Genomic DNA, 66909 nt, shown 5'->3' on the forward strand with positions numbered 1-66909 from the left:
ACCACATACCGTCAAATCTACACCCGGAGGATACAACATAACCACCACATACCGTCAAATCTACACCCGGAGGATACAACATAACCACCACATACCGTCAAATCTACACCCGGATTGGGACTTTCAGTTTCATCCCGTATTGAAATGGTTCCCATGGTGCATTGTGTCTTACCCAGCATCGCATGACGTCCCAGAGGACCCTGGGAGGAGCGTCCGTCTTTAGAGCATTCTTACAGGCATGAGACAAGGACACCCTGTGGCCTGCATGAAGCAGAGCCGACCTGAAGAGAGAGAGAGGGTGAGTGAGTTCAAGGATAGAGGGGTGGGGGGGGCGAGTTGTATTTTATGTAATCAGACAGAGCAGTCTTATATGAGAGGGAGAGTAGGACCTGAATTGGAGCAGAGGGGGAGTGCTGCAGTGTACAGTGCTGCTCAGGTTGTCCACTGTGTAGTATAGAGGCACATCCTCCAGCTCCTGGACACACAGACAACAGTTAAAGTTTGGACATGGCTCATCTTAGGCTGACCTCAGATCAGCTGACCCTTTCTCCCAATCCTACCATTAAGAGTGAAAACACCAACCTGACCTCAGATCAGCTGACCCTTTCTCCCAATCCTACCATTAAGAGTGAGAACACCAACCTAACCTTGGATCAGCATCAATGGAAGAATCTCAACTGCATACTCCTCACCTCCTTCTCAAAACCCATTGGAGGAGAAAGAGAAGTCCCTCACCTCTGACCTTCTCCTCCAATGGGTTTTGAGGAGGAGAGCAGCATGCAGTTGAGAAAAGGCCCCCCATGTCTTATTCCATGTAATATAAAGTGTATTTCAGACTGCTTCTTGTAGACCTACGACCCCTAACCTCTCACCTCTGTGACCATGCCCTCTATGACCCCTAACCTCTCACCTCTGTGACCATGCTGAGCATGCCCTCTATGACCCCTAACCTCTCACCTCTGTGACCATGCTGAGCATGCCCTCTATGACCCCTAACCTCTCACCTCTGTGACCATGCTGAGCATGCCCTCTATGCGGCGGGCGGTTCCAAAGCGGGACGGGTTCCCAGAGACGGCAGATAGAACCTTCTGAACGAAGCTCACGTCATGGAGGGCCTCACCCCAGATAGGACCACCCAGCTACAGAGGAGGAGGAGGGAGAGACGGTGTCAAGAGAGAATGCGTGCGAAAGTAAGAGACAAAGTGTGTTTGAGAGTGTGTGTGTGTGTGTGTGTCCTCACCTGGTGTCTGTGTCCACAGTGTTCACACTCTGCTCCGACCGGCGGTCCAGTGGCTGCAGAGTACTTTATACTGAAACACACAGAGAGAAACATTAACACACACAAGTTGCCCAACTCGACAGGAATAACCCATATAGAGAAATAGTGTCTTACTGGTTTCCCTGAGTCGTCCTCTTGCCCAGTCGTTGTAAGTGGAACGAGCCACAGCCAACACAGTTATACACCAACGCTTGTTTACTGAAACACCAGGTGTAATGTCATCATATCTTCAGAATAACAACTTCACAGTCCGTTATGAACACTTCATGTCTAGACAAAGTGTTGTGTTACGGTGTGTGTGTGTGTCCATACCTTGCTGAGTTTTTGACCATGGCCTGTCCAGTGTGTACCCTGACAAACACTCGTATGTAGAAGTCCACACTGACACAGAGCAGGGGGTGGATGTACCGTTGGTACACACCAGCTCTCTGGTCCAGACTGTGTAGGATGATACGCAGAGCCTGGGGGAGGAGGGAGAAGAGGAGGGTGGCGAGGGAGAAGATGGGGGTGGCGAGGAGGGAGAAGAGGAGGGAGAAGAGGGGGGTGGCGAGGAGGGAGAAGAGGGGGGTGGCGAGGAGGGAGAAGAGGGGGGTGGCGAGGAGGGAGAAGAGGGGGGTGGCGAGGAGGGAGAAGAGGGGGGTGGCGAGGAGGGAGAAGAGGGAAAGTAGAGAAGGAGAGCTATGAGACAAGCTACACAGCAGGGACCAAACTCTCAAACTTCTATTCAAAATGTATTCACACAACTTCCCTAAATGTTCCTTCTACTACACACGTATTATTCCAACAAGGGTTTTCTTGCATCCAGTTTTTTATTTTATTTTTTATTTTACCCCCTTTTCGTGGTATCCAATTGTTAGTAGTTACTATCTTGTCTCATCGCTACAACTCCCGTACGGGCTCGGGAGAGACGAAGGTCACTTGCATCCGGTTTTAGTTGAATATACACGCTGCTGGAATACAGTTTAGCCAAGCGTTCCTCACCATCTCATGACAGTACTTGGCTTTGATGGAGACAGAGCCGTATTTGCTGTAGCAGGTCTCCCCACTGTTACCAGCCATCACAGCCATGTCAGTACACGTCACACACAACAGACCTGGGGGGGAGAGAGAGAGACGTTTTTAGTAAAACCACACTGGAAAACGCACTCAGTGTATCTGTCGCTGACACATAAACATGTTAAGTTAAGCAGAGAGAATAACTGACGGACCTCCTTCACCGACAGCCTGGACGGCGGCATCCAGGAAAGGGGCGGGGCTTCCGTAGGGGTCCAGGTCTATGACATCATAGCGGTCCTTCTTCCCTCGCATCTCATACATCAGCATGCTGGAGGAACAAGACAGGGAGGGATTAACATGCTGGAGGAACGAGACAGGGAGGGATTAACATGCTGGAGGAACGAGACAGGGAGGGATTAACATGATGGAGGAACGAGACAGGGAGGGATTAACATGCTGGAGGAACGAGACAGGGAGGGATTAACAAGCTGGAAGAACGAGGCAGGGAGGGATTAACATGCTGGAGGAACGAGACAGGGAGGGATTAACATGATGGAGGAACGAGACAGGGAGGGATTAACATGATGGAGGAACGAGACAGGGAGGGATTAACATGCTGGAGGAACGAGACAGGGAGGGATTAACATGGAGGAGGAACGAGACGGAGGGATTAACATGATGGAGGAACGAGACAGGGAGGGATTAACATGATGGAGGAACGAGACAGGGAGGGATTAACATGCTGGAGGAACGAGACAGGGAGGGATTAACATGCTGGAGGAGGAACGAGACAGGGAGGGATTAACATGCTGGAGGAGGAACGAGACAGGGAGGGATTAACATGCTGGTGGAGGAACGAGACAGGGAGGGATTAACATGATGGAGGAGGAACGAGACAGGGATGGATTAACATGCTGGAGGAGGAACGAGACAGGGAGGGATTAACATGATGGAGGAACGAGACAGGGAGGGATTAACATGATGGAGGAACGAGACAGGGAGGGATTAACATGATGGAGGAACGAGACAGGGAGGGATTAACATGATGGAGGAACGAGACAGGGAGGGATTAACATGATGGAGGAACGAGACAGGGAGGGATTAACATGATGGAGGAACGAGACAGGGATGGATTAACATGGAGGAACGAGACAGGGAGGGATTAACATGATGGAGGAACGAGACAGGGAGGGATTAACATGATGGAGGAACGAGACAGGGATGGATTAACATGGAGGAACGAGACAGGGAGGGATTAACATGATGGAGGAACGAGACAGGGAGGGATTAACATGATGGAGGAACGAGACAGGGAGGGATTAACATGATGGAGGAACGAGACAGGGAGGGATTAACATGATGGAGGAACGAGACAGGGAGGGATTAACATGATGGAGGAACGAGACAGGGATGGATTAACATGGAGGAACGAGACAGGGAGGGATTAACATGATGGGGGGGCAGAGGTTAGGAGAAAGAGGTGGATCAAAAGAGAGGTAAAGAGGGAGAGACTGAATAATAGGGAGAAAAGATAAATAGAGAGTGATAGTTTGACTTCGAGAAGACTGTCTGAGTGTGTCAGTGAGCATAGATAAACAAAAAAAGAAGACAATAAGAGAAGAAAAGAATGAGATACATGAAGGAGAGAGCGAGACCAACCTGGCATCTCTCTGGCTGGCCTGCAGTAGGTGTGTGACTCCGTTGTGCTGGGCATTGCGGGCGATGAGGGCAGCAGCCTTGGCTGAGAAGTCGTTAGCCGTGACGCTACGTAGACCAGGCACCTCCAGAGCAAACCTCACAGAGCGTAGGCCAGACGCTGCCAGACCCTCCAACACACGCAGACCATTCTGGATGGAGAATGGTAGGGTTAGAATACCAACACACTGGCAGACCATTGTGGAGAGAGGAGAATGGTAGGGTTAGAACACAAACACACTGGCAGACCATTGTGGAGAGAGGAGAACGGTAGGGTTAGAACACAAATACACTGGCAGACCATTGTGGAGAGAGGAGAATGGTAGGGTTAGAACACAAACACACTGGCAGACCATTGTGGAGAGAGGAGAAGGGTATGGTTAGAACACAAACACACTGGCAGACCATTGTGGAGAGAGAAGAATGGTAGGGTTAGAATACCAACACACTGGCAGACCATTGCGGAGAGAGGAGAATGGTAGGGTTAGAACACAAACACACTGGCAGACCATTGTGGAGAGAGGAGAACAGTAGGGTTAGAATACCAACACACTGGCAGACCATTGTGGAGAGAGGAGAATGGTAGGGTTAGAATACCAACACACTGGCAGACCATTGTGGAGAGAGGAGAACAGTAGGGTTAGAATACCAACACACTGGCAGACCATTGTGGAGAGAGGAGAATGGTAGGGTAAGATCAAACACACTGGCAGACCATTGTGGAGAGAGGAGAATGGTAGGGTTAGAATACCAACACACTGGCAGACCATTGTGGAGAGAGGAGAATGGTAGGGTAAGATCACAAACACACTGGCAGACCATTGTGGAGAGAGGAGAATGGTAGGGTTAGATCACAAACACACTGGCAGACCATTGTGGAGAGGAGAACGGTAGGGTTAGATCACAAACACACTGGCAGACCATTGTGGAGAGAGGAGAATGGTAGGGTTAGAATACCAACACACTGGTAGACCATTGTGGAGAGAGGAGAACGGTAGGGTTGGAACATGGATGCACACACACGCTTTTTCATACCTTACAGCACTCCCCCACTGAAGCAGTTACGACTGGCTCCTCTCCTCCTTCCTCCCCTGTCTGCATCTCTGTCTCCTCTTTCTTCTCGTCAGCTAGATTGACCACCACCCTCTCCTTCTCCCCTGGCACTACCACCTTCACCCCCCTCCGGGCCATCTGCTCCCGGGCAAACTCTGTAACCACCGCACACCTGGAGAGAAGGGGGGCAAGACGGAGACATGAGATGAAACAGGTGTATCTGTGATGAACAACCAGCTAGCTACCATAGGCTGTACCTGTGATGAACAACCAGCTAGCTACCATAGCCTGTACCTGTGATGAACAACCAGCTAGCTACCATAGCCTGTACCTGTGATGAACAACCAGCTAGCTACCATAGCCTGTACCTGTGATGAACAACCAGCTAGCTACCATAGCCTGTACCTGTGATGAACAACCAGCTAGCTACCATAGCCTGTACCTGTGATGAACAACCAGCTAGCTACCATAGGCTGTACCTGTGATGAACAACCAGCTAGCTACCATAGGCTGTACCTGTGATGAACAACCAGCTAGCTACCATAGCCTGTACCTGTGATGAACAACCAGCTAGCTACCATAGCCTGTACCTGTGATGAACAACCAGCTAGCTACCATAGCCTGTACCTGTGATGAACAACCAGCTAGCTACCATAGCCTGTACCTGTGATGAACAACCAGCTAGCTACCATAGCCTGTACCTGTGATGAACAACCAGCTAGCTACCATAGCCTGAGCCATATTTATTGTACCTTCGTTTAACTACGCAAGTCAATAAAGAACAAAACCTTAATTAATGACGGCCTAAATGAAGGTACAAACAAAGCCCCCCCTGGTCAAACCCTCCTCTAATCCGGATGATGCTGGGCCAATAGTGCACCGCTATATGGGACTCCCGATCACAGCTGGTTGTGATACAGCCCGGGATCGAACCCAGGTCTGTAGTGGCGCCTACTAGCACTGTGATGCAGTGCCTTAGACCGCTGCGCCACTAATGTATTTTGTCTATACTGAACAAAAGTATAAACTCTACATGTAAAGTGTTCCATGTTTCATGAGCTGAAATAAAAGATCCCAAAATGTTTCCATACGCACAAAAAGCTTACTTCTCAAAATGAGCACAAATTAGTTTATATCCCTGTACCATCCTTTGCAAAGATAATCCATCCACCTGACAGGTGGCATATCAAGAAGCTCATTAAACAACATGATCATTACACAGGCACACCTTGTGCTGGGGACAATAAAAGGCCACTCTAAAATGTGCAGTTTTGTCACACAGTAATGCCACTCATGTTGAGGGAGTGTGCAATTGGCATGCTGACTGCAGGAATGTCCACCAGAGCTGTTGCCAGATAATTGACTGTTCATTTCTCTACCAGAAGCTGCCTCCAACGTCATTTTAGAGAACTTGGCAGTACATCCAACCGGCCTCACAACCGCAGACCACGTGTGGCCAGCCCAGAACCTCCACATCAGCTTCTTCACCTGAGGGGTCGTCTGAGACCAGCCACCATGTCAGCTGATGAAAATGAGTTTCCACACCTGAAGAATTTCTGCACCAACTGTCAGAAACCATTTCAGGGAAGCTGATCTGAGTGCTGGTCGTCCTCACCAGGGTCTTGACCTGACTGCAGTTCAGCATCGTAACCGACTTCAGTGGGCAAATGATCACCTTCAATGGCCACTGGCACGCTGGAGAAGTGTGCTCTTCACGGATTAATCCCAGTTTCAACTGTACCGGGCAGATAGCGTGTATGGTGTCGTGTGGGCTTGCGGTTTGCTGATGTCAACGTTTTGAACAGTGTCCCATGGTGGCAGTGGGATGATGGTATGGGCAGGCATAAGGTACAAACATCGAACACAATTGCATTTTATCGTTGCCAATTTGGATGTACAGAGACACCGTGATGAGATCCTGAGGCAATTTGTTGTGCCATTTATCTGCCGTCATCACCTCATGTTTCAGCATGATAATGCACGGCCCCATGTCACAAGAATCTGTACACGATTCCTGGAAGCTGAAAATGTCCCAGTTCTTCCATGGCCTGCATAGTCACCAGACATGTCACCCATTGAGCATGTTTGGGATGCTCTGGATCAATGTATACGACAGCGTGTTCCAGTTCCCACCAATATCCAGAAACTTCACAGCCATTGAAGAGGAGTGGGACAACATTTCACAGGCCACAATCAACAGTCTATACGAAGGAGATGTGTCGCACTGCATGAGGCAAATGGTGGTCACACCAGATACTGACTGGGTTTCTGATCCACACCCCTACCTTTTTTAAAGTATCTGTGACCAACAGATGTATATTTGTATTCCCAGTCATGTGAAATCTATAGATTAGGGCCATAGATTAGGGCCTAATTCATTTATTTACATTGACTGATTTCCTCATATGAACTGTAACTCAGTAAACTCTTTGAAATTGTTGCATGTTGCGTTTATATTTTTATTCAGTGTAAATACATGGCTCTGACTATAGCTATACTTTCTTTGCAGATTCAGCTCTACATAAGCCATGTTGAATGCAGTTTCTTCAACTGAAGGCTTACAGACCCATAGGAAAACATCCAAATTGCAATGTATGCATACATCCCATAATATGTCCAGGGATAAGGTATATGTTGACAATGCAGCCTTGAGCTGAATGTTGGGCCAGCTAAGGGATAAAAGACCATTAGGGGTGTATTCATAAGTGCACACCAAAGCAAACTGAATGAGAGTTTCTATTGGACAAATTCAGGTAGGTCCCTCTGTTTCGTTTACTTCCTAGTGAATAAGCCCCATCAGTCAAACTCACGTCAGATCTCTGTTGAACTCCTGCACAGGGTTGTAAAACACCTCGTTGGCACTGGGAAACAATATGGCTGCCTTGCCCTCCCTGACAACTGTCTCCCCTGGCAACAACCCCGTTGTCGGGGGCATCTCCTGGTCAGGTGTTGAGGCAGCTGGACTTGGGTTCAAGCCCTCCATTGGGGCTCCAGAAGTAGGGGGCTGAGGCTTGGTGTCTACCCCAGGCAGGGTGGTGTTAACTTGTGGATCCTGAGGGGCCCTGAGGGGCTCCATGGTTCTCAGTCCCCTGTAGGCAACACTGCCAACTGTCCTTAGAATCCTCTGGTGGGTGAAGGGTACAGTTAAGAGGGGGAGTAGCCGAGCAGTGATGATCAGCATAGGGCACTTCTCAGTCCTGGAAGAAATGACAACAATGTGTTACACACAGACATTGATCATGACTATCAGTGCCATTACATTACACATAAGAGTCATCAGACGAAGGCGTCTACTGTCCGTAGGACCGATGCTCGGTCTGAAAATTAGCACGCATTGCTTGCGGTGTAAGTGTATATTTTGCATTTGTTTAATTATTTTGATGTCATATGAAAGTCATGGGTTTTATGTTTCTAGAACCATATTGCAATTGGGAATCAATTCACGTTTAGATGTCAGAGACAGTAAATTATACCTCTGAAAATAACATAGGTCTCCTATGACCTTAAGGAGTCAAGTTAGAGTACATATAGGGCTAGGTTTTTTATTTAAATTTTACCTTTATTTAACTAGGCAAGTCAGTTATGAACAAAGTCTTATTTTCAATGAGGGCAGAACGACAGATTTGTACCTTGTCAGCTCGGGGATTTGAACTTGCAACCTTTTGGTTACGAGTCCAATGCACTAACCACTAGGCTACCCTGCCGCCCCAGGTTACACAGTACTGATGGAAAAACAGATATTGGTTCGACTTGGGGCTCTTCCTCCACAGTTTAGAACAGAGCATGAACTGACAACACACAGAGAGAAAATGAGCTGTTGGACAAAGACTGTTAGCTAAACCATGGTTTGAAGCAAAGATGATCTATAACGTTACTGATGCCTGAGCTGAAGTCAGAGCAGCTTGCTAAGGTAGCACGCTAGCTACATAAACCAGGGCGCACCTCCTTCAATGTAGTCAGAGCTTGTTTTGTCAGAGAAAAAAAAAGACACCAGCAATCTAACTAACATGAACATCCACACCAAAAAGTTATGATAAAACACTTGCAACTTGTACATGCGGACACCGGCTAAGTTCACAAAGCTAACTGACTGCATTGAAATGAGCCGAAGCGCTAACTAGCTAGCTACCGGTATTTAGCTATCAAGTAAGATAAAAACGATTACCTTATCTGCGGCGCACTTTCCCAAGTTGACAACTTAACATGTAGCTGTATTTGATGATTATGTATATTTACTGTATGACAACGGTAATAACTCACTAGCTATTTGTTGCAAAACTCAAGTTAACACATGGACGCAGATATCCATGGACCACAACTACAGAAACCCGCAGAACCAAACAGAAAGAGGTAAAAAGGCGTTTCGAATTATTCTTCTTCGCTGAGGTTTAAGGGCGGTTAGTATCCAATGTTGCATTACCGCCACCTACTAGACTGGATTACAACTCGCTTCTCCTTTGCTTGAAAACAATCTATATACAAATGCCCTACCATGTAACACTACACTCACTAAAAAATATAAATACATTTAAAATATCACCACCCTACTCCACTATGTAAATCTATTTAGTCCTACCTCAGGCCAACAACCTGAAAGGATGGGACACCACCACAACACACCCTGTAACTCTTCTGATGTCACGTCTCACACACCCAAATACCTCTCTGCAGCTGCCACCACAACCTCAATTTGCTGTGACTTACATTCCATCCCTGCAGTACAGTTGATAACCATTACTATAAATGCTAAAAATCCAATCTTACTGAAACATATAACACTTGTTGGCCTATCCCTCTGTACAGGTACAGATCTACTACTCACACCACTCCTCTCAGGATCCCTCCCTCTGTACTGGTACAGATCTACTACTCACACCACTCCTCTCAGGATCCCTCCCTCTGTACTGGTACAGATCTACTACTCACACCACTCCTCTCAGGATCCCTCCATCTGTACTGGTACAGATCTACTACTCACACCCCTCCTCTCAGGATCCCTCCATCTGTTCTGGTACAGATCTACTACTCACACCCCTCCTCTCAGGATCCCTCCCTCTGTACTGGTACAGATCTACTACTCACACCACTTCTCTCAGGATCCATCCCTCTGTACTGGTACAGATCTACTACTCACACCCCTCCTCACAGGATCCCTCCCTCTGTACTGGTACAGATCTACTACTCACACCACTCCTCTCAGGATCCCTCCCTCTGTACTGGTACAGATCTACTACTCACACCACTCCTCTCAGGATCCCTCCCTCTGTACTGGTACAGATCTACTACTCACACCACTCCTCTCAGGATCACAAAGCAACAAAGCATCCTTCACTCATGCTGCCAAGCATACCCTCGTAAAACTGACTATCCTACCAACCCTTGACTTCGGTGATGTTATTTACAAAATAGCCTCCAACACTCTACTCAGCAAATTGGATGCAGTCTATCACAGTCCATCCGTTTTGTCACCAAAGCCCCATATACTACCCACCACTGCGACCTGTATGCTCTCGTTGGCTGGCCCTCGCTTCACATTCGTCGCCAAACCCACTGGTTCCAGGTCATCTATAAGTCTTTGCTAGGTAAAGCCCCGCGGCAGGGTGGTTGGAGCGTTGGGCTAGTAACCGAAAGGTTGCAAGTTCAAGTCCCCGAGCTGACAAGGTACAAATCTGTCATTCTGCCCCTGAACAAGGCAGTTAACCCACTGTTCCTAGGCTGTCATTGAAAATAAGAATTTGTTCTTAACTGTCTTGCCTAGTTAAATAAAGGTAAAATAAAAAAATACAATAAAATCTCAGCTCACTAGTCACCATAGCAGCACCCACCCAGAGCACGTGCTCCAGCAGGTATATTTCACTGGTCACCCCCAAAGCCAATTCCTCCTTCAGCCGCCTTTCTTTCCAGTTCTCTGCTGCCAATGACTGGAACAAACTACAAAAATCACTGAAGCTATAAATTCATATCTCCCTCACTAGCTTTAAGCACCAGCTGAGCAGCTCACAGATCACTGCACCTGTACATAGCTCATCTGTAAATAGCCCAACCAACTGCCTCATTCCCAAACTGTTATTTATTTTGCTCCTTTGCACCCCAGTATCTCTACTTGCACATTCATCTTCTGCACATTCATCACTCCAGTGTTTAATTGCTATATGGTAATTATTTCGCCGCTATGGCCTATTTCATTGCCTTCCCTCACTTATCCTACATCATTTGCACACACTGTATATATACTTTTTCTATTGTATTATTGACTGTATGTTTGTTTATTCCATGTGTAACTCTGGTCGAAATTGACACACACAAAAAAATAATGTCATTAAAAAATATATATGACATGGCATCAGCAAAAGGACCTGCTCCGACTCTGTCAACATATCCTTTGTTTGGCCGCCTTTCCTTCCAGTTCTCCGCTGCCAATAAATTGAACGAATTGCAAAAATCACTGAAGCTGGACTCCTATCCTCCCTCTCTGACTTTAAGCATCAGCTGTCAGAGCTGCTTACCGATCACTGTACCTGTACACAGCCAATCTGTAAATAGCACACCCAACTACCTCTTCCCCATATTGGTATTTAGCTTTTTTCTCTTTTGCACCCCAGTATCTCTACTTGCACATCATCATCTGCACATCTATCACTCCGGTGTTAATGCTAATTGTAATTATTTAGCCTCCATGGTCTATTTATTGCCTTACCTCCCTAATCTTCTACATTTGCACACACTGTATATAGACTTTTCTATTGTGTTATTGACTGTACATTTGTTTATATGTAACTCTGGGTTGTTGTTTTTGTCGCACTGCTTTACATTATCTTGGCCAGGTCACAGTTGTAAATGACAACTTGTTCTCAACTAGCTTACCTGGTTAAATACCTGGTTAAATAATTAAAAAATAATAATTCTGATCCCCAGCCCCATGGGCATCCCTACATTCCTTTGTCTCATGCCCTTCTGCACACTACTCACACCTAGGAACCTCCCTCCTACACACTGCTGCCACATACCCATAAGCTTGACACCTGTAACAATGTAATGTATTCGGCACCAAAGCTTGTACAGGACAACTTATATATCCTAACATCACTTTGTCAGGCAAAGACTCAACATCAAAACTCAAAAGAACAGACAATGACACTTCTGTTTCACTACTCACACCCCTGTCTGCGTCGCACCAAACACGAGCATCACGAACACCCCGGGGATCTTCCCCTTCATTTAGTCAACTTTTACATTTACTGCTACCCCAGTAATCACTGCTTTCAATGGCGTCCTTTTCTTGAGAGCAAAACAATTCACATTTCTTGCCCCCACATTTCAAATTAGAGAAGAAAATGCATATAGAGTACCACAGTATGAGTCATTAATACCCATAAAACCTAGCGGTCAGACAGGGAAATGGTTCCACCAGTTATTTTTCCCATAGTTTTTTTTTTAGAAACACTTAAAATAAGGGCTGTGTTTCGTGTAGACTTACCCTGGCATGATGTTTTGATAACTATGGAAATCTCTCGAGGACAAGGTGACTTTTATCAATATTTTCACCTGTATTTACCCCCCAAAAATGAACTGCTAATTGCCTGCTAATAAAGAACTACAAATGCCATATCTGAACGAGACTGCCGAATCGAGGCAACGGTAACAATCTTTGGATGAACATATAATGTTAGCTAAATGTAGTAATTAATAAACTGGCAACATGTCTTTAAATTGACATTTCTGTGAACTGTCTTGTGCAAGTTTTAAATTGACACAATACCTGTTAGCAAAGGTGTCAGCTAGAGATGACGTGCAGGGATTTGTAGTCTTGTATGTCTACTTTGATGCTAATAAGCATTTTCGTATCAGAGACTACTATATTGATAAAAGTCACCTTGTCCGACAGATTTACATGATAATCAAAACGTCACGCCAGGGTAAGCCCACATGAAACACAGCCCTTAGTTTTTGTGTTTCTAAAATCCCTTATGATGGAAAAATGATTGGAACCTTTTCCCTGTTTGACCACTAGGTTTTATGGGTATTATGACACATCCACTGTGCAGCTCTATATAGTTACTAATTCCTAATTCTATGAGAGAATTCTCATAACTGGGTCATATTCATTCTGCACCAAATGGACTGAAACAGGGAGAGATTCTTTAGTTTTTCGTGTTCCATTGCAAAACATTTTGCTAAGGTGTATTGAACATGTCTTTTGTAATAGAAAGCCATAGGACAGAGCGGTCATTCATCTGGCAGTTTGCCTACTTTCCATGCCTTGAATGTGCGAAGAATATTTTTTTTAAAGTTACATGAAAAGCCTTAATTTAACAGGCCAAAATGTGATACTGTAGATAAAAGTAGTGTTTTAATATTGTTGTTTTATTATGTTTCCATTGCCTCATTTTTTCACATGTTTTCCTCTTCTCTGGCACTGTATGCAGCAGCATGTACGTGACAATTATCATTGCCATCATGATTCCAAGTGATACCCTGAACGCGTCAGGGCTAGAGCATTTATAATACGTATGATTAAACAGAATTATGAATTGTTATGAAATTATTAATTATCATTATTTAACATCTAACGCGGGAGGTGGCGCTCGTCTAACAACAATTATGGCCATGATGAAGAAAGATGCATTTTGACAGTAAGAAAGAACTGTATCTAGGCAGCTCTATAGCTTTTCCCATTGCTTGAATGCAGATGGTAGTTTGTACTCTATGCGCGTACTATAGACGCCTAGGGGCTCACCTGAGAAGTCTAGACATACGAAAATAGCACATTCAGCACCCGCAGCGAGCTCTGAATCCAACAGGGGAGGAGATTTAAGCGTTACCGGCGGCTTCCCGTCGATCTCCACTCTGAATCACCAGTCAACTGGGCTGCCTGGACAAGAGGGAGTCCCACAGGTATGGGAGAGACGGAAAATGTGTGTGTGATTTGAATTGGGCAGTTGGTGGAGACCGACAGGGGCATCCGGGTTGGTTGGGGACGCTTTCTGTCTGAGAGATCGGTTAGCTCTGTGATCTTTTCCTCCACCTCTGGGTACCGTTTTGGGCTCCCTCGACAGCTCTGTGCTCTGCTTCTCCACCTGTGCTGTGCTCACACACTGAATGGCTGCCTGTAGAGAGGGAGAGGACCGAACGCTTCTGCACTACTCCATTGAAACACTTTCCAACGGAATATAGCGAGGGGGGTGAGTTTTACCAGGGTTCACCGGGGTCAGAAAGGACACGGGAAGTCGTCGAGGTGTTTGCGGCGGCTAGCTGTTGTGAAGTGGCTCTTCTTCGGGGAGGAATTGAGAGCGGTTCCGTGTGAGTTTTTTTGGGGAGTGGGCGGGTTAGTTAGCTATTGTTTTTGGGAAGGTGTGCGGTGGGGGATGGGCTGAGTTGGAACACCGAACAGCAGCACCAACAAAACTTTAACCACTTTAGTGGCTATATAGCTACCGTCTATGCTTCACACTCACACTGCCTGCCAACACCGCGGGTTGTCCAGTCTGCCTTTCAACGGTGAGTTCACAGCAATCCGCGCTCTCTCTCGCTCTTTATTCCTCAACTTTTGAAACGCGGCCGGGTTTTACCTGGATGTTTCGTTGAAGAGTGACATTTTCCCAGTAGAATGAGTCTACTCCTAACATAAATGGTTAATGCGATTGGGGGTTTATGTACATCGCGTGTTGTCGTTAACTGGTTAAATTGGTGTCTTGGCTAGCAGGAACTCATAGGCTAACAGCTATATCGCTGCAAGCATGCATGGTTCAGACTGACTCGCCCCCCCAAGATACTTGCCTACGTTTGTCCCGGATTGACCTGTTGAGTGTTGACCGGAGACCACCCCCAAGCTACCTCCCAAAAATAACTAAAATATTTATATATTCTGATTTTTACTAAACGAAACTTTAATTGGATGATCCTTTGTTTCGGGCGACAAATAATTAATTTTGGTGATAAGTCAGCTAGCGCCGGGTTACGTTATGCGATGGGCTAACCCCAAATAAAAAGTACAGTGTATCCCGAGTAGCTAGCCTAGGCCCAAGGAGGTAACTCTAACCGAGAGCACTGGCACAGAGTGGGGGCGAGAGCGGCGGGGGATGCGAACTCCTGAATATTTTATTTGTTCTACTATTTTTGTGACAGAATTCGTGCCGTTGTCTCTTAGCTAGTTTGATAGAGCAAATGAAGGGCTGCGTCGACATAAACAGAGAGAGAGAACCGGTGATCAAGTATTTTTTTGTTATCCAACCGTCCGCTCTTTCCGTCGCCCCCCGGCCCGTGCCAGCCCGAGCGCTCCGAATCTCACGGGGCAAAGATACGGGCACAAAACGGGGCACGGACAGCTCTCTCTGCCCACTCCGTCTGGCCGTTCTACCGCTGTTCAGGCCTCTAGTCTTCTCTTGGCGGACACCGAAGAGACTCTCCCGCTACCCTTCGATGTGAGATTGAGCTATTAATGATTAATCGATGTACAGTATATTCCGTTTAAAGTTAATATTATTCGTGCTCTTGGGAGGCTAGCTACATAATATAGCCACATGCCGGTTGATGCAAAGTAGATTTCTTCATTTTTGACTCTTTAAAGCAAGTGTTTTCAAGTAAATAAGCAAATGCGTTTACTTGACAGTGTTCAATTGATGACTTGGACGTTCAAGAATTTGACATTTTAATTTGGTTAACATCAAATTAGCATTAGCGTTTAGCTTGCTACTTGCTAACTGTGGCTACCCTTTCACCTCCCAAACCAGGAAATTGAATATCATAGTATTTGATTGATTGATTGTTGGCTACAGCCATGCCTATCATTTATATCAAAAATATTTTTACATTCGTATTTGATTAGATTGCTGAATGTGCGCTTATTCATTGATCTTATGCTTGTACAAAATAAGGTGGCATCAGCAAAACATAACATTTAGTTTCTTAATAACCTGTGATATAATCATGTCTGACTAATCGTTTTGTGGTGTGTGTTGTTTTGTAATGTTACGGCTGGGAGGGGGTTAAGAGGTTGAATGAAGTATACATGTTTTTTCTTTCATTAATGTAAAACTTCAATTCAGATGGCAAAATATGGAATTTAATTCAGATTATGTAATATTATTGTCCCTCACATAACACAAACATTGTGTGGTGGTGACGTGTGGCCATATAATGTTACTGGTAGGTAGAGGGTTAGAGGTCAAATCAGTTAAATGAACTGCCTTTATGTTCTTGGATGGTGTGTCCCCAGAGGAAATGGAACCTAATGTGATGATGGGTTTAGGTGGTCGTTTTGTTTGGAGGAATGCAGAATAGAACCAATCAAAATTAAGCATTATGTTCTCAGTTTGATGACAAGGAAATGTGCTAGGCTAAATATAAAGTTCAACCTGTTTCAATTGTTAGTTGTGAGAATAATTATTGAAACGTTGAAAGCGTGCTCTCTTATCTTGTGCAGTGGCAGGAGGTAAATTATTATGCTTTCTCTGTTTATATAGTTTTAATGGAGAAATGCATGTATATTAACTTACACAGATACAAATGTGTATGCAAAGAGCAAGACCATAGATCTTAATTAGCCACGGTCCTAGGAAATAAATAACAAAACCTTTGTTTTTAGCCTATTCCATGGGATATTTTCCTTCAGTTGGCACTCGAGTAAGCTGCCTTTTTAAGGACAACATATAGGTCCGTTCATTGTTTAATCGTATGAGTGTTGATGAAATTAGCTTTGCTTGACCTTGTTATTAAATAGGCCTAATCCCCATCGGAGTGTTTTTTATTAGCCTAGTGGCTCATGGTCGTGGCCTTTCCATTGATTCCCAGTCACATGTGGTTCATTACACAGTTAGTAGTGCTCTAAAAATAATCTAAATTAAAAGCTATCGTGGTGTCTTATGTGCCGCCAGTCAGTTAAAGTTGTGGCAGTCTTCTTCAATGCAAAGTCTCCAAAAAGGATGGAACACTTTTAAGGGTTCTTTGTGGAGAGGCAAGTTTGACAGCCATTCTTTCTACTTGTGATCTGACACATCAAGGCTGGATGGCAACAAACCAAACAGAACTGAATTATTATGAAATGGAGTTCTGCTGTCTTTTTCTCTTGTCTCGTTCAAAAACAAAACAACCAAGTAGGACTAAAGCTAGTTACCCACTGCAGAATTGGAAAATGTTTCTTTTAAATGAATGAGACAAACTTTAATTGGCTATTTAAAAAAAATGAGCTTTCTTTCTAGCGCTCTTTATTAAAGGTGCATTAGTCATCCGTCTATCCCCCTCCCTCCCATCATTTTCCTTATTTCAATCCCAGTCTCTCCAGTAAACAACAACAAACAGGAAGTGATCCATAACATATACCGTACATGACATTTCTCTCCCTGCTATTGGACCCTGTGGTGCTGGGCTAGAGCGTTATGGCTCAGATGCAACAGATGACGGCCCCTAACTTTGTAGCCTACATGACATAGTCATGACGTAGTCATGACATACCCATGACATAGACAAGACCTAATATAAAATTTCTCTCCTTGTTATAGACCCGGTGGTGCTGGGCTAGAGCGTTATGGCTCAGACGCTACAGATGGCGATCCCTAACTTTGGCAACAACGTGTTGGAGTGTCTCAATGAGCAGCGTCTCCAGGGGCTCTACTGCGACGTCTCCGTGGTTGTCAAGGGACACGCCTTCAAGGTGGGAGTTGATAAACATCAATGTTGTTTTTTGGAGTAAACTGAACCAATCTAACTGTTATTTACCTCACTGACAAGCCTTCAAGTTAGGACGACGGCTGATCCAAAACACAGTTAACTGTTAGGCTAGATTGATCTGATAATGACTGAATCAACAGTTCTATATTTTGATTAGGTGAAAGAAACCTGGTGAAATATTCTCTGGTTGTACCTCAAGTTTGTTTAGGAAGAAGCCTGTGTGCTGTATATTTATTCACTACTTCCTCTCCCCGTCCCTCCCCAGGCGCACCGGGCGGTCCTGGCGGCCAGTAGCTCCTACTTCCGGGACCTGTTCAACGCTGGAGGGAAGAGCAGTGTGGTGGAGCTCCCCCCGGCCGTCCAGCCCCAGAGCTTCCAGCAGATCCTGGCCTTCTGCTACACAGGCCGCCTCAGCATGAACGTAGGGGACCAGTTCCTCCTCATGTACACCGCAGGCTTCCTGCAGATCCAGCAGATCATGGAGAAGGGCACAGAGTTCTTCCTTAAGGTATCTAGTGTAACCATAGCAACCTGTTTGTGCTTTCTTGCCAACTCCTATGATGTTGGGAGATAATTGGCCTGCAACTGACAGCACAAGTGGATTGTTTCATTAGGCCAGGGGTCGGCAACAGGTGTTTTCTTTTGCCACCCCCCAAGTATATAGTAAATATTTATTTATTATTTTAGTTTTTGGTATAAAAAATAAACTGTAAAATCGCCAGGAATTCAGCTAAACATAGTTTATTTTAGGAAATCTGTTACCAAGTATTCCTTCACACAAAAAAGACGTGATCATGTCTCAATGTAGTCAAGGTAGGATATTATTGCTATTTTTAAATAATCTATTTTTGTTGTGGTCAATTTGCAGTGTACAAATTATTATAATTATTTTCCGGCCCCCCGACTATTCGCTCCAACACAACTTGGCCCGCGGTTAAATCTAGTTGCCTACCCCTGCATTAGGCTAACCAAGGTTCTCCTTGTCAAAGATTTCCAGTTCCCACTTTACATAGTCTTAAATATTTTACATATTGTTCTCAGATTTATTTACCTCTTCATTTGCATATTATTCCGCCAGGTCTCCTCCCCTAGCTGTGACTCCCAGGGTCTTCATGCAGAAGAGACTCCGCCCTCCGAGCCCCAGAGCCCTGTCACTCAAACCACAGGGGGAGGGGCTGGGGTGGTTTCCACGGCAGCATGTAGGCCCGCCTCCTGCCTGACACCCCTCCCCCTGGTGTCGAGGGTGAAGACGGAGCAGAGCGGGACTACGCCACAACCCACACCACAGCAGGTGAGTTGGAAAAAAATATATAGGTTATTTATCATAGTGGAGGAATGGAATAGACATTAAATGTTCTCAATTACTATCCTGGTTAAAGAAAGGTAAAACAATAGTGTGTTCTAGATTATATATCTTATCTGGGAGGGGATGCAGTCTTCAGTGGCACGTCAGGTCTTTCATAGAGCAGAGGGGTGTACTTCAAAACAGGATAAATGAGTTAGGTGGCTAACTTGCCTTAATATTCTAAAATGTATGTTTTTGAAAGATAAGCTTGAAGTGGACATGGTATAATTGTCTCAGCAAGTTTAGCTTTCTTAGTGAACCAGAAATTCTAAAGTTATTTCTGTTTTTTGAATAAAAGTTAGCTAGCTAACTCATTAATCCTGCTTGGTAGTATGCCCCTCTGGTCAAAGGTGCAAGCTGTGAACCTCTGTCTCCTGTGCCATACAAGGAAATACACAAACATTCAATGCTCAAGCATAAATACACATGAGTTTGGCAGCCCCCTCACATGATGAACGGATGACAACACACTAAATAGATGTTATGTAGCTAATATCTTCTCTCTCGTTCTCAGCAGGAGGCCACTTCCTACTCGGTGGTGTGCAGCCCTGTCGCCAAGCGCCTGTGGGAGGGGGGCAACCGCGGTGACGGGGGAGGGGGGTCGGGAGGAGGAGGGGGGTCCAGGAAAGCCGCCCGCTACTCTTCCTCCTCCGCCTCCTCAAACAACTGCAACTCCCAAGATGCAACGGGCAGAAATGTTGTTAACCACAGTAACCATAACAACAACAACAGTAACCATAACAGCAGCAGCGTCGGGACGCCGGACGGAACGAGTCCGGGGACGCTGAGCATGTACACCAGCGACTCGCCCCTTAGTTACCACGATGACGAGGAGGAAGAGGAAGTGACCGATGACAGCGCTGAAGAGCAGTACAGGCAGATCTGTAACATGTACACAATGTACAGTATGCTCAATGTGGGCGCCACAGGTGAGAGAGAGTTGGTTTGAGGTAGGAATCTGGAGGTGCGTAGTTATGGGGGGGGGGGGGGGGGGTGGATTAAGTTAAATATCGCAATATTATTTTGGGCTGATTATTATACCAATATTTGACTCCCAAGTATTGATTTATTTTAAATATATATGTATATACACACACTACCGTTCAAAAGTTTGGGGTCACTTAGAAATGTCGTTGTTTTTTAAAGAAAAGCAACAAAAAAATGTCCATTAAAATAACATCAAATGAATCAGAAATGCAGTGTCGACATTGTTAATGTTGTATAAGACTATTGTAGCTGGAAACGGCTGATTTTTTTATGGAATATCTACATAGGCGCACAGAGGCCCATTATCAGCAACCATTACTCCTGTGTTCCAATGGCTGGTTGTGTTAGCTAATCCAAGTTTATAATTTTAAAAGGCTAATTGATCATTAGAAGTCCTCAACTGGCAGCAAGTCCTCAACTGGCAGCTTCATTAAATAGTACCCCCAAAACAGCCGTCTCAACGTCAACAGTGACGAGGCGCCGACTCTTCCTATTCTGGTTAGAGCCAGTTTGCGCTGTTCTGTGAACGGAGTAGTACACAGTGTTGTACGAGATCTTCAGTTTCTTGGCAATTTCTTGCATGGAATAGCTTTCATTTCTCCGAACAAGAATAGACTGACAAGTTTCTGGCCATGTTGAGCCTGTAATTGAACCCACAAATGCTGATGCTCCAGATACTCAACTAGTCTAAAGGCCAGTTTTATTGCATCTTTAATCAGGATCACAGTTTTCATCTGTGCCAACATCATTAGAAAACCATTTTGTGATTATTAATTAGCCTTTTAAAATGATAAACTTGTATTACCTGGAACACAGGAGTGATGGTTGCTGATAATGGGCCTCTGTACTCCTATGTAGATATTCCATAAAAAATCAGACGTTTCCAGCTACAATAATCATTTACAACATTAACAACATCTACACTGAATTTCTGATCAATTTGATGTTATTTTAATGGACAAAAAATGTGCTTTTCTTTCAAAAACCAGGACATTTCTAAGTGACCCCACACTTTTGAACGGTAGTGAATATATACTAATAATTAGCTAGGTAACGTTAGCCGGCTGAACCTGCACCAAAACTGTTATTTTTCATTCCATAGCTTGGCCTCCATCTCCTGTTTTAAATAGTGAGCCAATGTGTTTAGAGCACTTTTATTTCCATGGCTGATGAAAACTGGTTTTCTCATGGGTCTCTCTTGTCTCTCTGCAGCAGACATATGGTGAGCAATATATTTTGAACATCAATTCACAATAAAACCTCCGTATAAAATCGCAATACATGTAGATTTGTGAGAACCGCAATACGTGTCATATTGGTACCTAAGTAGCGTGATAATATTGTATGGTGAGGTCCCTGGCAATTCCCAGCTCGAGGGGGGAGGGAGCAAGAGTGCTTCAGGTCAGAACAATAGACTGATAGATGAGGGAAGAGACGAGATTAGCGGGAACAAGTAGGCAGCTGATTGTAATCGTGGTTTGGAAGAGGATGGGGAATTAGCATCACTCTCTGATGCTATCTGCTGTATGTTCTGTTTGTGTGTGCCTTTGCTTATGTCTGTACATTAATGCTAGTTGTCGGTATGTGAATATTAATAGATGCATATTTAAGTGTGAGTATCTGTCTTGACATGTATCCTCTCCTCCTCTGTCCCACTCCGTTGCAGGATAGTGTTAGCTAGACCTGCATGTCATTATAGCCAGTTGTACGCTGAGTGTACGAAACATTAAGAACACCTTCCTAACACTGAGTTGCACCCCCTCTACTACCATACCCCGTTCAAAAGCACTTCAATCTTTTGTCTTGCCCATTCACCCTCAGAATGGCACACACTCCTCCACTTCATCTACACTGATTGAAGTGGATTTAACAGGTGACCTCGATAAGGGATCACAGCTTTCACCTGGATTCACCTGGTCAGTCTGTCGTGGAAAGAGCAGGTGTTCCTAATGTTTTGTACACTGAGCAAAAATCTAAACGCAGCATGCAATAATTTCAAAGATTTGGCTGAGTTACAGTTCATGTGAGAAAGCAAAGAAGATATAGATATATATATATAACTATCTATAGGTTATTTGTCATAGTGAAGGAATGACAGAAATTAAATACAGAATGTGTTCTTGATGACTTTCCTGGTTAAATAATGGCAACAAGATAGTTCTAGATTATATCTGTTATCTTCATCGGAACTTCAGGTCTTTGAAAGAGCAGAAAGATGTATATATACAGTTTAAGTCAGAAGTTTACATACACCTTAGCCAAATACATTTAATCCTAGTAAAAATTCCCTGTTTTACATCAGTTAGGATCACCACTTCATTTTAAGAATGTGACATGTCAGAATAATAGTAGAGAGAGTGATTTATTTCAGATTTTCTTTCATCACATTCCCAGTGGGTCAGAAGTTTACATACACTCAATTAGTATTTGGTAGCATTGCCTTTAAATTGTTTAACTTGGGTCAAATGTTTCGGTTAGCCTTCCACAAGCTTCCCACAATAAGTTGGGTGAATTTTGGCCAATTCCTCCTGACAGAGCTGGTGTAACGGAGTCAGGTTTCTCGGCCTCCTTGCTCGCACACGCTTTTTCAGTTCTGCCCACACATTTTCTATAGGATTGAGGTCAGGGCTTCGTGATGGCCACTCCAATACCTTGACTTTGATGTACTTAAGCCATTTTGCAACAACTTTGGAAGTATGCTTGGGGTCATTGTACAAATGGGAAGACCCATTTGCGACCAAGCTTTAACTTCCAGACTGATGTCTTAAGATGTTGCTTCAATATATCCACATAATTATCCTGCCTCATGATGCCATTTATTTTGTGAAGTGCACCAGTCCCTCCTGCAGCAAAGCACCCCCACAACATGATGCTGCCACCCCCGTGCTTCACGGTTGGGATGGTGTTCTTCGGCTTGCAAGCCTCCCCCTTTTTCCTCCAAACATAACGACGGTCATTATGGCCAAACAGTTCTATTTTTGTTTCATCAGACCAGAGGACATTTCTCCAAAAAGTATGATCTTTGTCCCCATGTGCAGTTGCAAACCGTAGTCTGGCTTTTTTTAATGGCGGTTTTGGAGTAGTGGCTTCTTCCTTGCTGAGCGGCCTTTCAGGTTATGTCGATATTGGACTTGTTTTACTGTGGATATAGATACGTTTGTACCTGTTTCCTCCAGCATCTTCACAAGGTCCTTTGCTGCTGTTCTGGGATTGATTTGCACTTTTCGCACCAAAGTACGTTCATCTCTAGGAGACAGAACGCGTCTCCTTCCTGAGCGGTATGACGGCTGTGTAGTCCCATGGTGTTTATACTTGTGTACTATTGTTTGGACAGATGAATGTGGTACATTCAGGTGTTTGGAAATTGCTCCCAAGGATGAAACAGACTTGTGGAGATTTACAAAAACAATTCTCAGGTTTTGGCTGAATTCCTTTGATTTTCCCATGATGTCAAGCAAAGAGGCACTGAGTTTGAAGGTAGGCCTTGAAATACATCCACAGGTACACCTCCAATTGATGCAAATTATGTCAATTAGCCTATCAGGAACTTCTAAATCCATGACATCATTTTCTGGAATTTTCCAAGCTGTTTGAAGGCACAGTCAACGTAGTGTATGTAAACTTCTGACCCACTGGAATTGTGATGCAGTGAAATAATCTGTCTGTAAACAATTGTTGGAAAAATTACGTGTCATGCACAAAGTAGATGTCCTAACCGACTTGTTAAATCTATAGTTTGTTAACAAGACATTTCTGGACTGGTTGAAAGCAAGTTTTAATGACTCCAACCTAAGTGTATGTAAACTTCTGACTTCAACTGTATATATACTACAAAGCAGGGTCAATGAGGCTTGAAAATCAGACCATTTGAAGTAAATAAATGAACTCCTATTCTATGAATTTCACATGACTAGGAATACAGATATGCATCTGTTGGTCACAGAAACCTAAAATTAAATGGGCCTCTCAATGGGTCTCAGGATCTCGTCGCGGTATTTTTGTGTCTGTAGCTTATGCCTGCCGATACCATAACCCGACCAGAACCATAGGGCACTCTGTTCACAATGTTGACATCAGCAAACCGCTCGCCCACACAACGTCGGCGGTTGTGAGGTCGGTTGGACATACTGGCAAATTCTCTAATACGATGTTGGAAGCGGCTTAGATAAATTAACATTAAAGTCTTTGGCAACAGCTCTGGTGGACATTCCTGCAGTCAGCATGCCAATTGCATGCTCCCTAAAAACTTGAAACATCTATGGCATTGTGTTGTGTGACACAACTGCACATTTTAGTGGACTTTTATTGTCCCCAGCACAAGGTGCAACTGTGTACTGATGCTGTTTAATCAGCTTCTTGATATGCCACAATTCATCCACCTGACCGTTATCTTGGCAAAGGAGAAAGGCTCACTAACAAGGATATAAATAATTTTATAAAACGAAATTTGTTTATGGAAAATTTCTGTGATCTTTTATTTCAGCTCATGAAACATGGGACCAACACTTTACATGTTGCGTTTTCTATTTTTGTTCAGTGTATAGGTGTGTTAATGTAGCCGCGTGTTTGATGTTGCTGTGTGTATTCATGTGTAATGTGTGCCCCCTCTGTACCACCCCAGTAGCGGGCGAGCGTGTGGAGTCCCTACCGGAGCACCTCACGGCCGAGACCCGGGGCGGCAGGGGGGTGAGGCTACGCCAGGATCTGGCTTCGCTACCTGCCGAACTCATCACCCAGATAGGTACACACACAGACTTCATTTAGTTTGTAATATTATAGTCTTAGGCAACTCTAGACACGTTGACATTCTGAGTTCAGTCATTAATTTATTCATAGGCAATTGCTGGCTGCCACCTGCGTTTAGACCAGGCTACTGTTACTGTAAAAACCCTTATTGTATTGATTGATTTGATGAATTGATTGACAACCGGTGCCACCTGCAGCTGATGTGAAAAAGGCTTTAATACATTTGAATGGATTGATTGGTTGGTGTAGGTAACCGGTGCCACCCACGGCTGTACGAGGAGGGGGACCCTGCAGAGAGGCTGGAGCTGGTGACGGGTACCTCCGTGTTCATCTCCCGCGCCCAACTCATGAACTGTCACGTCAGCGCCGGCACGCGGCACAAGGTCCTACTGAGGAGGCTGCTGGCCTCTTTCTTCGACAGGTGAGGGGAGGGTGTGTGTTTGTTTGATCGTTGGAAACCATATTTGTTTGTGAAGACATACAGTAAATGATGCTGTGTGTATATTTCCCCTCTCAGGAGTACTCTAGCGAACAGCTGTGGGACGGGGATCCGCTCTTCTACCAACGACCCCAGCCGCAAGCCCCTGGACAGCAGAGTACTGCACGCCGTCAAGTGTGAGTGTCACACACTCCAGTGCACAGCTTTGCTTTCACACACACTGGACAAGGCTCACACACTCAGTGCTGCACCGTGTTGTAGTCATATACCTGCGTTTCTTCACATCATTCCATATGTTGTCCGCAGCACCTAACTGTCTCTCTCCCCTCAACAGTTTACTGCCAGAACTTTGCGCCGAGCTTCAAGGAGAGCGAGATGAACGCCATCGCGGCTGACATGTGCACTAATGCCCGCCGGGTCGTCAGGAAGTCCTGGATCCCGAAGCTCAAGCTCCTCATGGCCGAGGGTGACGCCTACTCCGCTTTCCTCCAATCAGACGCCATCAAGATGGAGGCTGACGCCCTGGGGGCGGAGCATGGGTTCGACCCCAACTCCCTGGCAGAAGAGGCGGCGGCAGCCAATAGCGATGCGGGACCTTCTTCGGGGGAGGGGTTACAAGGCGTTGTGGGCGGAGACGGCAGCACTTTGTTTTAAAGTGAGTGATCTTATTGGTCGATGGTCTTTGATCATTGCTCTCGGCGATACTTCCTCCCCCAGTTTTAGTTTGTTTTTTAATGTCACCTTTCCATATCTTAACCTCTTCCCTCAATACTTGGAATTTCATTTATTATATCCATCTGTTACATCCCTTGTTCTCTCTCTCTCTCGCCGTCCCAGACCCATGTACATAGTGTCTGCCCCCTTTTGGGCGGGAGAGAGATGGAGGGATAGAGGTGTAGAAAGAAAGACTGGGGAGGTTTGTCATGTAAGGGGGGGTTAACCTAGAAATATTCCCTGATCCCGATTGTAGAATCTTTTCTTGTTTTAATGTTTGTTTTAATGTTTGTTTTCTGGTTGGCGAAGGTCCTTTCTCCTTTCCATATCGCTGAAACACATTCCCTAGGAGGGGGGGCCTTTTGGGTTGGATGGGGTCGGGGTTGAATGGGGTAGTAATGGGAGGGGGGGGGGGCTTTTGGGTTGGATGGGGGTCGGGGTTGAATGGGGTAGTAATGGGAGGGGGGGGGGGGGGGTCTAATAACACTGTTTTGATAATGAATGTATCGGTCGTGAAGCGATGTCCAGTCACCTGTATGTATTGTCTGTGGACAGTAGATTGTAATGGATTGATTAGATTGTATTCATCAGTTTATATAGAGACTCTGGAAGTCCTACTGAAGGCTATTTTATGTGGAGGGGGTTGATATTTGTGGGGGGGTACGTAAAGGCTTAATGGTTGAAATAGGTGTATGTATTCTGTATATTGGCAGGACTTTTGGACCCCCCCCCTAACCCTCCCCCCCACCCCCCTTGACCCTGAAAGTGACAATTTAGAGGGCAGTTTTCATTCCTACTTTTTTCACTTTTCATTTGTGACTCTCTTCTCATAGTTGTTTTTCTCTCTGCGTGTAGACATTTGACTTGTTGCCAAGACTCCCTGAAAAGCAGAGGAGATGTGTTACTGAAAGATGGTTGAACAGTTGGTGACTGGATGAGGAAGAAGATGCTCTGATCTGGTATCCATGTTGATGATGCAGTATGATTTCCTATACGTCTACTGAATTCTGTGTAGAGAGAGAGAGAGAGGGAGGAGTAAGGGACCGTTTAAAATCATGTCAGCTCACGCCCATATTCACATTTCGAAGGAAAGTGACATTTGTTGTCTCTCACTATTAAGCAAGTAATAACTGAATAATGTACTTGTCTTGCACTATAATACTATAATACAAGTCTTATCCAAATACTAGAATCGTCTCCATTTGACCAAGCTTGAAGCTGTGGGCTAGGGTGTAGGGGCTAGAGTGTAGAGGCATTATGTTAGATGTGTGTACTGTGTAGTGTACACAGGGTGGACCCATTCTGTATTTGGTTTCGTTATGGACTGAGGGAGGGTTGGTGTATCCTGCTAAGAGGCATTCATGACACACACACACACACACAGATTAAAGTACCCTAGAGGACTAATCCCTATACATCCTGGGTGGATACAATGGTGCCAATTAAAGTAATACGACACACACACACACTTTGCGTGTCAGTGTGTGGATGGTGACAGAAGTGTGTGTTGTCACATGCGGCAGAGAGTGAGAACCCAGACGGAGTGTGCTCACACACGCTTGGCTGACTCATTCATCCATCTCTCTGGTGTGTGTGTGATGCTGCATCTCTCTCACACACACACACACACACACACACACCGGTGCACCCAGACTGATCCAGCCGCAGCACACTGCCAGCCTATAAACATCACTGTAAAGCTCTGTTGAACACACCTTGTGAGAAACTACAGAGAGGAGATGGACCTTGACAAGCCATGAATAACGACCAACTGTCATTCTAGCTACAGCTCATCAGTGATTGGATGAAAGATGACTGTGGCAGTTCCCATCTATCACAGTACCAGTAGGGAGCCAATGACACCACCGCCAGTATCCCATCATACAGTAGAATCATGGCGTGTCAAAGAGGAAGGACCCGTTGCCCCTAAACGCTGATCTATGGTCATGTTTGCCTTTTCCCGCTAGTTGTCAAGGTTTGGGGAGGGCAAGCTGATCCTAGATCAAGGGGTTTGTACTCTGAGCAGAAGTGAGCATAGACAGGCTAGTGCTATAGACACAGTTGTTAGTGATAGCCTGGTCCCAGGTCTGTTTGTAGGATCTTGCCGCCACCTTGTAACTCGTTGCGTAACAATTCCATAAGGAGTTGACAAGGGAGTAGAAACAGACTGGCACCTTGTAATGCAGTTGGTGTCGGTGCCGACGGGGGGCTCCGTTGTGATTGTCAGGCTTGGTCTGTTGTCACTGCACTGTTACTGTGGTGATCTGCTGTGTGTTTGGGGTAGAAACACACACTAAAATATTCACACACACACACACACACACACACGCACACTAAAACACACACGCACACTAAAACACACACGCACACTAAAACACACACGCACACTAAAACACACACGCACACTAAAACACACACATACACACTGCTTTGGAGTTGAGGGTTAATCAATCGTAACACTTCCCCCACACTCTGACTGTGAACCTAAACAGACCGAGTGTAGAACAAACAACTATAAAATAAACCTGGGTAAAATATAGGCTTAACATTGTCATCGTAACTCCCCCTTTCAACCAGCCAACCAAAAGAAAGCCTTGGAGTTGTTTTTATATCTGGAAACTACCGTTGTTGTTTTTTAGATCAGAGTTATCTAAGTGTCTGCTTTTAGGCCTGGCTTTTAAAACGGGCCATATGTTGTTTACGTTTGTAGTTTATTTTAATTTTATATATATATATATTGAGGTTTTAGAGTGTTTCTATAAAAAGGCTAACTGTCAAAGAAGAGCCCAGGTTTTAAAAGTGTAACGGGCAGGCACTACTAGAGCTTCCATTTGGCCTGGACGGGTGGGTGGTGGGGAGGTCTGGAGCCCACCCCTCCTTTTGTTAACCACATGGTATGATCCTTGGGGACTTCACCAAGTTCTATCACTGACAGAGAGAAAGAGAGAAGTGAGTAGGATGAGAAATTTGCACTTTTTTTTTAATGCATTTGTCAAGCGCTGCCTTAAAGGGAAAAATAGTGAGTGGCTGACAGGACAGAGACAGAGAGGAGGACAGTCTGTCTCTGAGAGGAGAGGAGGACAGTCTGTCTCTGAGAGGAGAGGAGGACAGTCTGTCTCTGAGAGGAGAGGAGGACAGTCTGTCTCTGAGAGGAGAGGAGGACAGTCTGTCTCTGAGAGGAGAGGAGGACAGTCTGTCTCTGAGAGGAGAGGAGGACAGTCTGTCTCTGAGAGGAGAGGAGGACAGTCTGTCTCTGAGAGGAGAGGAGGACAGTCTGTCTCTGAGAGGAGAGGAGGACAGTCTGTCTCTGAGAGGAGAGGAGGACAGTCTGTCTCTGAGAGGAGAGGAGGACAATCTGTCTCTGAGAGGAGGACAGTCTGTCTCTGAGAGGAGGACAGTCTGTCTCTGGGAGGGAGGGAGGGGGGAGAGGGAGGGAGGGAGGAGAGAGGACAGTCTGTCTCTGGGAGGGAGGAGGAGAGGGAGGGAGGAGAGAGGAGGACAGTCTGTCTCTGGGAGGGAGGAGAGGGAGGGGGGAGAGGGAGAGAGAGGACAGTCTGTCTCTGGGAGGGAGGAGAGGGAGAGAGAGAGCGGGAGGGAGGAGGAGAGAGAGAGAGAGAGAGAGGGAGGGAGGATGGGATGCTTGGTTGGCTCTGTATAAAGGCATGCATGCGTGCTGGTGTGTGCAGTTTTTCCCCATTTCTCTCTGCTGCCATATATGGAGTCATGCGTGTTAAGTTCTAGCTCTTCACGCTAACGCCTTTGACTGGAAGACAGAGAGAGTGTGTGTGTGTGTGTGTGTGTGTGTGCGCGTGTGTGGAATGCGCATGTCTGTGCCAGGGTGAGTGAGTCTGCGTCTGGTTCTATGTGTTGCATACGTGTGTGTGTCTGGGTTTTGGAGTGGCGAATGCGCATGTCCTGTTGGTGTGTGTGGGTGGTTTGGGTACGCGGCTCTGCCAGTAGTGTGTGTGTGTGTGTGGTATGTGCGGTGGTAGAGAATGAGAGGAGACTGTTTGTTTGTGTCTGACTCAGTAGGAGAGACCTACAGTACTACAGTCTGGAGAGGAAGGAAGCCTATAGACACACACCCAGCATTGCTACTAGCATTAGCACAATGACATGCTAGCTGTTCCCATAGACTTCCAGTCATTGAGCCAACAACTGTCCATTTAAAAGCACGTCTTGCAGGAATATATATATAAAAATATATATATATTTAAAAAAATATATATTTTGCCTCTGTGGCAATAATGTAGGAGTGGTGGGCCACCGCTGCTAAATGAATATAGATGAAACACTGGCTGGGAGGGAGGGGACAGCATCAAACTGTTCACTAAACAAACCATTAAATCCCATTCAGAGTCCTGATCTCATTCAGCTTCACTTTATTCTGATTCAATTCAGCCTCCACTTTATGACCCAGGTCTAAGTGCACTACTTCATTTGGAACAGAGCCAATGTAGGGAATAGGGTGCCGTTTAGGATGCAAGCTAAATGTCTGAAAATGGCGGCCGTGTTGTGTATGTGAATGACTGGTGTGTAAGAGTGAATGTTTGTTTGGCAGGAGGAAGGGGGCTGTTTGGTGTGGTAACTGTCTAAACCACAGATGGGACTGCCTGATAGGATGACTTGGTGTGTGTGTCGGTCCAGGTGTGTCCTTTTTTGCCTGTGTGCTGGTGTGACAGTCTGTGTGCGTGTGTGTGTATATACAGTACCAGTCAAAAAGCCCTCATTCCAGGGCTTTTCCTTATTTGTAGAATAATAGTGAAGACATCAGAACTATGAAATAACACATATGGAATCATGTAGTAACCAAAAAAAGTGTTAAACAAATCAAATATATATTTGAGATTCTTCAAATAGCCACCCTTTGCCTTGATGACAGTTAGGCACACTCTTGGCATTCGCTCAACCAGCTTCACCTGGAATGCTTTTTCCAACAATCTTGAAGGAAACTCTTGAATGAGTAGGTGTGTCCAAACTTTTGACTGGTACTGTATATATGTCTCTGCATCGGGCAATGCATGTGTCTAACCAACCAACCAGGCGTCCATTCCCTTCAGGAGACTGCAGGCTGACAATGGGTCTGTTTTATAAAAGTGCAGTGATGACTAAGACTAGGATGATGTTGAAGATGGTGGTATACATTTCCCTGTCGGTGGTCTCTCTATCTAAATATTAATACAGTGAGACACAGTCCATTTTAGATGTTTATACTAATAAGATTGTTGTTATTCCAAGTTGACTGACTTTATTTTTATGTGAAATCCCTAGACTTGAGCGGGAAGATGGGAGGGAGTTGGGAGGAAGGGAGAGAGACAGTGGTGCTATTCTATACGTTCCTAGATACATGGTTGTTACCCTAACTCTTACGGATGGAGGGGGGGGGGGGCGCTATTCTATACGTTCCTAGATACATGGTTGTTACCCTAACTCTTATGGATGGAGGGGAGGGGGGTGTGGTGCTACTCTTTCTTCCTGCTTGTTTAGAGTCTGAGGATGTAAGAGGCATTGTGGCAGGCCTCTGGTACTTAACTGCAGTCAAGACAACTGAGAGGGAGAAGATCCTCGTCCCATGGCCTTTTTGCAACAAAGATAAATATTTAGTTGTTTCTTAATGTAAGGGGCGGGGTGACGTAGCCTTTTCCTGCCTACCCAGGCTCCTTGCTCCGGCCAAACGCTACAACATGGATCTGACGATTTCTAGAACGCAAACACATTCAAACAGTTGTGATTGGTCCCAGAAAGCGATGGGTTGGGCCAGAGCCAGAACACACGTGGGTAAAGCTGCGTTTTCAAAATGTGTCATTGGCTTACTCTGATTGGTTCGAGATGCTCCAATCGGTAATGACTTTTGTTTTGCACAACACCCCTCATTGTGATGTCACCACAACCGACTTCAACGCTGGCTGCCTGACTGAAGTATGTAGTGAGTCGTCAGGCAGACAGCCTGGAAATCCAGACTGTTTCATTATAGCAGAGCTGAAATCAATACCCTATTTCCTGTACTACTTTTGACTAGGGCCCATATGGCATCCCATAGGACTCTGACCAAAAGTAGTGCACTATATTGGGAATAGGGTGCCATTTTGGGACGTTACCACAGACACCCCTGGCCTCCTAGCCTGGAAATCAAGTCTACGTTCCAAATGGCACCCTATTCCCTAAAAAAATATTGCACTACTTTTGACCAGAGCCCTATGAACCCTGGTCAAAAGTACTGCACTAAATAAGGAATAGGATGCTATTTGGGATACAACCATGTTTGTCTTTTTTTTAAATGACTTTTATCAAGTCCAATGCTACTGAGAGAGGGGACAGGAGAACGGGGGGAAGGAGGACGAGTGAGTGAGGGATCCTGTAGGAACACTGGCCAAGCACACCATTTCTAAATGCGGCTGGAAGTTGTTTCGCGGGGCCAGAAATGACATTTAAAAAATACTAGAGACCATATTTTAGAAAAGAGCTTTGTAGGAAATGTTGTTATTACGTTGCTGTTTTTCTGTTGATACTTACCAATGTTTTTATTTCTACAGATTTAAATGTGTACTGTATAGCTGCTTTTACCTACGCTAGTATTCACACAATACCCTTGCTAGGAATTAGCTTGGAAAAAACACCGGAATAGTCCACCGGAAGCCAGAAGTCAAATTCAATTTCAACTTTGTCCGTCGGGTTGGTCTTTATTCAGGGGGGAAATGGAGAAAGAACATAGAATGGGACGTATAATTAACGGTCTGTTTGTAGACCCCATGCAGTTCCTCCGGGACTTCAGTTCCTCTCTGTTTACCTCATTTCAAAATAAAAGTCCCTCGCAAGCTCTTGCTTTTTTGTGCAGGTATGGCGCACGTGCCAGACTTTTATCTTGACGCGAGGTAAGCAGAGAGGAAGTGGGACGACAGACCCACGTTTGGACAGGGTTTAAGTTCTGTTCTACTAAATGTTTCTTGCTTAATTTCCCCCCTGCATAAGGACCAACTCTACAGACAATCGGCAGAGTAAGTTGAAATGTCATTTTATTTCACTCCTGTCTTCCAGCTGACTATTCTGTTTTTTTGCAAGCTAATTCCTAGCAACGCTAGTGTGTAAATACTAGTGTTGCTAAGAGAAGCTATGTACTATGTAGTGTTTTTTTAGGTCCTGATTACTAATTCAAACATTAACACGTTTTAGAAACTTGCCAAGTGTTCTGTCATTAAGAGGAAGTCGAACTCTGAAAGTGTAAAATAGCTAGAGAAAGAGATCCACATATTTTTGCATTGTGCTGTAATGAAGGGGAGGGGGCAGTTTTGATGCTGGACACGAGAAGGGGGAACACTGTACTGAAACTGCATTGTGTACTTTTGGGAGGGAGACAGGGTTGGTTGGTTTACAGACCGACGGATGATGGACTGTAGAAGCCCCACTAGCTGGTATGTCAGTCTCTCCTAAGGGACTATATCTCTTAAATTCCTTACTAGGAATAACCATTTATAATATCCATCAGACATTGTTTTTTATGTTCTTGTACATTTCTTTGAAATCCAGAATTCCCTGGAAGTTAAATTAGCTTCCGCCTTCACTTGACCATGCTTGGCTCTCGTCTCATGTGATCCAGCTCAGTTGTTAGAGCATGGCGCTTGCAACGCCAGGATAGTGGGTTCAATTCCCGGGACCACCCATACGTAAAATGTATGCACGCATGACTGTAAATCGCTTTGGATAAAAGCATCTGCTAAATGGTATAGAATGACAACTGTCCCAGCCAGGGAAATGTTGGCTGGATTGTGATCTCGGTTACCCAGAAGTAACATTATTGCCGAAAACTGTCTGTCCACAAGAGAATAGCTGGATTGTGATGCTCATAAGGTGCTCGCCCACCTGGTGTCTGGTGTTGGTACTCCAACTCAGGGGGGGAGGGGGGACTTCTTGCGCTGCCTGACATTACCATCATCCTACCGATAGAGGGCAGCGTAATGTTACATCAGTGAGACAGTGGTTGAGCTTTGCTTTCTGTCTCGACTTGTCTTGTATTCATTCATTCTACATTCAAAAAGACCTGTCAGTATTTGCTTTGGGGATGAAGTCCCCATTGTGTTTGAGACCAAATATTTAGTCCGTTGATCCCCATAGCTAAAGTAAGCTCTGCTGGAGCCTGTACACAGCCCCAAGTTACGACTCATTCATAGCCTATATCCTGACAGGAATACATTGCTTCTTGTCTTTGTCATGTCCATGTATCTACCCGTCTGTCTTCCCAAGACGTTGACAATACGCCATTTCAATGTCTGGTGCTCACTGGGTTGCTTCTTGTCGCTACCTGGTTCCACTCGGCACCGCAGACAAATAAAAGGGAAATAGAGAGGGTGAAATAATCTTTACTGAAGCACCTTTGGGTGAGCGCTAACGGTCCGGTATAGTAGAGACCGCTAGCCAAAGCCTCGGCACCTTGTCAACACGCTCTCTATTTAGTCCCTCTAGAACGGTCTGTGGAGTGGTATTTGGTGGCAGAAGTGTGATCCGGGCATAGAAATAGAATCTATAGAACGGACCTCCCCATTCAAGTCAATGACGGCATAATGGGTTAGGCAGCCGTACTCAACTCTGACCCTACGCGTTCCCGAGCCTGATGGTTTTCTGTTCTACCTAATGATTAATTGCACACACCTGGTGTCCCAGGTCTAAATCAGTCCCTGGTTTTAGAGGGGAACAATGAAAACATTCAGTGGAAACTGGCTTCGAGGTCCAGAGTTGAGTTTGAGGGGGTTAGAGGTTCCAAGTCCGTTCTATTTCGATGGATCCAGGGTTGTGTTCATTAGGCACCAAACGGTGGAAAACTGACAAGCGTGGAGGGACTACCTGAATTTGTCCAATAGGAAGCTGTAGTTTTTCTTCATTGTGAAATGATTTGCTACGCTGTCTACTAATGAATCGGTGTGGGGATGAGGGGGGGGAATCAACTCTTTGAGGAGGATTGTTTTGTAGTTTCCTTTCTGTATTTTTTATTATTCCTTTTCATTTTGTATTTTTATTTGGTGTTCATTTGTTTCTGTACCCCCCCCCCCCCCCCGGGCAGGTTCTGGGGGGTGGTGCCCAACCAACCAACGCGTAGGGAGGTTATCCCCCTGGTCAGGTCATGTAACACCCTGGGTCCTAGTGACCAGACTGTACATCTCTTCTCTGCAGAGGGAGGAGAGGGGGTGGGAAGCCATTCTATTACTATAGTAGCCCCCCTCCCCTTCCTCCCAACCGGCCCTCTCTGCATGGCAGGCTATAGGTCGACGTTAACCCCTTTACCACAGCTCTAGAACCAGATTACCCTATTACCAATCCTAATTCTAAACATAATGGGGATAAAGAAAGATCTGACCTTAGACCAGTGGTAAGGGACATGGCCATTTCTGCTTGCATTGTGGCCTGTCAATCCTTGTATGTTTCCTTGCATTTAAAATCAGACCTGGGTTCAAGTCTTTTAAATCTTTAAAATACTTTGGAGCGCTAGCCCTCCTGGAGAGTCTGATGGGCCGTGTATGCCGTTTTTAGGACAATTCTATTGGGTCCACTAAGCCAGGCGTGCTCAATCAATCCCAGATGAAGTATTTGATCCCAGGTCTGGCTCCAATCTGTGCTTTTCTCTGCAACTGCTGACTGACAGCAATCTTCTAAACGTCTATTCCAGAGATACATTTACTAGTATTACCGCTCCTTATAAGGACCCTGACGCACCAGAGATACACAAACCACACACACACACACACGGCATGGCAGCTCACTGATAGTGTCCTGTTTAATGTGTGTTTACAACTACACAGATAGTTTACCTCCTATGCCGTCGGTCATAGACTCAGACCGTTACTAACCTCATAAGTACCGGGGTCGTGTTCATTACGGACTGAAAACGGGGAGGGACTGCATGAACTTGTCTAATAAGAGACGCTCATGTTTTTTTTCTCCCCCCCCCCCCCTTGTTGCAAAGCGTTTCGCTACGGTGCGCCCTAATGAATACGACCCAGGAGACGTTAAGGCTACTGTACAGTTCAGGTACAGACAGACCAGAACAATAAAAATAGCTCAAGTCTCATGTTGACATGGAATGAATAGAGTCAAGGTATTGGCTGTGGAGAAGTGGGATGCTTTGTGAAAGTCATTACCTCAGTTACATAGAGAGATATGACAGCAACCGAGAATGACTCCTCTCTTTTTGATTTGGTTTCCTGTCTCTGGTGCCGTCGGTCTTTCCCCGTTGCAGATCTTTCTTCTCACACTATAAATACAGTATATTAAACTGTACATTCTTACAACACATAGAAGCACTATTGAAGTTTGTTAGTTGTTCACTTGCAGCATGAGTTATTGTTTTAAAAAATAACCCAGACTAAAAATATAAAATACAACCTAATGCAGTGTTGTCAGAGATATACTACTGATGATGCTCCTCCCCACGACCCTATCCCGTGCCGTGTTACCCTGATCCCTACCCATGTACATGCCAGTGTTCCAAGTGCCAATAACTTTGTGAAATCCTAACTGTGACCCAGTAATAAAGATAATTGCACATTAACTACTGTAAAAAAGACAAATTCTGAAAAACAATCTGAATATCTTAATAAAAGGTTTGTAACAAATACGTGTGGTTTTTACTGTGTTTTAGTCGTACGTTATGGAGTTGTGCTGTCGTCTTCATGGTTTGGAAATATCAAGTTGAGTTAGGGGTCACAACTTAGGCATGTATACCACATTTATAACAAACATTCCTGGCACCCATAGGAATCCAGTCTATTCAGTCTTGTACTTGTACCAAAGCCACATCTCTGGTTGTACTTGTCCTTAAGTTTGGAAATATCATGTCAAATTGATATGTATAGACATAGCAGCCTGTTGGATGCTTCACGTATGTCTCATTGTGTTTATAGCTATTTGTTTCAGGTATGCGTGACGCAAACATTTCACACACATTTTTTCCAGCGCTACTACAGTACTCAGGACAGCTCTCTTTATGGCATGGAAAGTATTCTGGAATAATGCAAATTGGTGCTGAGGGTAGGTCGTCATGCTCATTCCCGTGTAAGGTCTTCAACTGAAATACACCACCCATAGGTTTGAATCCAGTCTAAGGGCTGGCATTCAATCAGATCAGCGTAATAGCACGCTTGATATTTAAAAGTAATTTCCAATTGAGAACGTGGTCTCTGTGAACATTTCCTTCAAAAGGGCCGATGGGCTTGAATCCCGGCCAAGGTGGCTCACTGAACTACACCAGCAGTGGAGATAGTTTCCCTTCGGAACTGAAATGCATTGAGAGTCAAACACTTTAAAAGCATATGATTTATTAAGAACAAGAGTTCATTTTCATCAAGAAACTACAATGACGGCAAAACATTTATCGTACAAAAAAAGGAGTGTTTACTTGATGATACGGCAAAACATTTATCGTACAAAAAAAGGAGTGTTTACTTGATGTTTCAGGCTGATGATACGGCAAAACATTAGAAATGACTCCTATGTTCATTCATAGACAGGGTGACCGACAACTACAGCGCATGTTGTTCGGGTTAAGAGGCAAATAGAATTCATAGACTTTGGAAAACATTACACTGAATGTTACAAATGAATAGCAACAGTAGAACTTGAAATAAAGAGATGAGTGAGGTCACTAATTCAATGAAACCAACAAAAGCAGGAAGGTGGCCATTTTGTAAGCTATTTACACAATACATTCTTCCCACAAGGCATCTAGCAATAACTCTTGAATGGTTAGTCATTTCCATAGCAGGAGAAACACTGATCATTGAAGTGGATAAATGCTAGCTAACCTTTTCCTTTTTGACTTGGAAGAATCAGGCCCTGTTCAAACCCTTCTAATGCAACCTTGTTTGTGCACAATCACTGATCTGACAAAGTTGGATAGGTGGAATTTAGGCTACTTTCCACTGCATCCTCTGACCAACCAGATCGTGTTAGATCAGTGGTGATTTCCTTGAGGAATAGGTGAAGGAAGGAGGTATTAGAACAGGGCCTATTGCACCAGTCAATGCACCCTGAGAGAGTTCCTAATAAACCTAAATCATTGGAGAATGTGATAGATGGAAACCAGTACAGACAGTTTTCAGTAGAACAGAGCTACAACCTTTCAAACTGATCACAGAGAATGGAAAAATACTTGAGTGATTCAATCAGTACAATGTAAATTCATTTAACAAATTCTTATTTACGATGACGCTGGGCCAATTGTGTGCCGCCCTATGGGACTCGCAATCACGGCCGGTTACGATACAGATCTGAACTCGAACCAGGGTCTGTAGTGACACCTCCAGCACTGCAATGCAGTACCTTCGACCACTGCGCCACTCAGGAGCCCTAAATACACAACCAATCGCAAATGAACAGATTAAACCAACCATCCCACACAAACGGGTACCATTGGGACCAAGGTGGCAGTGCCAACCAAAAGACACCAGGCAGGAAACTCTCCCATAGAGAGATGTGTCTTGAGAAAGGAGAAATAAGTCCACATCCCACAATGTCAAGCATTACATTTAGATTTATTTACACAATAGTATAAAATGCACCTCAGGGTCATATTCATCAAGCATCTCAGAGTAGGAGGCAAAACTGATCCTATATCAGCACTCCCCCAAAAACTCTGAAAACGGGCCATCACATCAGTCAGTGGTATCTCACATTATGAAATGTGGACATGGCCATAAATGTCCGCTAGGGGGCGAAATAGCTTCAAATTAACTTGTGCTGCTAATTTCCTGCCCAGCAACCCAGAACTCCAACTGTTACTATGGTAAAGCTATCACCATAGGCTTGACCTTTCCCATCTCCACAGATCTGGGATCAGATCACTAGCCTCAAATCCTTTATCCATAAGGGGGAACTACATAAAACATGTCTACGGGTAACTTCTACCTCCTATGATAAAGCTATTCCAACGGGCCAGATGATTTGGAACAAGGTAGAAGTTGACCTAACAACTGATCTAGGTGATTTCACCAGTCCTAAGTAGTGCACTATGTAGGGAATAGGGTTCTATTTGGGATGAAGATCATCTCATAGACGTATAAAAATAGATAAGGCAACATTGACATCTCCCTCCCTCCTCCCAAGTCTGTACCATCATTCACACACACACGAGACATCTTAGCTTTGCCTGAATATATAATATAATGTAACCGTCATCTCACTGCTGTTCACTCCTCTGATATGGGTGGTGAGAGAGGTGGGAAATAGGAGGGAAACAGGGATAGACAGATACCCAGAGAGAGAGAGACAGGGACAAAGTGATGAGTACTAGAAAGATAGATTATTCAGAGACTGAATTCTATGACAAAGGAAAGACGAGGGTTGGATTGGATTCCCTGTTTCCTATATCGATGCCTCCATTCATCCCTTCATCCATTTCATGGTTCATCCCCAGGAAGGAGTGGGTGAGTGCGGTACAGTCGTGTAGTGAAGAGAGGTCCATACTCAGAGGGTGAAGAAGAGGATGAGAACAACTACCATGATGACCACCAGTACTCCGATGGCACACCACTGTCTCCTACCTGAGAGAACACACACACGTCACAATCACGAGTGTATAGTCTAGAGATGCTAATATGTACTTGCCTGCCATAGCCTGAGGGCCACTGAATAATAACATATGCATAGTAAACAGTAACTTAACATCATTCCAGATAGTAGTAGAAGTGATAGCAGTTTAGTGATGGCGGTAGTAGTAATGATGATGGTAGTAGGGGTGATGGTAATGATAGCAATGATGGTGGTAGTAGTAGTGATGGTGGTAGTAGTAGTAGTAATGATGATGGTAGTAGGGGTGATGGTAATGATAGCAATGATGGTGGTAGTAGTAGTGATGGTGGTAGTAGTAGTGATGGCGGTAGTAGTAGTAGTGATGGTGGTGGTAGTAGTGATGGCGGTAGTAGTAGTGATGGCGGTGGTAGTAGTGATGGCGGTAGTAGTAGTGATGGCGGTAGTAGTAGTGATGGCGGTAGTAGTAGTGATGGCGGTAGTAGTAGTGATGGTGGTAGTAGTAGTGATGATGATGATAGTAGTAATGATGGTGGCGGTAGTAGTAGTAGTGATAATGGCGGTAGTAGTAGTGAGGGTGGTAGTAGTAGTGAGGGTGGTAGTAGTAGTGATGGCGGTAGTAGTAGTGATGGCGGTAGTAGTAGTGATGGTGGTAGTAGTAGTGATGGTGGTAGTAGTAGTGATGGTGGTAGTAGTAGTGATGGTGGTAGTAGTAATGATGGCGGTAGTAGTAATGGTGGTGGTAGTAGTAGTGATGGCGGTAGTAGTAGTGATGGCAGTAGTAGTAGTGATGGCGGTAGTAGTAGTGATGGCGGTAGTAGTAGTGATGGCGGTAGTAGTAGTAATGATGGTGGCGGTAGTAGTAGTAGTGATGGTGGCGGTAGTAGTAGTGATGGCAGTAGTAGTAGTGATGGCGGTAGTAGTAGTGATGGCGGTAGTAGTAGTGGTGGCGGTAGTAGTAGTGATGATGGTGGTAGTAGTAGTAATGATGGTGGTAGTAGTAGTGATGGTGGTAGTAGTAGTGATGGTGGTAGTAGTAGTAATGATGGTGGTAGTAGTAGTAATGATGGTGGTGGTAGTAGTAATGGTGGTGGTGGTAGTAGTAATGATGGTGGTGGTAGTAGTAATGATGGTGGTAGTAGTAGTGATGGTGGTAGTAGTAATGGTGGTGGTAGTAGTAATGGTGGCGGTAGTAGTAGTAATGATGGCGGTAGTAGTAGTAATGATGGTGGTGGTAGTAGTAGTAGTAATGATGGTGGTGGTAGTAGTAATGATGGTGGTGGTAGTAGTAATGATGGTGGTGGTAGTAGTAGTAATGATGGTGGTGGTAGTAGTAGTAATGATGGTGGTAGTAGTAGTAGTAATGATGGTGGTAGTAGTAGTGATGGTGGTAGTAGTAATGGTGGTGGTGGTAGTAATGATGGTGGTAGTAGTAATGGTGGTGGTAGTAGTAATGATGGCGGTAGTAGTAATGATGGCGGTAGTAGTAATGGTGGCGGTAGTAGTAATGGTGGCGGTAGTAGTAATGGTGGCGGTAGTAGTAATGGTGGCGGTAGTAGTAGTGATGGCGGTAGTAGTAGTGATGGCGGTAGTAGTAATGGTGGCGGTAGTAGTAATGGTGGCGGTAGTAGTAATGGTGGCGGTAGTAGTAATGGTGGCGGTAGTAGTAGTGATGGCGGTAGTAGTAGTGATGGCGGTAGTAGTAGTGATGGCGGTAGTAGTAGTGATGGCGGTAGTAGTAGTGATGGCGGTAGTAGTAGTGATGGTGGTAGTTGTAGTGATGGTGGTGGTAGTAGTAATGATGGCGGTAGTAGTAATGGTGGCGGTAGTAGTAGTGATGGCGGTAGTAGTAGTGATGGCGGTAGTAGTAGTGATGGCGGTAGTAGTAGTGATGGCGGTAGTAGTAGTGATGGCGGTAGTAGTAGTGATGGCGGTAGTAGTAATGATGGCGGTAGTAGTAGTGATGGCGGTAGTAGTAATGATGGCGGTAGTAGTAGTGATGGCGGTAGTAGTAGTGATGGCGGTAGTAGTAGTGATGGCGGTAGTAGTAATGATGGCGGTAGTAGTAATGGTGGCGGTAGTAGTAATGGTGGCGGTAGTAGTAATGATGGTGGTAGTAGTAATGATGGTGGTGGTAGTAGTAATGATGGTGGTGGTAGTAATGCTGGTAGTAGTAATGATGGTGGTAGTAGTAATGATGGTGGTGGTAGTAGTAATGATGGTGGTGGTAGTAATGATGGTGGTAGTAGTAATGATGGTGGTGGTAGTAGTGATGGTGGTAGTTGTAATGATGGCGGTAGTTGTAATGATGGCGGTAGTTGTAATGATGGCGGTAGTAGTAATGGTGGCGGTAGTAGTAGTAATGATGGTGGTGGTAGTAGTAGTAATGATGGTGGTAGTAGTAATGATGGTGGTGGTAGTAATGATGGTGGTGGTAGTAGTGATGGTGGTAGTTGTAATGATGGCGGTAGTTGTAATGATGGCGGTAGTTGTAATGGTGGCGGTAGTTGTAATGGTGGCGGTAGTTGTAGTGATGGCGGTAGTAGTAGTGATGGCGGTAGTTGTAATGATGGCGGTAGTAGTAGTGATGGCGGTAGTAGTAATGATGGCGGTAGTAGTAATGATGGCGGTAGTAGTAATGATGGCGGTAGTAGTAGTGATGGCGGTAGTTGTAGTGAGGGTGGTAGTAGTAGTGATGGCGGTAGTTGTAATGATGGCGGTAGTTGTAATGATGGCGGTAGTTGTAATGATGGCGGTAGTTGTAATGGTGGCGGTAGTTGTAGTGATGGCGGTAGTAGTAGTGATGGCGGTAGTAGTAGTAATGATGGTGGTGGTAGTAGTGATGGCGGTAGTATTAGTGATGGCGGTAGTAGTAGTGATGGCGGTAGTAGTAATGATGGTGGTGGTAGTAGTAATGATGGCGGTAGTTGTAATGATGGCGGTAGTTGTAATGGTGGCGGTAGTTGTAGTGATGGCGGTAGTAGTAATGGTGGCGGTAGTAGTAATGATGGTGGTAGTAGTAATGATGGCGGTAGTAGTAATTGTGGTGGTAGTAGTAATGGTGGTGGTAGTAGTAATGGTGGCGGTAGTAGTAGTGATGGCGGTAGTATTAGTGATGGCGGTAGTAGTAATGATGGTGGTAGTAGTAATGATGGCGGTAGTAGTAGTGATGGCGGTAGTAGTAGTGATGGCGGTAGTATTAGTGATGGCGGTAGTAGTAGTGATGGCGGTAGTAGTAATGATGGTGGTGGTAGTAGTAAGGATGGCGGTAGTTGTAATGATGGCGGTAGTTGTAATGGTGGCGGTAGTTGTAGTGATGGCGGTAGTAGTAGTGATGGCGGTAGTTGTAGTGATGGCGGTAGTAGTAGTGATGGCGGTAGTTGTAGTGATGGCGGTAGTAGTAATGGTGGCGGTAGTTGTAATGGTGGCGGTAGTAGTAATGATGGTGGTGGTAGTAGTGATGGCGGTAGTAGTAGTGATGGCGGTAGTAGTAATGATGGTGGTGGTAGTAGTGATGGTGGTAGTAGTAATGATGGTGGTAGTAGTAGTGATGGCGGTAGTAGTAGTGATGGCGGTAGTAGTAGTGATGGCGGTAGTAGTAATGATGGTGGTGGTAGTAGTGATGGCGGTAGTAGTAGTGATGGCGGTAGTAGTAATGATGGTGGTGGTAGTAGTGATGGCGGTAGTAGTAATGATGGTGGTAGTAGTAGTGATGGCGGTAGTAGTAGTGATGGCGGTAGTAGTAGTGATGGCGGTAGTAGTAGTGATGGCGGTAGTAGTAATGATGGTGGTGGTAGTAGTGATGGCGGTAGTAGTAATGATGGTGGTAGTAGTAGTGATGGCGGTAGTAGTAGTGATGGCGGTAGTAGTAGTGATGGCGGTAGTAGTAGTGATGGCGGTAGTAGTAGTGATGGTGGTAGTATTAGTGATGGCGGTAGTAGTAGTGATGGCGGTAGTAGTAGTGATGGCGGTAGTAGTAATGATGGTGGTAGTAGTAATGATGGTGGTAGTAGTAGTGATGGTGGTAGTAGTAGTGATGGTGGTAGTATTAGTGATGGCGGTAGTAGTAGTGATGGCGGTAGTAGTAGTGATGGCGGTAGTAGTAGTGATGGCGGTAGTAGTAGTGATGGCGGTAGTAGTAGTGATGGCGGTAGTATTAGTGATGGCGGTAGTAGTAGTGATGGTGGTAGTAGTAATGATGGTGGTAGTAGTAATGATGGCGGTAGTAGTAATGATGGCGGTAGTAGTAGTGATGGTGGTAGTAGTAGTGATGGTGGTAGTAGTAGTGATGGTGGTAGTATTAGTGATGGCGGTAGTAGTAGTGATGGCGGTAGTAGTAGTGATGGCGGTAGTAGTAGTGATGGCGGTAGTAGTAGTGATGGCGGTAGTAGTAGTGATGGCGGTAGTATTAGTGATGGCGGTAGTAGTAGTGATGGCGGTAGTAGTAGTGATGGTGGTAGTAGTAATGATGGTGGTAGTAGTAGTGATGGCGGTAGTAGTAGTGATGGCGGTAGTAGTAGTGATGGCGGTAGTAGTAGTGATGGCGGTAGTTGTAATGGTGGCGGTAGTAGTAGTGATGGCGGTAGTAGTAGTGATGGTGGTAGTAGTAATGATGGTGGTAGTAGTAGTGATGGCGGTAGTAGTAATGGTGGCGGTAGTAGTAATGATGGTGGTAGTAGTAGTGATGGCGGTAGTATTAGTGATGGCGGTAGTAGTAATGATGGTGGTAGTAGTAATGATGGCGGTAGTAGTAGTGATGGCGGTAGTAGTAGTGATGGCGGTAGTATTAGTGATGGCGGTAGTAGTAGTGATGGCGGTAGTAGTAATGATGGTGGTGGTAGTAGTAAGGATGGCGGTAGTTGTAATGATGGCGGTAGTTGTAATGGTGGCGGTAGTTGTAGTGATGGCGGTAGTAGTAGTGATGGCGGTAGTTGTAGTGATGGCGGTAGTAGTAGTGATGGCGGTAGTTGTAGTGATGGCGGTAGTAGTAATGGTGGCGGTAGTTGTAATGGTGGCGGTAGTAGTAATGATGGTGGTGGTAGTAGTGATGGCGGTAGTAGTAGTGATGGCGGTAGTAGTAATGATGGTGGTGGTAGTAGTGATGGCGGTAGTAGTAATGATGGTGGTAGTAGTAGTGATGGCGGTAGTAGTAGTGATGGCGGTAGTAGTAGTGATGGCGGTAGTAGTAATGATGGTGGTGGTAGTAGTGATGGCGGTAGTAGTAGTGATGGCGGTAGTAGTAATGATGGTGGTGGTAGTAGTGATGGCGGTAGTAGTAATGATGGTGGTAGTAGTAGTGATGGCGGTAGTAGTAGTGATGGCGGTAGTAGTAGTGATGGCGGTAGTAGTAGTGATGGCGGTAGTAGTAATGATGGTGGTGGTAGTAGTGATGGCGGTAGTAGTAATGATGGTGGTAGTAGTAGTGATGGCGGTAGTAGTAGTGATGGCGGTAGTAGTAGTGATGGCGGTAGTAGTAGTGATGGCGGTAGTAGTAGTGATGGTGGTAGTATTAGTGATGGCGGTAGTAGTAGTGATGGCGGTAGTAGTAGTGATGGCGGTAGTAGTAATGATGGTGGTAGTAGTAATGATGGTGGTAGTAGTAGTGATGGTGGTAGTAGTAGTGATGGTGGTAGTATTAGTGATGGCGGTAGTAGTAGTGATGGCGGTAGTAGTAGTGATGGCGGTAGTAGTAGTGATGGTGGTAGTAGTAATGATGGTGGTAGTAGTAGTGATGGCGGTAGTAGTAGTGATGGCGGTAGTAGTAGTGATGGCGGTAGTAGTAGTGATGGCGGTAGTTGTAATGGTGGCGGTAGTAGTAGTGATGGCGGTAGTAGTAGTGATGGTGGTAGTAGTAATGATGGTGGTAGTAGTAGTGATGGCGGTAGTAGTAATGGTGGCGGTAGTAGTAATGATGGTGGTAGTAGTAGTGATGGCGGTAGTAGTAGTGATGGCGGTAGCAGTAATGGTGGCGGTAGTAGTAGTGATGGTGGTAGTAGTAATGGTGGCGGTAGTAGTAGTGATGGCGGTAGTAGTAATGATGGCGGTAGTAGTAGTGATGGCGGTAGTAGTAGTGATGGCGGTAGTAGTAGTGATGGCGGTAGTAGTAGTGATGGCGGTAGTAGTAGTGATGGCGGTAGTTGTAATGGTGGCGGTAGTAGTAGTGATGGCGGTAGTAGTAGTGATGGCGGTAGTAGTAGTGATGGCGGTAGTTGTAATGGTGGCGGTAGTAGTAGTGATGGTGGTAGTAGTAGTGATGGTGGTAGTAGTAATGATGGTGGTAGTAGTAATGATTTGTATTATTTACTACCATATTATTATTATTCATTATTTTATTAGTGTATATTGTGGCAATATAGACACATTGTTTTTCATGTCAATAAAGCAGCTTGAATTTGAATGTGAAACTTGAGAGACCGAAACAGAGAGAGAGAGACAGAGACAGAGACAGAAACAGAGAGAGAGAGAGAGACAGAGACAGAGAGAGAAAGACAGAAAGAGGGAGAGAGAGGAAAAGAGAGAGAGGAAAAGAGAGAGAGGGAGAGAGAGAGGAAAAGAGAGAGAGGGAGAGAGAGAGGAAAAGAGAGAGAGGGAGAGAGAGAGGAAAAGAGAGAGAGGGAGAGAGAGAGGAAAAGAGAGAGAGGGAGAGAGAGAGAGAGAGAGTGATATTAAGGTAAAGAGAGGGAGGGTGACTTGGTGTTGTACCTGTCGTCTATGTGTGTGAGAGAGAAGAACTGACAGAGATGGAGTGTGTGTGTTAACTCACTGCTGGTCATGTGGGAGACTTTCTCCATCTTCTTGAGGACAGAGTCCATCCTAGAACCTGTCTGGTCCATCTCCTCTCCAAACTCTCCTAGCATACTGGAACATACAGGACAAAATAGGTGTTAGGCAACCACATTTGAGTCATTTAACAGACGTTCTTATCCAGAGCGACTTACAGGAGCAATTAGGGTTAAGTGCCTTGCTCAAGGGCACAAACAGATTTTTCACCAAGTCGGCTCAGGGATTCAAACCAGTGATCTTTTGGTTACCGGCCCAACGCTCTTAACCACTAGGCTACCTGCTGCTTACACACACACTTAGACCATTGAGACACACACAACAAACCGTCTAAAACACCCCTAAAATACTGGAACATACAGGAGAATCCCTCAAACAATGAACACGTAAAATACACACTCACTGAACCCTTCAAACACACACGTCTCAGCATGGGAAGTATACTGTGAGATTACATGACAACAATGGAATTCACATGTAAACGTTCAGTACACACAGAGGCTCCTTGAACCCTTTAAAACCACGCACATGAGCAAGGCGATTATCTCTCAACAACAACTGCTGTCCGTGGGGCCGATGACGCCGATTAAAGGCTTTCTGATTCAGAGGGGTTAAATGTGGAAGACACATTTCAGTTGAATGTATTCAGTTGTACAACTGACTAGGTATGTCCTTTCTTTACACACATACACATATGAGGCGGCTATTTAAGTCAGAATAACCAGTGGAAGAGGGAGGGAGGTGTGGTCCCTTAAGGGCAGCAGGTGGAGAGGTTCCAACCCTATTTAAGTCAGAATAACCAGTGGAAGAGGGAGGGAGGTGTGGTCCCTTAAGGGCAGCAGGTGGAGAGGTTCCAACCCTATTTAAGTCAGAATAACCAGTGGAAGAGGGAGGGAGGTGTGGTCCCTTAAGGGCAGCAGGTGGAGAGGTTCCAACCCTATTTAAGTCAGGATAACCAGTGGAAGAGGGAGGGAGGTGTGGTCCCTTAAGGGCAGCAGGTGGAGAGGTTCCAACCCTATTTAAGTCAGGATAACCAGTGGAAGAGGGAGGGAGGTGTGGTCCCTTAAGGGCAGCAGGTGGAGAGGTTCCAACCCTATTTAAGTCAGGATAACCAGTGGAAGAGGGAGGGAGGTGTGGTCCCTTAAGGGCAGCAGGTGGAGAGGTTCCAACCCTATTTAAGTCAGGATAACCAGTGGAAGAGGGAGGGAGGTGTGGTCCCTTAAGGGCAGCAGGTGGAGAGGTTCCAACCCTATTTAAGTCAGGATAACCAGTGGAAGAGGGAGGGAGGTGTGGTCCCTTAAGGGCAGCAGGTGGAGAGGTTCCAACCCTATTTAAGTCAGGATAACCAGTGGAAGAGGGAGGGAGGTGTGGTCCCTTAAGGGCAGCAGGTGGAGAGGTTCCAACCCTATTTAAGTCAGGATAACCAGTGGAAGAGGGAGGGAGGTGTGGTCCCTTAAGGGCAGCAGGTGGAGAGGTTCCAACCCCTGTTCCCTTCCCATTACTCCCATTGACCCTCAACACCAAATGTGTGTGTGTGTGTGTGTGTGTGTGTGTGTGTACTCACACAGCCTGCTGGTCTAGTTCATCTCCGATGCGTCCTGACATGTCTTTCAGTACTCTGATGCTTCCGGTCACCAGCTCCAACTGCTCATCCTGGTCCTGCATGATCAACTGTGGAGAACACCATCATCATCCTCCTCCTCCTCCTAACCCCAACCGTAGCTTCATGTTCACACCGCAGCTCAGCCCTAAACCATCATCTTGTTCCTTAAATATCAAGGAGACACAGAAACCTTCACGCTAACCCTCTTCCCTCCCTCCATCCTACCTGCTGCTGTTCCTGTTGATCCTGGATGTATCTGGAGTTGGTTGACACCAGGTGAGACTCCAGACCATCAGACCTGTCCTGCCCAGACGCACCCATCAGAGCCTGAGATAGACAGAGACCAGCTGATGTTACAACGTGTGAGACAGAGAAGATGCCTGCATAAGTCAATGTGTATCAACATAAAGGTGTGTGTGTATAGAGAGGAGAGAGAAGAGAGAGGAGAGAGAAGAGATAGAGAGGAAAGAGAAGAGAGAGAGAGAAATAGTGTGTAGACAGGCAAACCAACCTGTCTGTTCTTCTTCTCTGCCTGGGCCACAACAGAGGGACTGGAGAGTTGATCCTTCATCTCCTACACACAACACACAGTGTTAGCTACAACAACACACAGTGTTAGCTACAACAACACACAGTGTTAGCTACAACAACACACCTTGTTAGCTACAGTAGCTACAACAACACACAGTGTTAGCTACAACAACACACAGTGTTAGCTACAACAACACACAGTTAGCTACAGTAGCTACAACAACACACAGTGTTAGCTACAGTAGCTACAACAACACACAGTGTTAGCTACAGTAGCTACAACAACACACAGTGTTAGCTACAACAACACACAGTGTTAGCTACAGTAGCTACAACACACAGTGTTAGCTACAACACAGTGTTAGCTACAGCAGCTACAACAACACAGTGTTAGCTACAGTAGCTACAACAACACACAGTGTTAGCTACAGCAGCTACAACAACACACAGTGTTAGCTACAGCAGCTACAACAACAGACTACACACCGTAGATTAAATCCAATCAAATGTAGCTGCAGAAATCCCCTTTTATTTTCCGTTATAGAGGTAGGTTAAGGGGGATACCTAGTCAGTTGTACAACTGAAATGTGTCTTTAGCGTTTAACCTAACCCCCCTGAATCAGAGAAGTGCGGGGGGCTGCCTTAATCGACATCCACGTCTTCGGCACACAGGGAACAGTGGGTTTACTGCCTTGCTCAGGGGCAGAACAACTGATTTTTTTCCTTGTCAGCTCAGGGATTCAATCCAGCAACCTTTGGGTTACTGGCCCAACGCTCTAACCACTAGGCTACCTGCCGGTGACAGACAGGTTACACCGTGTTACCTGTACGGCCTGCCGTGTTCGCTCCACAAAGTCTCTCCTCTCCTGCAGCTCATTCTCCCCCAGACGGAACTTCCCCGGGTTGGACTCAACGATACCTGGGAGAGGGTCAAGGCTCAACACACACAGATCTCAGGGTTCTCCTCAGGAACTGTTAGGAATGTGGTTCTGCCGAGTACGGCAGGGTGGGAGGCCCGGAGGGGGGCAGTGCCCCCCCTTTGGACTCAAGAGATTTGTTTTTGAACACCTGTAACTACACACACACAGGCCTACGCTCTACACACACACACACAGAGGCCTACGCTCTACACACACACAGGCCTACGCTCTACACACACACACACACACACACACACACACACACACACCTCATTCATATCAGCTGTCCTGCTCCAGATATCATAGTCTAGGGCTCAGTTGGTCTTTGGGCCAGTTTGTGTTTGTATATTCTCTCCCCCTCTTTCTATAAGGAAGGACAGACTATACATCTCTCCCCCTCTTTCTATAAGGAAGGACAGACTATACATCTCTCCCCCTCTTTCTATAAGGAAGGACAGACTATACACCTCTCCCCCTCTTTCTATAAGGAAGGACAGACTATACACCTCTCCCCCTCTTTCTATAAGGAAGGACAGACTATACATCTCTCCCCCTCTTTCTATAAGGAAGGACAGACTATACATCTCTCCCCCTCTTTCTATAAGGAAGGACAGACTATACACCTCTCCCCCTCTTTCTATAAGGAAGGACAGACTATACACCTCTCCCCCTCTTTCTATAAGGAAGGACAGACTATACACCTCTCCCCCTCTTTCTATAAGGAAGGACAGACTATACACCTCTCCCCCTCTTTCTATAAGGAAGGACAGACTATACATCTCTCCCCCTCTTTCTATAAGGAAGGACAGACTATACACCTCTCCCCCTCTTTCTATAAGGAAGGACAGACTATACATCTCTTTTATGCGACCACGTTTTCCAAAAACTCTTAAATACCTGCTCAGAATTAACATTCAAAGATGTCTGCAGAAAGAATGGGGTCAGCTACAACATCACACCTTGAGTTGGTTATTGAACTACAGTAAGTGAAGTGGATTTACACACGGTAACGCATTTACGGTAACGGAATTACATCATGGTCCCCTATACTACACAGAAACGGCATAATTATGGATGTCATTCTCCTCATGTTTCACAAGTTTAGACATCACACCGCAGCAAACCAAAGCAGTGTAGAGTTCAGTACAATACAGCAGAGTTCAGTAAAGTAGAGTTCGGTACAGTAGAGTTCAGTACAGTACAATACAGTAGAGTTCAGTACAGTACAATACAGTAGAGTTCAGTACAATACAGTAGAGTTCAGTACAGTACAATACAGTAGAGTTCAGTACAGTACAATACAGTAGAGTTCAGTACAGTACAATACAGTAGAGTTCAGTACAGTACAATACAGTAGAGTTCAGTGCAGTACAATACAGTACACTAGAATACAGTACAGTAAAGTAGAGTTCAGTACAGTAGAGTACAGTAAAGTACAATGCAGTAGAGTTCATTACAGTACAATACAGTAGAGTTCAGTACAGTACAATACAGTAGAGTTCAGTACAGTACAATACAGTAGAGTTCAGTGCAGTACAATACAGTACACTAGAATACAGTACAGTAAAGTAGAGTTCAGTACAGTAAAGTACAATGCAGTAGAGTTCAGTACAGTATAGTACAGTTCAGTACAGTAGAGTTCAGTAAAGTAGAGTTGAGTTCAGTACAGTTCAGTAGAGTACAGTACAGTACAGTAGAATACAGTAGAGTTCAGTACAGTAGAGTTCAGTACAGTAGAGTTCAGTACAGTACAATACAGTAGAGTTCAGTACAGTACAATACAGTAGAGTTCAGTACAGTAGAGTTCAGTACAGTAGAGTTCAGTACAGTAGAGTTCAGTTCAGTACAGTAGAGTTCAGTTCAGTACAGTAGAGTTCAGTACAGTACAGCAAAGTACAATGCAGTAGAGTTCAGTACAGTATAGTAGAGTTCAGTTCAGTTCAGTACAGTACAATACAGTAGAGTACAATACAGTACAATACAGTACAGTAGAGTGCACTACAGTAGAGTGCAATACAGTAGAGTACTCTACTTTTCATTACTGTACTCCACTATTATTTTGTATTGACTGTACAATCCAAACATAATTCTTTAATAGGTTCAGATTTGGTCCAGTCCAGTCCGCCTGTGGACGTTGAAATGAAGGTCAGGCTGGACTGACCAAATGTCAACTACTCTTCAACGTCCATATACGTCCGGTGTCGGTTGGTGCTCAGTGGAAGAGGATGCTGGTTACAGTAAATGGAAAGAGAAGAGGCTCATGGGTAGGTGTTGGTAAGAGCTGGGAGAGGTGACATTAACTGGAGAGGGAGGAAGAGAGAGGGGGAAGGGTTCTCCAGAATCAGACTGTTTTAACACTCTTGGTTTGACCACCAGACAACAGAAAGACAAAGAAACAGCTATGAGCTGAACATAACAGCCAGTGGAAGAGAGGACAGTAACAGGAGACACTATGAGCTGAACATAACAGTCAGTGGAAGAGAGGACAGTAACAGGAGACACTATGAGCTGAACATAACAGCCAGTGGAAAGGAAGACAGTAACAGGAGACACTATGAGCTGAACATAACAGTCAGTGGAAGAGAGGACAGTAACAGGAGACACTATGAGCTGAACATAACAGCCAGTGGAAGAGAGGACAGTAACAGGAGACACTATGAGCTGAACATAACAGTCAGTGGAAAGGAAGACAGTAACAGGAGACACTATGAGCTGAACATAACAGCCAGTGGAAGAGAGGACAGTAACAGGAGACACTATGAGCTGAACATAACAGCCAGTGGAAGAGAGGACAGTAACAGGAGACACTATGAGCTGAACATAACAGTCAGTGGAAGAGAGGACAGTAACAGGAGACACTATGAGCTGAACATAACAGCCAGTGGAAGAGAGGACAGTAACAGGAGACACTATGAGCTGAACATAACAGCCAGTGGAAGAGAGGACAGTAACAGGAGACACTATGAGCTGAACATAACAGCCAGTGGAAGAGAGGACAGTAACAGGAGACACTATGAGCTGAACATAACAGTCAGTGGAAGAGAGGACAGTAACAGGAGACACTATGAGCTGAACATAACAGTCAGTGGAAGAGAGGACAGTAACAGGAGACACTATGAGCTGAACATAACAGTCAGTGGAAGAGAGGACAGTAACAGGAGACACTATGAGCTGAACATAACAGTCAGTGGAAGAGAGGACAGTAACAGGAGACACTATGAGCTGAACATAACAGTCAGTGGAAGAGAGGACAGTAACAGGAGACACTATGAGCTGAACATAACAGTCAGTGGAAGAGAGGACAGTAACAGGAGACACTATGAGCTGAACATAACAGCCAGTGGAAGAGAGGACAGTAACAGGAGACACTATGAGCTGAACATAACAGTCAGTGGAAGAGAGGACAGTAACAGGAGACACTATGAGCTGAACATAACAGCCAGTGGAAGAGAGGACAGTAACAGGAGACACTATGAACTGAACATAACAGTCAGTGGAAGAGAGGACAGTAACAGGAGACACTATGAGCTGAACATAACAGTCAGTGGAAGAGAGGACAGTAACAGGAGACACTATGAGCTGAACATAACAGCCAGTGGAAGAGAGGACAGTAACAGGAGACACTATGAGCTGAACATAACAGTCAGTGGAAGAGAGGACAGTAACAGGAGACACTATGAGCTGAACATAACAGGAGACACTATGAGCTGAACATAACAGTCAGTGGAAGAGAGGACAGTAACAGGAGACACTATGAGCTGAACATAACAGCCAGTGGAAGAGAGGACAGTAACAGGAGACACTATGAGCTGAACATAACAGCCAGTGGAAGAGAGGACAGTAACAGGAGACACTATGAGCTGAACATAACAGCCAGTGGAAAGGAAGACAGTAACAGGAGACACTATGAGCTGAACATAACAGTCAGTGGAAGAGAGGACAGTAACAGGAGACACTATGAGCTGAACATAACAGGAGACACTATGAGCTGAACATAACAGTCAGTGGAAGAGAGGACAGTAACAGGAGACACTATGAGCTGAACATAACAGCCAGTGGAAGAGAGGACAGTAACAGGAGACACTATGAGCTGAACATAACAGGAGACACTATGAGCTGAACATAACAGCCAGTGGAAGAGAGGACAGTAACAGGAGACACAATGAGCTGAACATAACAGTATGTCATTGTAAATAAGAATTTGTTCTTAACCGACTTGCCTAGTTAAATAAAAGTTCAATTTTTACAAATTGTCACTTTACCCCTACCTACATGATTAAATTACCTCAACTAACCTGTACCCAACACACATTGACTCGGTACCGGTACCCCCTGTATACAGCCTCATTATTGTTATTTTATTGTGTTAATTTTTGTTGTTTTTTTTGTTTAGTTAGTAAATATATATTTTTTAAAATATTTTCTTAACCAACAATGCAGTTTAAGAAATGGAGTTAAGGGCTTGTAGTAAGCATTTCACGGTACGGTCTACACCTGTTGTACTCAGCACATGTGACAAATAACATTCGATGTGATCTTATGAACTTGACGTTGGTGCTCATTGGTCCATTTACCTGGAAGTGCCCTCATATAGCATACTCTGTCACACATTCCAAGCTGTTGTTTTACATGCTGTAGCTGCACACATTCCAGTAGAAATGCAGTTAAGAGGCTTGTGTGTCCAGTGTGTGTGTGTGGACCCGAGTGCCCTCCTCCAGAAGCTCCTCCCAGCGTTTGTAAAGACTCCTGGTCCATTTACATGGAAGTGCCCTCATATAGCATACTCTGTCATCTTTCATTCTTTCCCTCGTTCTCTCTGTGTGTGTGTAAGCATTATGTTTATAAAGACAGAAAAAGATACTGATGGTTTCACTCAGGTCCTCCAGGTCCCAGTCTATGGCTCTGAGACAGTTCCTCAGTTCATTGGTGCTCCAGTCCAGCTCATCTTTGCTCACCTGCACAACAAACAAAAACACATTTAGGCATGTCAAACATGAGCCTGAACACAGTGAAAAGTCTATGTTCACCTGTACATTATAGATAGAGCACAGTTACAGATAACAGTAACAGTACATATCAGGTAGGTAGGGACTGAACAGGCTACACTAGTAAGTCAGAGATTGATGATGACAAGCTGCTGTTATACACGCTGTGGTCGCACACATTCAAAGCTGTTGTTATACACGCTGTGGTCGCACACATTCCAAGGTGTTGTTATACACTCTGTGGTCGCACACATTCCAAGGTGTTGTTATACACTCTGTGGTCGCACACATTCCAAGGTGTTGTTATACACTCTGTGGTCGCACACATTCCAAGCTGCTGTTATACACGCTATGGTCGCACACATTCCAAGGTGTTGTTATACACGCTGTGGTCGCACACATTCCAAGGTGTTGTTATACACTCTGTGGTCGCACACATTCCAAGGTGTTGTTATACACTCTGTGGTCGCACACATTCCAAGCTGCTGTTATACACGCTATGGTCGCACACATTCCAAGGTGTTGTTATACACGCTGTGGTCGCACACATTCCAAGCTGCTGTTATACACGCTATGGTCGCACACATTCCAAGGTGTTGTTATACACGCTGTGGTCGCACACATTCCAAGGTGTTGTTATACACGCTGTGGTCGCACACATTCCAAGGTGTTGTTATACACGCTGTGGTCGCACACATTCCAAGGTGTTGTTATACACGCTATGGTCGCACACATTCCAAGGTGTTGTTATACACTCTGTGGTCGCACACATTCCAAGGTGTTGTTATACATGCTGTTGCTGCACACATTCCAAGGTGTTGTTATACACGCTATGGTCGCACACATTCCAAGGTGTTGTTATACACGCTATGGTCGCACACATTCCAAGGTGTTGTTATACACGCTGTGGTCGCACACATTCCAAGCTGTTGTTATACACGCTATGGTCGCACACATTCCAAGGTGTTGTTATACACGCTATGGTCGCACACATTCCAAGGTGTTGTTATACACGCTGTGGTCGCACACATTCCAAGCTGCTGTTATACACGCTATGGTCGCACACATTCCAAGGTGTTGTTATACACGCTGTGGTCGCACACATTCCAAGGTGTTGTTATACACGCTGTGGTCGCACACATTCCAAGGTGTTGTTATACACGCTGTGGTCGCACACATTCCAAGGTGTTGTTATACACGCTATGGTCGCACACATTCCAAGGTGTTGTTATACACTCTGTGGTCGCACACATTCCAAGGTGTTGTTATACATGCTGTTGCTGCACACATTCCAAGGTGTTGTTATACACGCTATGGTCGCACACATTCCAAGGTGTTGTTATACACGCTATGGTCGCACACATTCCAAGGTGTTGTTATACACGCTGTGGTCGCACACATTCCAAGCTGTTGTTATACACGCTGTGGTCGCACACATTCCAAGGTGTTGTTATACACGCTATGGTCGCACACATTCCAAGGTGTTGTTATACACTCTGTGGTCGCACACATTCCAAGGTGTTGTTATACACGCTGTGGTCGCACACATTCCAAGCTGCTGTTATACACGCTATGGTCGCACACATTCCAAGCTGTTGTTATACACGCTGTGGCTGCACACATTCCAAGGTGTTGTTATACACTCTGTGGTCGCACACATTCCAAGGTGTTGTTATACACGCTGTGGTCGCACACATTCCAAGCTGTTGTTATACACGCTGTGGTCGCACACATTCCAAGCTGTGGCTGCACACATTCCAAGCTGTTGTTATACACGCTGTGGCTGCACACATTCCAAGGTGTTGTTATACACGCTGTGGTCGCACACATTCCAAGCTGTTGTTATACATGCTGTGGCTGCACACATTCCAAGCTGTTGTTATACACGCTGTGGCTGCACACATTCCAAGCTGTTGTTATACACGCTGTGGTCGCACACATTCCAAGCTGTTGTTATACATGCTGTTGCTGCACACATTCCATGCTGTTGTTATACATGCTGTGGCTGCACACATTCCAAGCTGTTGTTATACATGCTGTTGCTGCACACATTCCAAGCTGTTGTTATACATGTTGTGGCTGCACACATTCCAAGCTGTTGTTATACATGCTGTGGCTGCACACATTCCAAGCTGTTGTTTTACACGCTGTGGTCGCACACATTCTAAGCTGTTGTTATACACGCTGTGGCTGCACACATTCCAAGCTGTTGTTATACATGTTGTGGCTGCACACATTCTAAGCTGTTGTTATACATGCTGTGGCTGCACACATTCCAAGCTGTTGTTTTACACGCTGTGGTCGCACACATTCTAAGCTGTTGTTATACACGCTGTGGCTGCACACATTCCAAGCTGTTGTTATACATGTTGTGGCTGCACACATTCTAAGCTGTTGTTATACATGCTGTGGCTGCACACATTCCAAGCTGTTGTTTTACATGCTGTGGCTGCACATATTCTAAGCTGTTGTTATACATGCTGTGGCTGCACACATTCCAAGCTGTTGTTTTACATGCTGTGGCTGCACACATTCCAGTAGAAATGCAGTTAAGAGGCGTGTGTGTCCAGTGTGTACCTGAGTGCCCTCCTCCAGAAGCTCCTCCCAGCGTTCGTAAAGGCTCCTGGCACGAGACAACGCCTTCTGGACCTCCCTGAGACAACACACACGGGTTAGATCAGGCTTTATCACAACCGGCCATGATTGGGAGTTCCATAGTGTGGCGCACAAGTGGCTCAGCGTCGTCCGGGTTTGGCCGGTGTAGGACGTCATTGTAAATAATAATTTGTTCTTAACTGACTTGCCTAGTTAAATAAAAGGTTAAATAAATACATATAAAAAGATCAGGGCTCTCCAACCCTGTTCCTGGAGAGCTACCCTCCTGTAGGTTTTCACTCTAACCCTGTTCCTGAAGAGCTACCCTACTGTAGGTTTTCACTCTAACCCTGTTCCTGGAGAGCTACCCTACTGTAGGTTTTCACTCTAACCCTGTTCCTGGAGAGCTACCCTCCTGTAGGTTTCCACTCCAACCCTGTTCCTGGAGAGCTACCCTCCTGTAGGTTTCCACTCCAACCCTGTTCCTGGAGAGCTACCCTTGTGTAGGTTTTCACTCCAACCCTGTTCCTGGAGAGCTAACCTCCTGTAGGTTTTCACTCCAACCCTGTTCCTGGAGAGCTACCCTCCTGTATGTTTTCACTTCAACCCTGTTCTGGGAGAGCTACCCTACTGTATGTTTTCACTCCAACCCTGTTCCTGGAGAACTACCCGTGTGTATATTTTCTCTCCAACCCTGTTCCTGGAGAGGTACCCTCCTGTAGGTTTCCACTCCAACCCTGTTCCTGGAGAGCTACCCTCCTGTAGGTTTCCACTCCAACCCTGTTCCTGGAGAGCTACCCTTGTGTAGGTTTTCACTCCAACCCTGTTCCTGGAGAGCTAACCTCCTGTAGGTTTTCACTCCAACCCTGTTCCTGGAGAGCTACCCTCCTGTATGTTTTCACTTCAACCCTGTTCTGGGAGAGCTACCCTACTGTATGTTTTCACTCCAACCCTGTTCCTGGAGAACTACCCGTGTGTATATTTTCTCTCCAACCCTGTTCCTGGAGAGGTACCCTCCTGTAGGTTTTCACTCCAACCCTGTTCCTGGAGAGCTACCCTCCTGTAGGTTTCCACTCCAACCCTGTTCCTGGAGAGCTACCCTCCTGTAGGTTTCCACTCCAACCCTGTTCCTGGAGAGCTACCCTCCTGTAGGTTTCCACTCCAACCCTGTTCCTGGAGAGCTACTCTCCTGTAGGTTTTCACTTTAATCCCAGTTGTAACTAACCTGATTTATCTTATAAACCAGCTAATTATTATAATGAGGTGTGCTAGATTAGGCTTGGAATGATCATTTACAGGATGGTAGCTCTACAGGAACAGAGTTGGAGAGCCCTGGGTTAGACACACATCATAAAAATACACATCACACACTTAACAATACCTTTGGTAAAGTCCTTGTTAAAGAGACAGTGAAAAATGCTAGGTTAAATTTAACGATGTTAGCTACAACAATGTAGCAACCGCTCCCTGTCCGAGTCTTTTATACCGACATGTTTTAAGCAGACCACCATAGTCTCTGTGCCCAAGAGCACTAAGGTAACCTGCCTAAATGACTACCAACCCGTAGCACTCACGCCTGTAGTCATGAAGTGCTTTGAAAGGCAGGTCATGGCTCACATCAACACCATTATCCCAGAAACCCTAGACCAGAACCACTACAATTTGCATACCGCCCTAACAGATCCACAGATGATGCAATCTCTACTGCACTCCACACTGCCCTTTCCCACCTGGACAAAAGGAACACCTATGTGAGAATGCTGTTCATTGACTACAGCTCAGCGTTCAACACCATAGTGCCCTCAAAGCTCATCAATAAGCTAAGGACCCTGGGACTAAACACCTCCCAGGAGGGGACTGAGCACGCACCCCTGAGATGCCCCTGTGTTGAGGATCAGCGTGGCGGATTTGTTGTTGCCTACCCATACCACCTGTGGCCTGCAACTGAATCCTGGACTTCCTGACGGGCCGGCCACAGGTGGTATGGGTAGGCAACAACAAATCCGCCACGCTGATCCTCAACACAGGGGCATCTCAGGGGTGCGTGCTCAGTCCCCTCCTGTACTCCCTGTTCACTCATGACTGCACAGCCAGGCAGACGCCAACACTATCATTAAGTTTGCAGATGACCCAACAGTGGTAGGCCTGATCACCAACAACGATGAGAGCCTATAGGGAGTAGGTAAGAGACCTGGCCGTGTGGCGACAGGACAACAGACCCTCCCTCAACATGATCAAGACAAAGGAGATCATTGTGGACTACAGGAAAAAGAGGACCGAGCACGCCCCCATTCTCATTGATGGGGCTGTAGTGGAGCAGGTTGAGAGCTTCAATTCCTTGGTGTCCACATCACCAACAAACTAACATGGTCTTAGCACACCAAGACAGTAGTGAATAGGGAACAACGAAACCTATTCCCCCTCAAGAGACTGAAAAGACTTGGCATGGGTCCTCAGATACTCAAAAGGTTCCACAGCTGCACCATCACTGCCTGGTATAGCAACTGCTCCGCCTCCGACCCCCCGACCCCCCCCCCCCTTTTACACGGCTGCTACTCTCTGTTGTTATCATCTAGGCATAGTCACTTCAAAAAACTCTACCTACATTTACATATTACCTCAACAAAACGGTGCACCTGCACATTGTACCAGTAACCCCCTGTGTATAGTCTCGTTGATGTTATTTTACTGCTGTTCTTTAATTACTTGTTACTTTTATTTCTTACACTTACTGGTATTTTTTTTAACTGCATTGTTGGTTAGGGGCTGAGAAGTAAGCATTTCACTGTAAGGTCTACCTACACCTGTTGTATTCGGCGCATGTGACTAATACAATTTGATTTGATACTGCAATGTATCTACACACTGATCCCACGTTTAGCTATGTGGTTAATGATACAAATGTCGCAAGCTGGCGAAGCTGCATGCCCTCTACTCCAGGCACAACACAACAATCTCCCTCTATCTCACACACAAATACACGTGCCATCAAAGCCTCTAATAAGGCATGTAACGTTAGCCTACATTTCTAGGTAACGCGGAGATGTAACGCCCTATCTTGACCCAAACAAATCTGTGTGGACACTCCACACATTCCTGTCAATTTCACAACACTCCGTCAACGGCCCCGTTGCAATAGACCCAAACTCGCCACCCAACTTTCAAGGAATCATTTTTGACACGAAGATTTCAACGACACGCCAACGCGAAGTCGCTACCTTAATGTCAACATAAACCCGCACGTTGATTGCGAATCTAGCCTGTAGCATTAGCTAGCAAATTAGCTTGCCACAGACAGGTTGATAACTTCTAAACGCCACGTTATCAAACTAAACTACCCCAAACGTCATACACATCCAACTTGTCCTGTAAGTAAACGGTGGAGAAGTTGGTTGACAGTTTATTTAGAAACCCTTCCTTACCCCTTGACTACGAAGAACGGATCTTCCAGCGACATATTGGACACTTCAACGCCAGACCTGACGCATGCTCGCTGGGGGCCCGAAGCAGGACGCCAGCACAATGCACGGAGCGCCTCTACGGAGCTCCGCTGTCATGTGGCCATGGACTGTACTGTCATTTGGTACTGTGTCAAAGCTAGACAGTCAGAATTGTACATATCTGCTTTTGTAATTATATAACAGAGATGTAAATGCATATTATATATTCATTCAGAATAGAATAGAACAGCAGGACTTCTTGGTTAAGTGCTCTTAAATCCAGGCATCCCCTGAATAAGGGATGCATGCCCTTTACAGTTGCAGTTGCTCCAAAAAGGGTAGCACAGTACTGTAGTATTTATACACAGCAATATTAAATGTATAATCACAAGATCAGAGAAACTTGTCAACTAGCTTGTCATTCATGCATGCCCTGCTCTATGCTAGTCCACCTCTTCATATAGAATGAACAATTGCTTTATGAGGAAACACATTCTTTTAGGAATAGTGGTATTTTTTTTTTTTTAATTCCACCTTTATTTAACCAGGTAGGCAAGTTGAGAACAAGTTCTCATTTACAATTGTGACCTGGCCAAGATAAAGCAAAGCAGTTCGACACATACAACAACACAGAGTTACACATGGAGTAAAACAAACATACAGTCAATAATACAGTAGAAAAATAAGTCTATATAGAATGTGAGCAAATGAGGTGAGATAAGGGAGGTAAAGGCAAAAAAAAAGGCCATGGTGGTGAAGTAAATACAATATAGCAACTAAAACACTGGAATGGTAGATTTGCAGTGGAAGAATGTGCAAAGTAGAGAATATAAATAATGGGATGCAAAGGAGCAAAATAAATAAATAAATACAGTAGGGGGAGTGGTAGATGTTTGGGCTAAATTATAGATGGGCTATGTACAGGTGCAGTTTTCTGTGAGTTGCTCTGACAACTGGTTCTTATAGCTAGTGAGGGAGATAAGTGTTTCCAGTTTCAGAGATTTTTGTAGTTCGTTCCAGTCATTGGCAGCAGAGAACTTGAAGGAGAGGCGGCCAAAGGAAGAATTGGTTTTGGGGGTGATCAGAGAGATATACTGTACCTGCTGGAGCGCGTGCTACAGGTGGGTGCTGCTATGGTGACCAGCGGGGCTTTACCTAGCAGAGACTTGTAGATAACCTGGAGCCAGTGGGTTTGGCGACGAGTATGAAGCGAGGGCCAGCCAACGAGAGCGTACAGGTCGCAGTGGTGGGTAGTATATGGGGCTTTGGTGACAAAACGGATGGCACTGTGATAGACTGCATCCAATTTACTGAGCAGGGTATTGGAGGCTATTTTGTAAATGACATCGCCGAAGTCGAGGATCGGTAGGATGGTCAGTTTTACAAGGGTATGTTTGGCAGCATGAGTGAAGGATGCTTTTTTGCGAAATAGGAAGCCAATTCTAGATTTAATTTTGGATTGGAGATGTTTGCTGCGAGTCATATTCTAAGTCAGAACCGTCCAGAGTAGTGATGTTGGACGGGCGGGCAGGTGCAGGCAGCGATCGGTTGAAGAGCATGCATTTAGTTTTACTTATATTTAAGAGCAATTGGAGGCCACGGAAGGAGAGTTGTATGGCATTGAAGCTCGTCTGGAGGTTAGTTAACACAGTGTCCAAAGAAGGGCCAGAAGTATACAGAATGGTGTCGTCTGCGTAGAAGTGGATCAGAGACTCACCAGCAGCAAGAGCGACATCATTGATGTATACAGAAAAGAGAGTCGGTCCAAGAATTGAACCCTGTGGTATCCTAACACTAACATATTTTTATTTCATTTAAAGGTCCAGTGCAGTCAAAAACTTGATTTTACTGTGTTTTATATATATTTTCGCAATATGTGGTTGTAGTAATACTGTGAAAATTGTGATTATTCCCTTTTAGAGTAAGAGCTGTTTGAAAAGACTGCCTGAAATGTCAGCCTGTTTAGGTGGGATGGAGTTTTGGCCTACCTGGTGACATCACCATGCGGTAAATTAGTTAATAGACCAACAACAAACAGTTCCAAAACTCTCTGCCAATAACAGCTACTTTTCAGTTCCCCCTTCCCCACTCAAACCACTCCCAGACAGTCCGAGTAAAATTATTGCTTGAGAAATTGATAGTTGCTAAAAAGCTATTTTTGTTTGTTTTTGACCATTTTAATTGAAAATATACCCAGAGATGATTTGATATTGAGATAAAAATGGCTGCATTGGACCTTTAATGAAATTAAAGTAAATTGCATTGCTGACGAGAGGGACATTGTGTAAGAATTGGCCAATGAGAGACTTGTCTATGAAAGAGCCAAGTTCTCTGACTGAGCCAAAATGTGTTGAGTCCAGCACCACTTCTCCCACATAAAATCGTTCCAACTCTTTCTCTCTCTCAATTTAATTCAAAGGGCTTTTTTAGGAAACATATGTTGACGTTGCCAAAGCAATTGAAATAGATCAAACAAAATAGAAATAAACAATCTGAAATGAACAGTAAACCTTACACTCACTAAAGTCTCAGAGGAATATGTCTATGCACAGTGTTGTAATGATGTACAAATAGTTAGAGTACAAAAGGAAAAATAAATAAACATAAATATGGGTTGTATTTACAATGGTGCATGTTCTTCACTGGTTGCCCTTTTTCTTGTGGCAACAGGTCACAAATATTGCTGCTGTGGTGGCACACTGTGGTATTTCATCTAATAGCCGTGGGAGTTTATCAAAATTGTATTCGTTTTTTCAAATTCTTTGCGGGTCTTTGTAATCTGAGGAAAATATGTTACTCTAATATGGTCATTCATTTGCCGTATGGTCACACATATGATCATACATCTCTCTCTCTCTCTCTCTCTCTCTCTCTCTCTCTCCCCTCAGGGTCTGTCTCTCATACCCTCTGTTCCGTCTCCTCCACTTCCCCTTTGCCCTCTGTTCTGACTCCTCCCCTTCCCCTTTGCCCTGCCCATTATATTTTCTCTTCCTCTCCCACACCCCGTTCCCTCCTTTCTGTCTGTCCTGTTTCCTCCCTTTCTCCCCCCTCCTCCGCTTTCCTCCTCCTTTTACACTGTGAACATTCACAGATCTCAAGCATCACACACGCGCACACACACGCGCGCACACACATTGCACGTCAAACATAAGCCATCCCTCACTCAGTGGATGGAATGCACTAAGGCCGGAAAACGATAAATGTATGTGTCTCAAATTGCGCCCTATTCCCTATATAGTGCACTACTTTTGATCAGGACCTATAGTAGTGCACTATAGGGAATAGGGTGCCATTCACAACGCACACATAGCAGACTATTTTTACATGCAGTGGGATGGAAATCTTGACACAGTTCAATTGTTATTCCGACAAATGTTTATTCTTGGTCTTCTGGACTGGCACCTTGCTGGATCCAAGTCCACTAGACACACAAACGCACACACAAACGCACACACACACACACACACACACACACACACACACACACAAACATACACACACACTTCTGGGCTGGCACCTTGCTGGATCCAAGTCCACTAGACACACAAACACACACACACACACACACACACACTTCTGGGCTGGCACCTTGCTGGATCCAAGTCCACTAGACACACAAACACACACACACACACACACACACACACACACACACACACACACACACTTCTGGGCTGGCACCTTGCTGGATCCAAGTCCAATGGAGAAATCATCACTTGACATGAACACTGACTGACTCACTGGATGATCAAGATGTTTTGTTTTGGGGAATGACAAGTTAGAACAGACTATGTCTATAATATATTATTACACATCTATAGGCCTACCTACAATCAAAGGTGGGGGAAACCCAAACTAGGTCCGGGAGTGAAATCATTCTAATATGTGAAATGAGCTTTTTCAGGTGCATTCAAGGATTTTACTGGGCTACATTGGTGGGTTCCCAGAGTTACTTTTTTCGATTTCCACCTGGGAGTATAATAGAATGTGTGTGCCATAGAGATGTGTAATTATATTAAGTGTACAGTGAGTCATATCACGGTTCAGAAGGGCACGAGACTGTCCCACACAGCACACATTAGTACTTGAATCCAATTAGAAGAATGAAAGCAATAGGCGAACAAAGGAACAGTCACACAGACAGTCAACAGTCAGAGAACAAATAATAGATTGGAGTTTACTGAGTCGCAGATTTCCCCCGAGTTCTATTTATAGACGTTATGACCTCTTATCGCAGCTCTAGAAACTAGACTGACAGCTGCTGTTTAACCTCAATCGTGCCTCTTCCTAGTAAACCAAGCACATCTGCAAGCAACCAGCCCCAACGCGCAAGGTACTGGCGCTGTGCTGTTGTACCGGTGACAATTCCATATTTGGAAGCTGTGGCGATGACGATACGGCTGCGATGCTGCCGCTGTGCGTTGATGAACGCTGGGGCTAGATGGGGGGAAGTGCCGCTGTGCGCTGCGGTTACGTGGCTGCGCGTTCACGTCATGGCTTTTCCACTGCGCGCCCCTGGGGAACTCACAGCCAGGGCGGATGGGCCATATATGGATGTTTGAGGGTGACGTTGGATAGAAAAAAAATATAGAGAGGGAGAAAAAAACCCAAACAGAAACTCCCTGGAAACACGGAGACAGCTACATATTTTACCACCCACAGACTTCTGAGAATTATAGTGTAACTGAACCTTGATACATGTTGCAGGGATTGATAGAAAAACAACAACACTACAATAGTCCTCTAAAAGGGAACAGAGCAATATGTTTGGAATATTAGGGACATTGTTGTTGTTTTCTACTGTAGGATCACTATCTGTTTTTATGTTGCTCTGACAACAATTAATGAAGTCTATTCAATTATATTCTATTCTATTTTATGTCAGCTTCATATAAATTGACTATAATAAAATCGTTTTCTATATGAATAGACAGGTTATTTGTTATTTACATTGATTTTGAGTTGCTTGAAGTCTCAAGCACCATATTGGTGATGACATAGGCTAGCTGTGTTTCCAACAACACAGGTAGTCTGTTATGTTATTATTACAATGAATTTACTAGAATAACATCTTATTCTTTTTATTGAGTTTCTTGAAATCCCAAACAGCATACTGATCTCTGCGTTTCCAACAACACGCGTAAAACATCGAATCAAATGTTATTTGTCACATGCGCCGAATACAACAGGTGTAGACTATACCGTGAAACGCTTACTTATAACCGGTTGCTACAATAGGAGGTCGTCTAGGTTACATACATGTAATGCTATAAGGTAGACAGCCAGCCATACGGTATCTACTGCAGGAAACTTAAGCTTGAGCAGGAAGGTCTGGGCAGGGCGTGTTTATCCTGTCACCAAGGAGGAATGAAGCAGCTCGAGGCTCATTACGTCAGAGTGGAAATATAACACCGCCCTGTTACTCTGGACTTCTCATTATCTTGTTGTACACCAGCTGGTGACAGTTGTAAACTAAGGAAGAACTCAACACACAAGTACAGCTTCATTTATAGAAAGAATAATATTTTATTAATAGTATCGAATAGTATTCTAAAGCTTGACGCTCTAAATTATTGTTCCAACCGTCAACCGAACAGTGCGTAATTGACGGTAATCTACCAAGAAGAGGAACTATGGACGTGAGCGCTGAAGCCAAACGGATCATGGCAGTGTCCATTAGTAAACTGTACGCCTCCCGAGCACAGCGAGGAGGTATGAGGCTACACCGGAGTCTGCTGCTCTCCGTGGTCATGCGTTCCGCCCGGGACCTGTACCACTCCGCCTGCCTGGCCAAGGAGAGAGAGGAGCTGGGAACCGCACACTTGGTCCCGGTCACACCAGAGGAGGATGCGATGGACACTACTGCCAGTGGGGAACAAGTCGAGGTGGAGGTGTCACAGGTCGAGCCAGAGCCTGAGTTGCCGCTGACTCCAACTATCCAGGAGCCCATGTCCTTTGACTCTGAGGCCACTCAGGGCGCATGCAAGACCAGGACATTTATTGCGAAGGAGACGGTAGAGGACAAAGAGAACCGGAGCCCTGTGAGCCCAGACAGGCATTCCAGGAAACGCCGGGGGAAGGCGTCCGTCGCGCCCGATTTCCTCCCCAGCAAGAGAGCGAGACTTTCACTGGAGCTGGGGGAGGAGAGGGTGCTTAGAACCGGCGGAAGGACCTGCTGCCGCGCCGGGGACGTTTTCACCACCCTGTCCCTAAACTCAAACCGGGCCATTGCGGCATTCTGAACTGTGAAAACGGCTCTGAATGGAGCTTTGTTGTTGGTAGGCTATGATCGAACTGATCTTATCCTCCGGTAACCGGTGGAGAGGCCGGTTTAAATCCAGGTTTAAAGGACGGGTCAGTAGGAAATTTACCTACATTGGCGAGCCCGCGGGACAATGGGATTATTCGGGCCAGGGTGCGATATCTCCGCCCTCACGGGGACCAGGTTAGGCTACACCCTAGAACTGGGTCTCAGCCGTGTCTCGACGAGAACAAGAGAAAGAAGAAACAGAGAGAGAACAAGAGCAACTCACAAACTAGAACGAGACCAGACTCGACCCGATCTCAGTGACTGTGTTTGGAAAGTTTGAGGAAGTGGTGAAACTCAGTGACTGAAAAAGTGT

The 66909-nt window shown here is 45.2% G+C and overlaps 4 protein-coding genes across 13 annotated transcripts in view; 2 read left to right on the plus strand and 2 right to left on the minus strand.

Annotated features, from left to right (window-relative positions):
- Positions 1-14287, minus strand: part of trmt1 (tRNA methyltransferase 1) — a 21203-nt gene extending 6916 nt beyond the window's left edge. The window contains exons 1-12 of one of the 2 annotated variants that reach the window (XM_036949187.2): positions 13761-14287; positions 7834-8220; positions 5006-5195; positions 3935-4122; positions 2488-2603; positions 2261-2373; positions 1592-1740; positions 1394-1477; positions 1241-1310; positions 1005-1139; positions 390-475; positions 173-281 (exon numbers count right to left, since the gene is read on the minus strand). In XM_036949187.2, coding sequence (XP_036805082.2) covers positions 173-281; positions 390-475; positions 1005-1139; positions 1241-1310; positions 1394-1477; positions 1592-1740; positions 2261-2373; positions 2488-2603; positions 3935-4122; positions 5006-5195; positions 7834-8220; positions 13761-13792 — 1659 coding nt within the window. In that variant the 5' untranslated portion in view covers positions 13793-14287. Of the gene's footprint in view, positions 1-172; positions 282-389; positions 476-1004; positions 1140-1240; positions 1311-1393; positions 1478-1591; positions 1741-2260; positions 2374-2487; positions 2604-3934; positions 4123-5005; positions 5196-7833; positions 8221-9188; positions 9876-13760 lie in introns of those variants that run through there. The other variant, XM_036949188.2, reaches the window with a different exon arrangement.
- nacc1b (nucleus accumbens associated 1, BEN and BTB (POZ) domain containing b) lies at positions 13772-26388 on the plus strand. 9 transcript variants are annotated; one of them, XM_036942330.2, is made up of 9 exons: positions 13772-13918; positions 17521-17672; positions 17955-18197; positions 18768-18980; positions 19549-19963; positions 24643-24762; positions 25017-25188; positions 25285-25382; positions 25541-26388. In XM_036942330.2, exons 2-9 carry the CDS (start codon positions 17547-17549, stop codon positions 25858-25860), a joined length of 1707 nt encoding a protein of 568 aa, XP_036798225.1. In that variant the 5' UTR covers positions 13772-13918; positions 17521-17546; the 3' UTR covers positions 25861-26388. The 9 variants fall into 9 exon arrangements, with proteins under 9 accessions (XP_036798225.1, XP_036798226.1, XP_090051686.1 ...); XM_036942331.2 differs by lacking the exon at positions 13772-13918 and adding an exon at positions 14032-14521; XM_090195560.1 differs by lacking the exon at positions 13772-13918 and adding an exon at positions 14047-14323.
- A 10818-nt stretch (positions 26389-37206) lies between these two features.
- On the minus strand, positions 37207-60436 carry stx10 (syntaxin 10). Its single transcript, XM_036942352.2, has 9 exons — positions 60269-60436; positions 56829-56904; positions 54128-54221; positions 49171-49265; positions 48327-48389; positions 48041-48142; positions 47777-47883; positions 46196-46290; positions 37207-39446 (listed from the first exon to the last, which is right to left on the minus strand). Exons 1-9 carry the CDS (start codon positions 60301-60303, stop codon positions 39370-39372), a joined length of 744 nt encoding a protein of 247 aa, XP_036798247.1. The 5' UTR covers positions 60304-60436; the 3' UTR covers positions 37207-39369.
- Positions 60437-64131: 3695 nt separating this feature from the next.
- Positions 64132-66909, plus strand: part of ier2b (immediate early response 2b) — a 3290-nt gene continuing 512 nt past the window's right edge. Inside the window, exon 1 of the mRNA XM_021556412.3 lies at positions 64132-66909. This exon is cut by the window's right edge and continues 512 nt beyond it. Within this exon, the coding sequence (XP_021412087.2) occupies positions 65920-66528 (609 nt within the window). The 5' untranslated portion in view covers positions 64132-65919 and the 3' untranslated portion in view covers positions 66529-66909.

This window comes from Oncorhynchus mykiss, chromosome 13, assembly GCF_057628025.1.
Source record: "Oncorhynchus mykiss isolate SJ-2025 chromosome 13, ASM5762802v1, whole genome shotgun sequence".
Lineage (NCBI taxonomy): Eukaryota > Metazoa > Chordata > Actinopteri > Salmoniformes > Salmonidae > Oncorhynchus > Oncorhynchus mykiss.

What these genes read in the sequence shown, in the direction of transcription:
- nacc1b (XM_036942330.2), top strand. Translation starts at nt 17,547, where the DNA reads ATGGCTCAGACGCTACAGATGGCGATCCCTAACTTTGGCAACAACGTG. An exon ending in GCACAGAGTTCTTCCTTAAG is followed by an intron (nt 18,198 to 18,767) that starts GTATCTAGTGTA and finishes TTATTCCGCCAG; the next exon opens with GTCTCCTCCCCTAGCTGTGA. An exon ending in CACAACCCACACCACAGCAG is followed by an intron (nt 18,981 to 19,548) that starts GTGAGTTGGAAA and finishes TCTCGTTCTCAG; the next exon opens with CAGGAGGCCACTTCCTACTC.
- stx10 (XM_036942352.2), bottom strand. Translation starts at nt 60,303, where the DNA reads ATGTCGCTGGAAGATCCGTTCTTCGTAGTCAAGGG. An exon ending in CCGTTCTTCGTAGTCAAGGG is followed by an intron (nt 56,905 to 60,268) that starts GTAAGGAAGGGT and finishes GTGTTGTCTCAG; the next exon opens with GGAGGTCCAGAAGGCGTTGT. An exon ending in GAACTAGACCAGCAGGCTGT is followed by an intron (nt 46,291 to 47,776) that starts GTGAGTACACAC and finishes TGTATGTTCCAG; the next exon opens with TATGCTAGGAGAGTTTGGAG.